The sequence below is a fragment of the Conger conger genome, chromosome 7 (genome assembly GCF_963514075.1).
Source record: "Conger conger chromosome 7, fConCon1.1, whole genome shotgun sequence".
Classification (NCBI taxonomy): Eukaryota; Metazoa; Chordata; class Actinopteri; order Anguilliformes; family Congridae; genus Conger; species Conger conger.
In genome coordinates, this window is record NC_083766.1 from 23,764,805 (window position 1) to 23,815,799 (window position 50,995).

A 50,995-nucleotide genomic window follows, 5' to 3' on the forward strand; every position below is an offset into this window, starting at 1 on the left:
GTGTCCACTGAAAGCCAGCACATTCCCGATACAGATAGCGTTTGCGTTCTGGGGAGATGCAAATTCCATGAAAAGCGGCTGCTGCTACCGCAGGTAGCTCGCTATATCCACTGACCGTGGTTTATGGGGCGCAGATAAGCTTTGAGCAGGTTTCGGGGCGCAAAGGTGAGAGTTAAATAATCTTTACGACTCGTAATCGGACCACTTCGCGCCGCGCTGATCTTTAATGCCCGCCGAAAACAAAGTTCGCCGGCCCCGTCGGTTCAGCTGCCACTGACATACTGTAGCCTAATCCGGTACCAAACCCGGGTTGTTTCTAATGTTAGGGTTTCCTTCCTGCCCTTTTAGGGTGAAAATTGCAGGGTGAAAATCACACCAAGACATGCAACAGGGTAAAAAAAATAATGTCTGGTTGAGAAATCGGGGATGGTACAGGAGGCGCGATTGACTAATGGAATGCGATTGTGCCTATTTTTAGAGCCGGGCAGAAATCAGCCATTGGTGTGGAAAGCGTGTTAGCGTGTTAGCGGTCTAGGGAGGGACCAGACTTCGCACTCCCGTTCTGAGCTTTTAAACTACCTCAAATTACCCACTGGACCGAAATATTTTTTTAATACCCATTTTATTTGTCCATGTTCTAATTTTAGCTTTTTAAAAACACTGCCCCTGAGTCTGTAAGTATTTTAGTAGGCTAATTCACTGTGTTTTAGCGAGTCTCCACTTCTTTATATTTAGTTTTTTGTTCAGGATTATGCTCCATCTCACTGTGTATATATATATTTTAAATATTAGTGTATTCCCCGTTGACTTCTCTTGTAACGTTTGTAGAGGTGAATGAATTCGGTGCTCAAAGACAAACCACCTTATTCCATCACCGAAACTGTTATAAGCCCCACCCCTTGGAAAGAAGTCTCAGGGTGCAATATGTTATTGATAAAATCTCTGGAAACATACCTGAACCCTTTCTACTCATTTAAAACCACTAGTTCCTCTTTTCTAACTTATTTTTGGTCAATAGTATGATTTTTTGATACAAGAAAACCCATTTTAAAATGTTCTCACAGCTGGAGGGCAGTGAGTGGTTTTAAATGCGATGTAATTGTTGCATATTGCAACCATCTTGAAGATCTGCAACGGTCTCTTGGACCAATGGGACAAACTTCCAGGATGTTATTTGAATGAGTTTTCATTGTATTTTAGGGATTGTTGAGTTATGGGGTGGTGGTAACGACCAAAGATGAGGTTCCCTTTAGAGAAGAGAGTTTAAATAAAGTGACGCAAGAAACCACAATTCAGCTCTGCAGTGAAGTCCTGGTTTATTTCCTGTGCGCTGTGGTTCAGTCATACACAGTGCCTGCATTACATGACATTACAGGCGTCTGGCACGTGGTCTTAGCCAGTGTGACTTGCGCAGCTTTTGCATTTTCTATTTAACATAACATGAGTAAGTGGAATGCTCTCAAAATCGATCTTGCAATCTCTGTTACAAAGACAAATGCTTAACCATTATACTGCAGTGCTGTTCGCCTTACACAGAATGTATTATTCCATGCTATCATGTTGCACACACATTTGTGTTCCAAGGTTGGAGCTTTTCAGCAGTGTCTGTGCATGGGTGTGTACACTGTACATGGGTCTATACTGGCAGTGCTGGGATTGAGACGGGAAACGTAAACTGAGGGCTTTGTTATGTTAAAGACCAGATGCATTATTATATTCATGCAGAAAGAAAACGCGCACGCTTTTAATGCGACCACGTTTGAGTCGAATAGTTTCACACGCGCGGCAGCAGAGGGAATATGCGGTTTCTGTTTGAGGAATTTTCTTATCTTTCATATCTTTTGCCTTTGTTTAACTTTGATGCCACACTGAGATACGATTCTGACGAGACCAATATGACCAATCCCTTCCAACAAGAAGAGCAGGGCTGCCAAACCCTGTTCCTGGAGATCGACTATCTTGAAGGTTTTCACTCCAATCCCAACAATGCACACCTCATTCAACAGCTGGACTATGTCTGAAACTGAGAAACTATTGAGTCCACAAGTTGTAAACGGCATACTGTATTCTCAATACTAGGCAAGTAAGCGGTTTCAGACACAGCCCTGGAGATCTCCTTCAGCTGCTCATTAGTAGAATCAGTTGTGCTAAATTAGGGTTTAAATGAAACCCTAACTCCAGGAACAGGGATGGGTTGCCCTGTGTGGGACCGTTGGTGTCTTTCTGCCAGGGTTTGGTTTGGATCAGGACACACAACTACACGACTACACAAGCTTATCCCAGTCAGAAAACTACAGGCCACTCATGGAGGGTAACTGGTGACAGCCCCTGGCTTAGCCAATTAGCCGTCGGATTGCTAACCCATGACACACTCCGGCATCCTCACATCCAATGACCGGCCACCCCCCTTCAAGGTGATGCGTTCCATCACTCAAGGTCGAGTGAATATTTAAGAGCCACTGCAGATGCTGCGGAGCGAAAGAGCTGAGCTCACACTCCTGATCACAAAACGGACACGGGACAGAATAATGATGTGGCCTGGAACAGGGCCTTCTGGGACTGAATTACAATAATTGCTGTTTGTATGCACCTATATGCGCACGCACAGCCATCATAATCAGCATGTTTCGTACATAACATCCATCTTACCTGAGGACGTTAATGTGTTCAAGCCCACACTGAAGGCTTCAACCCACCCTCTGTTCACAGAACACATTAACACGCAAGCAACCTCTGCCTGAACCTCCTTGTCCCCCCCCCCCCCCCCCATTCCCCTCTCTCCACCCACCCCCTTCACCCCAGTAGTGAAGTGGAGGACAATGGCTGAGAGACCTATCCCCCAAGTGTTTTCCTCCTTTCTCTAAACAAACGGAAGGTTCTGGAACATTCCACCGGGGTCCCACTGATGGAGCCGGAAGCTGCGGGGATCGAGGCTGGAAGTAAATGGAAAGGATGGGCTTTCTGGGCGAGGCGGTTTAAAGCTGTGGTCTCAAACTCGGTCACGGAGGGCTGTGTGTATGATGTCTTTTATTCCAACCTCAGATTTTTTTACCAGATTATGATCGGTTGAATTACAGCAGGATCAGTGAGCCAGTAAGGCCAACTGAGGCGAACCCAAAGGAAGTGCAGTATTTCCTGTGTTCAGAAAGGGTGGATTCACTGGAGTTTCAGGGCTAAACCTCAACAAGTACTTCAACCAGTGGTCCTCACTCCTGGTCCTGGAAGAGCCACAGAGTGTGCTGGCTTTTGTTGTTACTTTAATGATTAATTAAAGCAGTTCATTAAACCATTACCTTACCTCACCTGGTTTCTTGGGTCTCAACTGGTTGCTGATATTAAGGCGAAAACAAAAACCAGCCTGCGGCTCTCCAGGACCAGGAGTGAGGACCATTGACTTAAACCAAAAACCAAGTACTATGACAGCTGAAGAATGCTTCAAAATGGGCGTGTGCTATTGAGTCCAAGTGCAAGCCCTGTTATGTGCAGTATTGTTTGTGATGGAAGACACTGAAAGATGCTTGTTGAATACGTGCACCTCTTGCACAGTTGACAGCTGCTGTGTGTTAAATGGTGCCCTCTTCTCTCCTGCCACTCTGAGATATGCGGTATGAAATGCCCTCATAGAGCCCTATTCATCACCATCTGAAAGATGCGCTGTGTTGTCCTGGCCCTGGATGCATGCTCGGAAGAGACCGCCATGCTGTGCATTGTTTTGTGGCAGTCTCTCTGTAACCCAATACACTTAGGCACTGCTGTGCGTTTCACTGACACCAAAATCCCTAGCTCCAGTGTGTGTGTGTGTGCGTATGTGTCTGTGTGTGTGGTTGTGTGTGGAATCGTTCAATGTTTTCAAATATATGTCAGGGTTTTCGATTAGAATTTATTCCGTCACATTTTCTAACAATTTCTATTTTTATTCAATTTCTTATTTTGTAACATAAAATGATGCCAAAAAATCTATTAATGTTCTTACCAGAACATTCTAATACATCATGTCGAATAATCGCTCCTAGCACTTGAAAATAAGTTCTAGAACACTGATTTTGAAGATAAAAAGAACAGTCTATTAAACCTTCTCTCTCCTTATTGACCTGACAGAGTCAGGTTTTGCATCTCATCTGAAAGATGGCACCTGCCCCGGCACCATCACCGTGCTGGAGGATTTGGAGTTTTCGATATCATACAGAGGAAAGCTTGATAGTTACTGCCCTACACATCTGCCAAATGTGGCTATATTTCCACAAGACTAACTGGGCTCAATCCTCCTAAACTCCCGCAGTTCCAAATTTCCCACAAGCATTTCATTTTGGGAAGCAATTACGTAATTGACTGCATTAAGAGTTTAAAGGTCCCGTGTTGACGCATTTTTTTCCTCAAATAAAATGAATGAATAATGCATGGAATAATCTGGAAAGAATTTGGAATTTGGAAGAACTTGCAGTTGTGGGATCTTTCATGTCCAAACTTGGCAGACGGACTGAATCGTGGACTGAATGTCGGGAAATCTTGACATTTGGGATCCTTGATATTGATCCTTGGAGATGTGACCTCTTCCCTTCAAATGAAACCGTAGCAGTTATCTAGGGCTGAGAGGCACAGGTTTATTAAACTAATTAAAACGAGGGGATGATTAGTTGGCCAGATTTTACAGAGCTGGATTTAGAATTTGACTGGGGTGAAAGGGAATCCCCTACTCCTTGTGAAAAGGTGTCATGGGACATTTGATTATCATACTCTGAGTGAGGCATGGCCTACATTACTTTCTACTTTGCCCAGAGATAAGGCTGCCCCCTACTGGCCTATTAAATCCACCTCCATGCAGATACGATGTAATTAAATGTCTTACCGGAAACAACCTGTTCAATATAAATAGGCAGCATGGAGAAAAGGATATTAAAATAGGTGGAATCAATTTAGGCCGTGGCACTATTTATGGCAAGCAACATGTGTTCCTCCAACAGTGATCAATGATACGTGATAAAATAAATGTAGTCACTGTTCGCGGAGAAATCGAGCGCTGCAACTCAACGAATCATCAGTGAATTACCGTATATGTGATGTTGGAGTGCCCTCTTGTGGTAGCTTTTTTCCATTGCAATGCATTTCAGTGGCCGATGCGCAGTTACTCACAGTCAGACATAGGCCTTTAAAGGGCCAGTTACCTAAAGTGAGAAAGGGCACGCCAATTGTCGAAAAAGATCACCCAGTTATTGTGCTGAATATATTTGACAAAAATGAATGAATGAAAATGAAAGTAGTAATAATAATGCAAATATTATATGTATATATATATATTTTATCATTCACTTGGGGCAAATGGGGCAGCCCCCCCCACTGCCCTGCATGTACCTGCCGGTGACCATGGCAACACCTGATGCACCTGCAGGCCACAGAAAGAGAAAAGAAAAGAGAGAGACAGAGAGCAAGAGAGACAGACAGCAATTTATTACCGTTCTGCAAACAATTTCCTTATTATGAAAAGCCTTCGAATGACCATTTGTGTGTAGATGATAAACCTACGTAACTGCCCCTTTGTGTGCGTGTAGGTAAGCTCCTTCCCACAGAGTAAAAAACAACAATATCGCACAGCCCCATAAAAATGTGCTCCTGCTGTGGGTCCAATAACCACTAAATGCTATGTGATTATCATCGAGGTCATGCAACTAAAGTCAGCTAAATAACAAAAGACTATGCAAAACAGACTTATACAAGCCCTGCAGATGACAAGCCTTCCTGAAATTTAAATGAGAGAAAAAAAGCTAATTAATGAACAAACCTCATCAAAATGTTTTTAAATATACAATATTTTTTGACTCAGGATATTATTACTTGTTACTTATTATATGTCAGGCTTAAAAATAGAGCATGCAAATGGTATCCTCTCAGCAAGCAAGAACTCCAAATTAATTTTATCGGTATTACTTATCTTGAATGCATGAACAACTATGAATGCATTATGAATCAACTACTACAGTGAAAGCCATTATTTTAGCGAAGATGCTTACTATACAATGGCCAGAGCAAGTGTTCACTTCCTTGGACAGTTTCCATATTTTGTTGCCTCAAATTATATTCAGTCAACCAACACATTTCAACAAAGACGCGATAATTCAGATAATATTGTAGAAAGTCACGGATCGGGATATTTATCAAATTAATATCAAATTAATATTGCTTGTAGGCATGGGCAAATCATTTTGAAGAGGGTAGGTGCATCATGCAACACAAAATTGGCTTTGGTCACAGTGTCTCTAAAAACTGAACATCCGCACAAGGACAAAACTGATTTGGCGAAGCGACTTGGAAAGTGTTATGTTCAATGGCTGCGAAGGGAGAAGTTATCAAAATCACTCCTCAAAACTGGCCTGTGTGCCAGTAGCAAGAGGGAACAGAAGGCATAAATGAAATTAAAACGTAGCTTAAATCCCGTATGGAGTTTGAAGAAAAAAACAAAAAAAATATGTGATGTTTTAGTATCAGATGAGACAAAATTGGACATTAATTAATACATTAATATGTGTGCTATTTGGGGGTTCAGGCCTGGTGTTTGCCCTGTTCTTTTTGCTCTTCTGTCACTCTGTAAAGCGTCTTTGTGACGGTCTTCTGTGAAAACCGCTATACAGATGAAATTGAACTGAATTGAATTGCACACCCACCAGTGGCAGGGCTATTTTGTGAACAAATGTGTCTTTTATCCAGTGTTATCAAGTCAGGCCTGCAAAAGCGGTTCAACCCAAGCAAGTGATGAAACTACCGCGCACTGTATCTCAATATTTAATGATTGATGATATTAGCTTTCATGGGCTGGACGTGCCCGTGGAATATAAAGCACAATGACGGATGAATGATGGATTTATGATGGGACTCAACCTTGGGGAAATGCTTCTTCGGGTTTTAACAGCAAATGTCTCATTAATATCTCTTCAGATTTCTGTGCTGCCGCCTCACTCACACGTTGGCTAATTAAAGGGACGGAGGACTCGCTCTGAGCAGACAGGTGAGAGCGATAGGGTGTGACCTTCCTTGCTCTTCATCCTCCAATCAAAACTGATTACTTGAGAAACCATAATCATGTTATTACAGTTCATTCATTTTTCATGAGAGAAGTGCAAGGGTTTAATTGAATGATCTGGCATTGCACATATCAATTCTATGTGCCTTATGTAGTTCACCTTGCCAATTAATTGTGGCTGTTTATTATGCATTGCACTTTGTTCTGAAAAATGAATGCAAACCAGTGATTCTTCTCAACAGACACAAAACACGAGTTATGTAATTAATTTGAAATAGCAGCATTGTGTGGGAACTGAACAATATGAAATGGGCTTGAATTCAATATTCAATGTTAAAAGACAATGAACACTGTTGTTTCACTAAACTGAGCCTACACTTGGAATGGGTAAACTAAAGATATGAATTAATGAAGCATTTATTTAAAGTTTAAAAGCTCATGAGATCTAGAAATGACACACCAACATACAGTTTCAATGTGACTTTTTCTTCGAGTATATGTTTGACCAATGTGATGGTATACCTGGTGTCCAGTTAGCACTGTTCCGTACAAATGTTTTTCTCTTAACTATATTGAGCATTTCAATCACATCAACTCACCTGGCTCATTATTACTCATTTTGCACTAGATTTGTCAGCGACAGATCACCTTTTGCAAAGCTACATGCAAACGTACATACTGTATATTGCCATAGGAGTTGGGTAATTGCATACTGTACTGTGAGGTTCTATCACCATCTGCTGTACAGTATATCAGCTTATTACAGCTGTTGACCCTGAGGTATGACCTTGACTCCTCTATCTTTATGAGATCATAAGCCTGCTTGTGGCAGCACTCAGAGACCTCCAGCCCACTGGGCAGATCAGGCACGGCATCTAGGGTCAGAAAGTGCCAATGTTTTGGAGGGGGCCTCAAAATTATTATTATTATTATTATTATTATTATTATTATTATTATTATTATTATTATTATAATTATTATGATGACGCCTAGGGCCCCCAAACGTCTAGGGATGGGTCTGACAACACTGACCGAAGGCTTTGACTGGAACCTGGATTTTGCAGAACATAATGGATCAATTGCAAGATATAACCACTTAAAATTATTATATTAAGTATTACTTAATTACTTTTTACACAATACAAGTGTCTTGAGTGACAAAAACATCTTGAAGTGGAAAATACTTGGAAAAACTAAAAAAGTATTATTCATTTTATTTTCAATGAATGTTCAACATAATAGACTGTATGGTTATTGAGGTTAAGACGAGAGACTTATTTTCCCAAAAAGTTAAATGAATTGCAGGGTTTTAGGGGGATGAATCTTATGTTATTATTTTACTGCCTTTATAGACGGAAAAGCTTAAGGTACACATACATGTTGATGTCAGAGCTTTATGTAGACGCTGAAGCCGTATGTGCATTTATACAGAGAGTCCCGTTTGAGACAGTTGTGAGTCCCTTGGCACCTCACCTTAATAACCGCAGGTAGCTGCTACGTCTTTCATCAAAAATGTATGGTACTGTCCACGGTCGCCCCCTGTCACCATCCACAGTCCCGTTTTTTAAGAAAAAGAGCCAATTGAAAACAACCTGTCCTTGTGCCCTCGTTTGAGTGACACACCACTGGCCACACAACTACATGTTTTCAGGTCCCTAGCCAATCATAAGTAAAGTCGGTGAACGGTGGGCGGCTCGATGTATTTCCAGCCAGAGGAACTAACCTTCGCTTGCAAAGCGGAAAGAAAATGGCGGCCGTGGCTGCGGAGCCAGGAGCTGCTGCGGCATCAACGACAGTGGGGGACGGAACCGAGTTCGAGTCGGAGGCCAAACTCCAGACCGAGGCTACGAATGATTGCGCGTCGGCGATGGACTTTATGCGCATAGCCAAGGATCACGATGCAGCTCCGGAATGCCGACTGGTCAACGCCGATACACGGGACAGGCCGGAGCAAGAAGCCGCGGGAAAAGCTAACGTCGCTGTTACCGAGGACGAACAAATTGATGCCGGCTGTCCGAAGGGTAGTAGAGAAAGGGAGGCTGAGATCACACCGAAAGACCGCGGAGGTCTGCCCGTCCGCGGTGAGTGTGAGAGCTTTAACGCGGAGTTTTCGCCAGTTCTTCTGGAGGTTGCAAACGAGGTCAGTCCGTGCGACTCCATCGCCCGCTTGCAGCCTTCTCCCACTCCCATCTCCACTTCTGAACCGTCGGTAGTCTTTCTACATTCGCACTGTAAACCTCCTGCACCAGGGATAGACTCTGGGCTTGCTGCGCCCTTACTCTCTTTAGTAGAGCCGGTGGAAACTAAGGTCGAGTATGCTACCAGCCACGGATCGAATGCAACGACGGAACCAACCGAGATAGTGTGCGAGGTCCGAGCTTTAATCAAACCACGGCTGGTTACGGAACCAGAGTCTAAACCCACAGATCATGTCGCTTCTCCCGAGTTGGAGAGCGGTTCGACGGAAGATGCTGTACTGAAATGCTGCGAGATCACTGATCACACAACCTCTCTGCCCGTATTAGAAAGGGAGAAACTACTCGGAACCACCGATGAAGAGAGTAACACCAGAGACCTTACAAACATTTTTCCTTGCAACTCTTCAGATCCACATGAAACAGAACTGGACCCGTTACCCCCGGTGTTGGAATCGGAGGACTTGTACGCTCAGCGCATCTTTCACGCCGACTCCACCGAAACTCTGCCCGAATCAAAGCCCACAATGACGGGCGGAGAGACCTCTGGGCTGCCGCCCGACTCAATCGCCCACCTCAGTCCTGGTTCTGAGGTTCGAGTCTCGCTGGATCACATCATCGATGATGCACTTGTGGTGTCCTTTCAGCTGGGCGAGAAGATCTTCTCAGGGGTTCTTATGGACCTCTCCAAAAGGTAAAAACCCTCAGGTTAAACGCACAATTATGAGCACGCCTCGTCGCTCGTTTTAGATAACGTGTTCTGCATTAGCTTTTGTGTTTTCCGAAGTTGTAATAAAACTAGCTCATACAATAAAGTCACTGTTTCCATGGAACCTCGTAATTGCTTTATCTGACGTGAAATATACCGAAAGTGCACAGAAAGATTGCAGAACATCATGTAACCTAACGTTTGCACAGGCTACGACGACAGGAACTGTAGCAATGTTGCTGTTTGTCAACTCGGCGTTTTAACGTGTTTAACTTAATGTGAAAGTGGCATTGTCAGTGCGTATTAGGGTTCCCTCGGTGTGTCCATGGCACGCTGTTTTGTTTACATTTTAAAATGCCCTCCGTCTCAGCATCCCGGGGTAACGTGGAACACAAACTTACCTTTACCTGTAAAGTTAAACAGAAATTGGTGAATAGGACTGCATAAAGGATGTATATCCTGTTTTTTTTTTTTTTTTTACAAAGATGTCAAAACCGACCGTCAAAACCCCGCCCTAAATATGAGGGAACTGAAAAGTGTACCTTGAAGTGTACCTTGTAGCCTTCTTATTGGATTTAGTGCATGCGATTTAAAAAAGAAACTAGTTATATTGTGCTATCGGTGTGGTGCACAACAGTGCTCTATAAAGATAAGGTACGCTTTCTTCCCGTCTTGCGTGTTCAAAGTGATATGTAACTAAATTAGCAGGGTGAAATTTCAGTTGTGGAAAGTATTGACTTGAATTCCATGGATGTGAAGTTGACGTACGTTCTGTAATTGACAGCAATTTAAGTTAATTGGTATGTTAGTAATTCGCGGATGAAGGTACCTTCACAATGTCACTGCAGTACCTTCGTTTAACCTAATAACTTTCTACTGACGTTAATGCGTTATGATTTCGCCTTTCAACGTTAGTGGTCTCATTCCCTCATCAACACCTCTGGATTTCCTCAGAGGTTCTCTGTCTCTCACAAGCCTATTTGGGGATATGATTGAACAAGTCTGTTTCCTTGGTGACTCTGAAGATGTGTTTTGAAATGTTTAACTGTCACCAGCTCTTCAAAAAGGAGATTTTAAGAACCATCCGTTTTCATTCCTTTGAAACCCTGTTCCCTTCTGCTGTCGTTGGTTCGTGAAGTAGTGACACTGAACTGCCCCTGTTCACGGGAATGTGGGCGAATAAGTGCACTTTGTGTGTAGCTCTTGCGATTGGTAATGCCTGCACATCACAAATGTGCCATGATTTCAACACACGGGTGTAACATTGCAACCTGATGCCATTTGGTCCCCTTCTGGGTAACTATGTAAATATCAACTGTAATCTTGCTCTTTACAAGATTTTTGCTAACTGAACAGAAACCTGTGGGCCAGGGGTTGTCAGGATGACCTGATGGCCATTTACTACCTATAAAACCTAAGCTACTTTCACACATGCACTTAAAATATGACTCTTTAGCATTGTTTGTGGCTTCTCCTATTAACACAACCCATGGCTATCTGTTTTTGAATGGGTTGGTAGCATTTACACATGACATTGGCTGTCAAAAAGCACAATTGAAAAGAGCAATGGACATAGGTGAGTGTATATGTTTATGTGTATGAGACATAGTCATACAAGACATTCTGGCCAATTAACAAAGTTATCTAATATCTTTAGCTCACAATTGAAGAAATGATGAAGCAGGGTACTGTCTGGCCTCTGCTTAATGTGCATGTACACCTATGTGAACTTGAGAAACCTTTGTGTAAGTTTGTATGATATGGATGTGTAATGGTGACCTTACTATGGATGGATAGCAAGGTTTAATTTATTTAGTATTCATTGTGCTTTGCTTTCTTACTTTTGTAGTAGTATGAAATAATGTAGGTGGACAGAAACTACTCAAGATTAGCAACTTGTCGCAGAATAATTCAGTTCAGAATAATTCAGGCGTATGCAGACTTAAATCTTGATCCAGCATTATTTATTTATAAGTAAGTACAGGCTTTTGTAGTTACCTGAAACTGTTAAGGTTTTGCGCATTGTTATACCTAGATTCCCTGCTGGGGAAGGGAGCTTATGGGTGTCACTCTTCCAAACCAAAAAGGGGTTTCATATGGGCAATAAACCACTATTGTTTAAGTGCTGAGATAGGAGCCCCCCCAGTTCACATAATTTCCCAAATTCCTCTCCACAGTGCAGACTTGATCCAATAATGTTGTGAGTTTGTTAACTCACTTCAAAAAAGAACATTTCGATAAATGTTGCCTCTTGAGCTGGCAAGTGAAGCTGGAACAACTTTTCCAGAATGCTGACTCCAGCTGTCAATCATACTTGATACCCAGCCACCCCCCCCCCCCCCCCCCATGGTGAATTTGTGGAAAGTTTCTGGGTTTTCTGTGGCCAGTGGCCTCATTCCAATCCAATTTTTTATTTTCTTTGCTTTTGACCTAGAAATCGATCAAGGTCCGCCATCTTTAAGGACATTCCAACCCCTTAAATGTTCCTTCTAGGTGCTATGAGAAAAACCACTGAACTTTCCTTCGAGCAAGGAAACATTAGCACTTCCTTTGTGGAAGTAGTTTTTCAGAAGGCGTGACGTATAAACAATCGACCTGTGGCCCCACCTCTCCCCATCCACCGCGTCTAACTAACGCGTCTCCGAGCGAACGCTTAAAGTAGCAAGGATTCGCCTAATTGAAGGATTTCCCCTTCTTCACTTCTTCTCGCCTCTCCAAATGGGTAGAGCCAGGAACAGGAAAAGGAGCCAGGACAAGACAAAAGAGGTGAAAAATAAGTGAATGGAATGAGCCCAGTGATATTTGGGTTCTGGTTCTGTAGCCTGTGGTCGTAATGCTCTGGTCTTTTCCCCTCTTCCTGCGGTAAGGAGGAGAGAGCCACGACAGGGGGGCCTCTTGACAAGGACCTCATCCCCTGCCAACACCTCCGCTCTCGGCCTCTTACCGGTCACACTGCCCGGGGAATAAGTGGTGGTTTGTGGAGGATCCCATTTGGAGTTTAACACGGAGCTGTTGTGCTTGAGCGGCAAGTAAAAAAAACAAGAAAAAAAACGTGTGAGGACGGTGTGTTCTTTCCAGAATTAGGTGTTTTATTAGGTCCTCTATGTGAATAGGCACATGCAGTGTTCACTGTTCAGTACTCTGTATTCCTCAGGTTCACAAACAAGCTAACCTTTTCAGTCTCTGCTCTCATTCCATTTTTAAATTTAAATCTGAAATAATCATACTAACTGTAATCAGTATGATATTGCAATATTATTTTTTGTCTTTTACCACTTCCCAACCAGATTTTATGCCTACTTTTTGCATTCTCAACCGTCAGTCTAACTTTTTGTATCATACTATCTTTGGCATCACTCATGAGACATTGGATTTTTTTCCCCAAATGCTTTTTAACATAATATACGGTCATGATTCCCCCACATTAGTAGTACTTGGTGTGCCTCGCTACCTGTAATAGTGGCTTGTTTCACTTTAATTATTTCATTTTTAGGCAAATTGATATCTATAAGATGTAGTTCCACATGCTACCATTGTCATTGATTGATAACTGACTGTTCAGTCTGTAACTGTGACTCTCTCTCAGGTTCTTCTGCATATGAAATGTGTAAATACAGTGATAACGGTGGAGATGGGCAGGGCTGACACAGTAGCAGAGAGGTTGCTTTATTTACACGGTAACGGCCCTTACAACCCGGTGGAAACGGGGAATCGAACCCTAGCTGCGGCCGTGCCAGCGGTGATTGGCCGGATCACCGGGTGACGCGCGGTTAACAGGAGGCCGACACACCAGGGAGGCTGGGCTACGGTTAGCAGAGTTTCCCCTCCCCTCGTCTGTAGTCTGACTGCGTCAGCTGCACAGGAAACTCTGCCCTCTGGATCTGTGACATACACATTGTGGGCAGCCTTTAGCATTGTGGCTAAGGTATGTGACTAGGCCCCTGAAGGTTGGTGGTTCAAGCCCCAGTGTAGGAGCAAGGTTGTTAAGTAACTAGGATATGCAGGGGTCAAATTACCCTCGTGCTAGCGATGGATAATTGAAGGAAGGAAAGTGTCGCAACAGCTGACAGGGGATATTGCACAGTCTGGATTTGGAGAAAATTGGAAAAATTCTGTAAAAAAATAATAATAAGAGGGGAGTATACAGGGACAAAGTATAAAAAAATAAAATAAAAAGAGATAATTTTCAACTGCCAATTTTAGCAAACTTTGAGTGCTACCGAATTAGTTGTTATTTAAGAAGAAAGCAGAATGGAAGTGCATCTTGAGTATTTCACTGCAAAATGGCCTCTGGTTGTTCGGCTCTGTCTCTCTTTACGTTTGAGAGTCAGCGTGAGCTTGCACATTTTTCTGCGTCCCTTGCCGTGACCGGACAGCGCGTAGTCTGGGCAGTGTTTAACATTTGGACGGTGCTTAGACGAGGACAAATTTATGCACGCGCAGTGCATCTGTTCACACAGCTATTTGTGGTTTCTATAAAGGACGCTAAAGGTGATTTGTACACTGTGTACAGAATGGGCTGTATGTTCTTACTTGGCGAGGGTCGCCCAACCCTGTTCCACGAGATCCGGAGGTTTTAATTTCAGGCCTTGTTTGGCACACCTGATTCTACTTTTTAGCAGTTAATCAAGATCTCTAGCTGTTCAATTAGGTGTGCTTTGTTGGGGTTAGTGTGAACATAGAAGAGGCTACAGGAAGGTAGATCTCCAGGAGGAGGGTTGGGGTGCCCTGCTCTAGCTGTTGAATGAGGTGTGCTTTGTTAGGGTTGGAGTGAAAACCTACAGGATGGTAGATCTCGAGGAACAGAGTTGGGTTGCCCTGCTCTAGCTGTTGAATGAGGTGTGCTTTGTTAGGGTTAGAATGGAAACCTACAGGATGGTAGATTTCCAGGAACAGGATTGGACAGCCCTACTCTTGCTGTTGAATGAGGTGCGCTCTGTTAGGGTTGGAGTGAAAGCCTACAGGATGGTAGATTTCCAGGAACAAGGTTGGGCAGCCCTACTCTAGCTGTTGAATGAGGTGTACTTTGTTAGGGTTGGAGTGAACCTACAGGATGGTTGTTCTTTAGGAACAGGGTTGGGCAGCCCTGCTCTAGCTGTTGAATGAGGTGTGCTTTGTTCGGTTTGAAGTGAATGCCTACAGGATCTCCAGGACCAGGGTTTGGCAGCCCTAAAATAAGAGGGAGGCAGTGATTGGGTCATGACCCTTTTGGCGTGGGTCTTTGTCTCCATGTGTAATTTTCACTGCTGGGTATCTCTAGTGAGGATGAAAGAGTGATTCATACCAGTGATAAGGCTGATATATTTATCATCTTTATTCTGTTGTGTTCACAGCAATTCAGTCATACAGCAATGCTTACCAGTAATAGTGTATGGTTCGCACAATTTTTTAGCCCAATGGTAGGCCTAAATCAGACATGTTCATTGCTGCTAAATTATTAGAAAATTATTTTTTAATAACTTGTCTAATGGTGGAAGGATATTATAAATTACATGCATATTTTATTTGTTCTTAGATAACTGGGAAAATCTTAATTGTCTCTTTCCCTTGGTTACCGTAGTCATGCTTTCCTGTCACTCATCATTTCCCTTAATCTGCCGCAGCATAAGCATCTCATCTCGGGCTGGGTTGTGTCAGAGCTCCCTTAATGTCACAACGAGCTGTGTGAAGGCCTGTGTAAAAGTCACTTTGTTTAGTAATGATCTCGAGCGGGCGGCAATGATGAAGGTCTGCTGTCGCTTTGTCACAGAACTATTTCTAAATGGTGTCTTTATTGGCTAAAAAGCAGGTTACATTGACTCAGTAACCTGTCTACCTAAGCCAGACCTGCATGCTATCGTGTGGTGTTTTGCATTATCACTGTCCATTTCAGGAAAGTGAAGCCAAACCTGTTCCTTGTTTCCAGCACATTCTGATAGGGCTCTGTGTGGGTTGCCTGAACGCATTCATTGCTGTTCTTGTTCACTATGCATGCAAGCAGATGGAGACGGAGAAAGCAGTTGGCTAAAAGTGATTTATTTTTAAACGCCATAATTTGGAACTGAAATTCCCCTACAGATTTTTGGTTCTGCTCACTTCCGTCAAGATTTGGACGGTGATCTTGAGGAACAGAAATTGTAATCAAGTGGTACCATTACAGTGTAAGGCCCTGTTCCTCATATCACGGTCCTCGAGGGCTGAGAACTGCTGGTTTTCCACCCTCCCTTTACCTGGGAGTCAGGTGTGAAGCCAGTCTGACCGATCAGTAACACTAATTACCAGCAGAAAATAAAACCAGGACCGGATTTGGATTTGAGGGCCAGATTCACATACACCTGGTGTAAAGCGAGCATAGGACTAATTTGATTTTAATTTTAAGATATTAGATTATTTGGCTAATAGCATTACCAAAGGATTTTAGATGTTGTGGTCTATCTATTGTCAGAATCATCCATTTGTCTGGTGTGATCCGTTTAGTTTGAGTTCGAGGTTAACCGTTACATCCATTTATACAAGTATGAAAAGAGTTCTGGCTCTGCAACATTGCAGTTGGATGAAAATAATAGTAAGACAGATAATAATATGTGCAAAAGGGATAGAAGTGCAGATAATATGTCCAGTTCAGTTGTTCATAATTCTAATAGCCTAGTGGAAAAAGCTGTGTCAGACCCTGTTGGTTTGGGCCTTAATACTGCAGTACTGCTTGCCAGATGGTAACAACTGAAACAGCCCATAGTTTGGGTGACTGGGGTCCCCAATAATCCTGTGGGCCCTCCTGCTGTGGATGTTTAGCTAACATTATAACACTTATGGGTCAATGACGAATAAAGCTTCTAAAAAGGTTTTTTTTTTAAGTTTGTTCAAAAAATGGATGTAATGCATATTTGCAAATCATGCCATAGCATTTTATTTTGAAATTATTATCATTAAAATACAATTTGTAATAGTTTTCTTAGTCTGTACCTTTGCTCGGACAGTTGTGCCACCTGACATTTTGGGGGTTTGAGATGCCAAAACATGAAAAAATGATTTGAATGTACTCAATATGTATTCAGACTAAATATGTTTTATAGAAGGACGTGATATATGTCATGAATTTATCTAATTATTTTACATGGAAATAATGCACTCGGACACAGAAATTTGCACGTCATGTCATTGACCCATATAATGATGGGCCTGACAGTCATTACAGCCAGCTTCCTTGTCATGTGTTGAGCCAAAATGGCTGTCGTGCCACACTGCAGACTTCATCTGAATTAGAGGTTAGGAAATCCAGGAGCTGGAAATGCTTGACTGTACAGCAGTAATGTCTGGTCTATTTCAGTGTCGCCGAAATCCTGACATGATTGACTCAATCGGGCACCTGGATCGCTCCATGAAATTTTACTTACGGAAATCGGATATTGGCTCAACATACAAACACAACTTCGATTTTTTAGATTTTTAATACAATATTTAAATAATTATCGTATATATCTTCGGTTACTAAACAAAATGCATACGGGTACTCTAGCACTGCACTACGAACAAGAGAATTGAAGCAGCAACCCTTTGAGTCTTTTAAACGCTGTTGAAGACCCAGTCTGGTGTCCCAAACTGGTGTCATCCCAGTTGAAAATCTATCCCTGATTGCCCTTTTTAAAGGCACGAGTAGGTATACGCCCACTTCCATTTGCACAGTGGGAGGTGGGTGCGGTGCATTGTTCAGTGGAAGGTTCCGGGAGGTTGCCGGGTCGAATCCTGCCGAGCGGATGGTGTTTTGTGCCATTATGGTATTAATTATAGTGCCGATGAAAGGTCAGCGTGTCTTTCGCCCAGTGAACACAGCAGTCTGGTAACAGGGCTGCTCGTGCAGGCTGCCAGGTGAAGGGTGGATATTGTTGCCGTGCCCACCCCCCCCCACCCCCACCCCCGCCTCAGCTAATCTGCAAATGAATTTGAAAAGAAAACTCTCCAGCTGTTGGCCTGTTTGCCCCCTCCCCCCCTCCACTCATTGTTCCCTCTCTCCAGCCAGCTGTCGCTTTTTCTCTCCTCCTCCTCCTCCTCTCCTCCTCCTCCTCCCACGGACACTCTCCACAAGCCCTCCGCTGGCGAAAATACGCCGCGCTCGTTTTAAAAACCCGAAACCGCGCGCTCTCCTGAGGGTGTATTAGCTCGACCGCCCCGGAGTGGCGGGTGGGAGTTTGACGTACGCCGGCACGCCGGGATGGATTGGATCGCTTGCACTTAAAACCACCCGATGTATCGCTGTTGAGTCGCTCGTTCACCGTGTTTGGAGTATCACTCAAAGGCTGCAGAAAAACTGACATCAACACTTAATCGCTGTAATGAGAGGAATTATTCTCAATGCGTGTGTGCCTGGCAAAGCTACTGCAGTGAATTCTGCTCGATTCCATTCAATTCAATTTCATTTGTGCTGCACTTTTTACAGAAGTCTGTCACAAAGATGTTTGACAGAGATGCAGAAGGTCAAACCCCAGACCTGAAACCCTGAAATCGCAAACACCAGGAGGTGAAAGACTCCCTAGTGGGAGTGGGTCGATATCTCAGGAAGAACCCGACTACATAGGGGCAGCCCATCCTCCGCTGGCTGGCAAGGTGTGTTTAGAAATCCGTTATCACAAATCGAAATGGGTTAGACGGGTCACGGTCGGGTAATGCAGAAGAACAAGGTCTTTTCAATTCTGCAACCATTGTGCGGTCATAATCCCGAATTTTCAAGGCAACCATCTTCCCTTTAGAGTTTACACGTTCCTTCAGTCTAAAATAAAAAAGCTCCACAGGAAATGGATCCTGGCGGACGGCACCCTTGGTTTGCCCTTGGGAGATTCAGGCCGGGATCCCTGTTAAGCTGCTCAGGGACAATGCCCTTTGTAAAGAGCCCCATACAAACACGACTGAATGGAGCTGAATGGAGCTGAATGGCCGAGAGCAGAGGCTGGCCGCTGAGAGCGGCAGTTAACTGTGATGTCAGACGATGTAAACCTCTGAACAGGCAGGAAGTGAAGTGTTTGACCGTGTCCCTGGCTCTTACTCGCAGCTACGTAGCATAGCGGCTGAGTTACATTACATGTGATTCAGCTGACGCTTTTATCCAAAGCGACTTACAGTTGAGTAGACTAAGCAATCCCCCCCCCCCCCCCCCCGGAGCTACACCGGGGAGTTGCATGACTGGGACCTGGAAGGTTGGGGGTTCAAGCCCCGGTGTAGCCACGATACGATCTACACCGCTGTTGGGCCCTTGAGCGAAGCCCTTAACCCTGCATTGCTCCCCGGATACTGCACTGTGGCTGCTCACTGCTCCTAAGTAACTAGTATGGGTCAAATGCACAGGACACATTACCCCCCGTGGGGTAATATAGTATATCTGCTTCTTCTTCATCCACAAAGTAAAGAATTTGGCCATGTTCTTGGCTCTTACTCCCAGATTTGTAGTGATCTTGTTTATTCATCATTGATGGTTCATGCTAGGAAGTGAGCGTTTATAAAAAAAAAAAAGCTAAACTCTTAAGGATGGTCTGGGGCTTGCAGTAGGTGATAATGGATCACTTTAAACAAGACATTATTATGTTACATCACATTAAACCCATTTAGCGGATGCTTTCATCCCGAAAACGGTAAGTACCTGAGCCGTGAGCGTTACTCAGCGAGTGCTGAGAAGGATATTAACATTCTGGGAATGGGCACCGGTGCCATAGAAAGTGCTGGAATAAGCTACTGAAAAAGGCAGTTTTCTGAAGCTTCCTTTTTACATTCGGTCAGCATCTTTTGAAGCGCGTTTGCATATCCATTTGTAATGGAAATGGTATCACCTCGGATTCACCTCATCGATGTCAAAGGTCCTACTTCTGCCACGTCCTGCAAAAATCCTGTCTTTAAATAACTGTTTATTGTTTATTTTTCATTTATTTGCCATCAGACTTTCAGACAGCTTTGTATGCGTATGGGTGCGACTGTGCGCTTTGCCTGGGTTAAGATGGACAGACCGCCCCACCGCACTGTTGGGAGGAGAGCCTTTCCTTGCTTGTTTCCTGAGAAACGTTGATCCCCGGTGTAGTCGCAATAAAGTCTGCACCGCTGTTTGGCCCTTGAGCAAGGCCCTTCGCTCCGGGGGAGGGTTGTCTCCTACTTAGTCGAATCAACTGTAAATCACTTTGGATGTAAGTCGCTTTGTGGGAGGAAAGCAATGAGGAAGAGGGAAATGCGATGACCAGCTACTGTCTCAGAACCGCCATATTAAACCTGCACTAACGTGGTTGGAGGGAATTAGTGAGATTTGTAAGAATCGTGAAATTACCTAATAGACGTGTTGGAGAAGGATTGTTGCCGTTCCGAATTGAATTTTCTTATGATTTTGGAGATTATCCTCTTTCTCTATTCCCCCCCCCCCCCCCCCCCCGCCTCAGCAAGCTATGCTCCGTTACCCTTCCCGGTTTGTACTATTTGACATTTATTGGTTTCTAGCGCTAGAGAAAAATAAAGATGAATGCATTTCTCTCTCCTGGGAACTGCAGTGCATCTTAGGTATTTCTCTGCATAGTTTTCTGTGAAAGCGCAGTCTGGTGAGTGACCTGTGGTCATAATTCCTTTCAGTTTTCTGCTGCCCAGCACTGCAATACCATGCAAGCTGTTCTCAAACTCTCCCAGTGTCGGTACACCCGTATGCTCCTGTAGAAGGCTATTACAGAAGTCATTCACTGAACAATGCACCTGCTAGCTCCTCATGTCTTTGTTACTGCTGTTGCCTACCGTGCTGTGTGTGTAATGATTCAGTGTGATTTCATTCTATGTCCCGTGTTTTTATCCTTGACAATGTACTATATTTACTGACATTTAAAGCACCTTTTGTATGAATTGTTATTGAGTTTTGATACATGCCTTTCGCTCCTGCACTTAAGTCAGTGTTGTAAATGAAAATTTCCAGTCACTTTTGCCTGGTTAAATAATGGTTCACTAATTGTTTATGCAGATATAACATTTATTGCTTATGGAATCTGGCCTATTCAAAGAATGGCAAACCTAAATCCTGTATTTTTTTTTATTTTTTATTTTTCTCCAGGAAAGGAGTGCACTAGATGTTTTGGTCACTGACAATTTTGTTTATTTCAGAATATCACTTGTATTTGTGTTTACAGGGTAAAGACAGGATTGTCCTGCCCCCGAAGGAGTAGGCTTGCACGTGCAGGTTTAATCATTAAGCTCTCCTGTGGGCTGAGCTCGAGCAGAGGTTAGGGAGCCAGGTTGTTAAACGGGGGGCTGTTGCCAACTTAAACCCGGCAGCTGTGCCCTTGAGCGAGGTGTACAGCAGCGCGAATGGGGCGGGTGTGACGGCTGTGATGTGAAAGCGCTCTCCGGCTCCGAGCGGCGGCGTTTTCACGCGTTTCTGCAGCGCGCATCGCAGCTGCCAGGGAGCCGCTAACAGGTACCGGGGATGTCGGTGTATTTCGGGGCCTGAAAATCAAAAGGAATATTCATGGCCCGCCGGCGTGCAGTGTGACGGGGCAGCGCTGTGCCGTGGTGGAGTTACGGGGGAAAAGCCAAATGTAGCAGAACGCCCGCCTGTTTTTCCGCCTTCGAGGTCCTGAAAAAAGGAGCAGAGCAGCTGTTATTTTATCAGCAAATGGAACTGGACTGGGTTTTTGAAGCGGGGAAGGGGCGAGGTTTGATGTAGAATTTCTGCTGCGGTTTTGCCGTTGCTCTGGCGGCTGCTGGTGGCTGGGCTTCTGGTGCCACACGCTTTCGGGTTGCAGCGTTAGTCCTCACATGCCCCCCTAAAACAGTGAGCCCCCCACCCCCCCTCCTCCACGGGCCACACAGAGGCCTCCAGCTTCACTTCAGGAGGTGCAGGGCCGCGGCCCGCTTCTGTCTCTGTGATTGAGGTCGGGCCCCGTCAGAATCCGCATTCCCTGCGACTCTGCGGGGATTGGGAGCGTTCGGTAATGCGGTTAGAGTCGGGCCAAGCCCTCGAGCGGCTCACGGCCTGAGGCTGCAGTGCAGATCAAGCTGATTGAGCTCCCAGCTCAGGAATTTCCTCCCGCACAGTCCGCTCATCCTTACGGCCTGCTTGCTGCTGCAGGCTGGTGTAAACGCTTCATGTAGGCCTATGAGAGCTGGCCGTGCTTTATGTCTGTACCCCCATTCTGTTTGAACAAAGCACAGTGTTGTTAGAGCCAATGTTTACTTTAACACTCATTTCAAATGTAGGCCTTCACCTATTGGTGATATATGCCTATGTGTTACTGGGGCTCAAATGTGGCGTTTACAAGAAGGATTGAAATGGTGCAAACGTGTCTGGAGCTGAGGATTTTTAGGTGATTCTTGCCTTGCTGTTCTCTTTGAATTGTTTGGCTATCTGTGGAAGATGGCTACTGTCATGAGGGCTTTGGCAGTTCAGTGTGGAAACTGTGGAAGGGTCTGTGATTTTTTGGCGTAGTGTGCCATCTTTGATTGGTGATATAGGGTATCATTGTTCTTGCCATGATTTGGGCTGTAGTACTTGTGACAAGTAAGTGAGGTACATGCTCCCTGGTGATGATTGGTGTCCACATAGGGTCATGTAGATAGTGGTATTGAGATTGAGGAAAGAAACCGACATGGCGTCCACCACGGACACTACAGGCACTATTGTCCAGTGCGGCACACAACAAAGTGCTTAACCGTAACCAGGGACGAGGAACACACACAGGGAGTGTGGAGTTGGCCCGAGCACATGCCACACATTCCTCCCTTAAGCAAGCATTCACATTCTGAGGGGTGACGCGCGCGCGTATGGGGGCTGGGCTGGGCCGGGCCGGGCCGGGCCGGGCTCTGGGTGTTATGCACAGTCTGTCTCCAGCTGTCGGCACGTCACCCCCTCTTCGCACGCCTGTGATCCAAAATCCGAAGAGGGTTCCGGAATGTTCCATTCCCCGCTTTCGTTTCCGCAGATGGTTAAAGGAGTAAGGAGCAGACCGATTACGTCGGGAGGCCTCATTCTCAATTTTGGAGGACTAACAGTTTTGGTGAAGTAGGGGCGGGGGCTGTGTGCAAGCCACAAGACGATACCGATTACGGTGGAAAGCCACTTTAGTCGAGGCTGAAATGAATGTTGTTGAACCTGAAGGCGGGCATCGTGTGCCATGGGTTATTCATTTTCCAGAGATTGAAGAGAGGGGGACCGTTTTGACCTTTTTGTTACAAGAAGGTTTAGTCATTGGCAGAAAGGCGGAATGCAGCCATTGGTCTAAAGTAAACAGAAGACCAATCCTCGGTTTTTCAGGGCATATTTGGTAACCTGCTGTGAATCTGTGTTTGATGGCACGGCTGTCTTTGATCTCAGGGCGCATTCATCTCGTTCACCGCCGACCCCTGCTGTCTGTGCTGTGGTTCTTTTCTGCCTGAGACATGTATGCTGGGTGAGCCTGTTGCGATGGCCTTTCATGTGTGAGAAAGTGGAGCAGATCGCACTCTTCGTGTGATCTCATTCACCGCACGGGCGATTTAAACCACAACAGTCTCCAGACTGACTTGCAACTTGTCTTTGAAAGGGAGACGAACAAAGAAACAATTTTTTGAGGCGCAGGTTTGTCTGTTGCAGTCAGTGGTGGAAAGTCCGGGGGTCAGAAAGTAAAAGTAAAATTTGAGTTCACAAATTGGTTCTAAAACCCGGCTGAAGAATTGTGCTAATTAGCAAATCCAGGTTTTTGGAACAAAATACTGGGGAGGACTTTGTGAACCTGGATTTTGCACCTGTGCTTTTATTTAAAAAAAAATGACCTTTCTTCCTGTTTCTCTGTCTCTTCTGCAGGTTTGGACCCTACGGAATCCCAGTCACGGTGTTTCCCAGGAGACTGGACAGGGATAGGCCGGAATCTATGCAGCTAAAGCCCGAACCATTCCCACTCGGCGTGGGGAAGGACGGGGAGGGGGTTGGGGATTCTACAGACAGTCCTCCCAAAGAATCTTCCAAAACCCATGCAACCCCCGCCCCCAACCCTGCCCCTACCCCTACCCCTACCCCTACCCCTACCCCTACCCCAAACTCGTGGACTACGAAACCCCCTCCCTTGTTCCAGGAGGGCGCCCCGTACCCCCCACCTTTGTTTATCAGGGACACCTACAGCCAATCCATACCTCAGCCCCCTCCCCGGAAGATCAAGAGGCCCAAGAGGCGGCTCTACCGGGAGGAGCCCACGTCCATCATGAGCGCCATCCGGCTGCGGCCGCGCCAGGTGCTCTGCGACAAGTGCAAGGGCGCCGTGGCGACCGGCGACAAGAGGGAGCTCAGGAGGGGTCCCGGCTCGGACTGCCCCTCGGGCCGGGGCGGGGAGGAGGCCAAGCGCCGGCGAGGCGAGAGTGCGGCGTCCAGCGGCGGAAAACGGCCCCGATCCGAGGAGAGGTCCCGCAGCGCCGAGGGGCCCAAACGGCAGCCCCCAGCGGTCCGGAACTCCTCCTCGTCCTCCTCCTCCTCCTCTTCCTCTTCTTTGTCGGGACAGGTGAAGGGCGGAGGGGGAGGGAACAGAGTGCCCAGGGGGGCGCCGGCGCCCCCGCCCACCAGTAACGCCAAGAAGGTGCTGCAGAGCAAGAACGTGGACCACACCAAGGCCCGCGAGGTCCTGAAGCTGGCCAAGGCCCAGCGGCGGCAGCGGGACACCGTGGTCGTGGCGGTCGCTGACGCCAAGGCCAGGACGAGGGCCGCCGCCCTGCAGGACGCCCATCAGAAGGTCCACTTCACGCGCCGGCTGCACCGGATCACCGGGGGCAGCGTGGGCCGTCTGGCCGCCTCCGCCCCTCTCCCGTCCCGGATCCGCATCAAGCCCCAAAGGTACCGTAACGGAAAGAACCCGTCGGGCCTCCCCACGGCAGAGGCGGGTGGTTGTGCGAGCTTGCCCAACCCTGCCCTGCCCTGCACCTCCTCCTCCACCTGCTCCTCCTTCTCCTCCTGCTCCCTGGGCAACCCTGACCCCGCCATTGCCACTGAGAAACAGGGCTGCGCTAGAGAGCTCGAACCCAAGACCCAGCCCAGCAGTCCCCAAACCCAACCCCTGCCTTGTCCGGTAATAGAAACCGACCCCCAGGTCACGATAGGGGAGGTGCAGGGAGGCCTGAAGGCGGAGCCGGGGGAGCAGGGGGGCCGGGAGGGGAAGCGGGAGACACGGAGGGGTAGGCCGGTCAGCCTGTCTGTTTACACGACCGTTGACCCCGGCCGACCTGCCTCCTCGAATGCCTCTGTTTGTAGTGTCGATAGCGCAGAGGACCTTAGGTCCTCAAATTCTGAGTGTAGCTCCAGCGAGACCTTTGTCTCCTTGCGTCCTGTTCTCCTGCGCCCTCCCCCAATCCCCGGTACCACATCGTCATCCTCCTCCTCTTCCTCCAGACAGGGCGGAAGGCCCAGTAGATCCCCGAAGGCCTCGGCCTTCTCCAAATCCGTCTCTAAGTCCGTAGCCCCGGACGGCGGGGCTGTGCGGGTGGGGGACATCGTCTGGGGAAAGATTTGCGGCTTCCCCTGGTGGCCGGCTCGTGTGCTGGCCGTCACCGTGAGCCGCAAAGGCAAGGGCCTCCCGGCGGGGCCGGAGGCGCGGGTGTCGTGGTTCGGGTCGCCCACCACCTCCGTCCTCGCCCTGGCGCAGGTCTCCCGCTTCCTCGACAGTTTCTCGTCCCGCTTCGACAAGAAGAGAAAGGGCCTGTACCGTAGGGCCGTTGCCGACGCTGCCCAGGCCACCAAACCGCTCACGCCCGAGGTGCGCGCCCTGCTCACGCAGCTCCACACCTGAGGCGGGCCAGGGAAGGGGAAGTAGTTAACCCCCATCCCCTCTTGCCACACCGCCCTGCCATTAACCAATCAGGTCGGCTGATGTCCCCCCTCCCCAAAACCCAGTGCCTTCCTGAATGAGTCGTTGAGATAATGCAAACTCTTTGGGACTTCTGTTTTCAGCCTCAGTTTCTGAAATGTCTCGATCTGGGCTGCTAGGCTTTATTGGGGGTAGGGAAGCTCAACCGTAGAGTCTCTAGGATATTGGCAGGGAACGGATGAAAAAGGGAGATGTTATTTGGGGATTAGGTTGAACCATAAGTATTGCCTCTCAGTTGGCCTGCCCTTATTTTCGCCACACTCCTGATCTATTACCGTCTGGCCTCCAGTGAAGTGGCCTTTGATTGGCTGATCTGGCTGTTTGGTGACTGTGATTGGTGGGGAATGCGAGCAGAACATATAGGATATAGATCTGACGTCTGGTTGTCTTGGTGATGCTTAATAGCAGTGTGGTATGATGACAGTGTTGCTTGGGGGAGGGGAGGGCAGGTCAGGGCACTGCTTGATTGGATACCTCACCTGCCAGTCACGGTTTTCCACAGCTCGTCTTTATTCAGTGTGACAATTCGGTAGCAGCAAGGTTACATGAGAATACAATACAATACAATACAATAGAATTCTGCTGAATATTTTTTGCACACAGTCTTCATACTTCTCCTGTTCTTCTACTTCTACTGTTCCTAAGCCCCCCCTGCCACCCAATAGGAAAGCAAATTGACGATCGGATCAGTATTGCATCTGTTCCGTGATTTAGCTAAAAATAACATTTTGTCGCACACAGCCTGTCTTTATAGGTCTGCTGTATTTTTCATTTAGTTTAGTCTTTTAGTCTGTTTCAACATTTACTGAAGCAATTCAGGTTCTGGGGCAGCCTGTAGCCTAGTGGGTAAGGTACATGACTAGGACCTGGAAGGTTGGTAGTTCAAGCACAGGTGTAGCCACGATAAGATCCGCACAGCTGTTGGGCCCTTGAGCAAGGCCCTTAACCCTGCATTGCTCCAGGGGGGATTGTCCCCTGCTTAGTCAAATCAGCTGTGAGTCGCTTTGGATAAACGTCAGCTAAATAACAAATTATTATAATTATGATTAGGTTCCGTTCAAGTGGCTTTCTCAAGGCTCGGACCACAGTGCTTCAGCTGAGAATCAGACCCACAGCCTGGATAGTTCCCTGTGCATTGTGCCACACTGCCGACCTATGAGTGAAATGTATTAAAGTAACAGATGGAAAAACCCTAAATGTTCTAGTTTATCGCATGTGTAATTCAAAGCACAAAACCTCAACCAGCAAAACATAGACCGGTTCCTTTTTTTAACGATACTGCGGAGCTGAAACCAGCTATTTCACCTTTCCCAGAGGCTTGCATGCTTCTACCATTTACTGAAAAGTGACTTCTGTAGGCGCTGAATATCAGCATACCTGCAATTCCACCTTTCCTCCCTGAGAGTATACGCTCCCCCTTTGGGGAATTTCTTCTTTCTGTGATCCCTGATCTCACTGGAGAAGAGTGCCTGCTAAAACTCCAGTGAAGAGAAATAGGGCTAGCAAATTCTTTCTGTGTGGGAGCAGACTTGTACTGTCAGACAGCGCCTCGTAGGTGTAGACTGTCATGACGACCGTTTTGGATATCACAAACTGAACTGAATGCAGGATTTAGTTTGCCGGTACGCTTTCTGCAGATGTTTCATTTGGCCTACCTGGCTCAAATGTATAATTCTTTTGCGTCAAAATACTTTTCTGGGCTTTACTGAGCTTGTCTGGTGTATTGGAACCTATGAAATACTCTGGGGGGGGGGAAAAAAAACCCAAAAAAAAACAAAAACAAACTGCAAGCCCCCAACTTCTGCTCCTCTTGGTTGGCTCAGTTGCACCAGGCAAGATCAGTTGAGCACAGAAAAGTATTTGAATCCAAAACGATGACGTATTTGACCCAGGTCGGCTGTGTGGATGAAGTTTTGAGCAGTGGTCATCTTGCCGTCTGAAGAGGGTTCTGGAGAGTTCCCTTCCCTTGCGCAGGAGCAAGTTTGACCCCATCGCAGGGGCCCTCTCAATCTTCGGAGGACTAAGAGTGCAGCGTTTAGGTGAAGACGCTGGGAGTCGGGGGGGAGGTTGTGTCCAAACCGAAATACACTACTGATTACAGTGAGAGCCACCGCTGTTGATGTTTCTTGATTGACTGTTATTTCTTGGCGATGTGGCCACTCTCTCCGACTTATTCAACCACTGTGGTTGGACTTGGTTGGCTGTCCCGTTGCTGTCTGTCCAAGGACTTTCGCAGCGCAGTTATCTGGGTTGGTATGGTGCCGGTGCCAGTTACTGGTTACCCTGTTTGAGCTATATAACCACTACTGCTAAGCCTGGTTCTGAGTACGAATGGGGGAAGGTTTTGGTTCTGTTCTTACCAAAACATACCGTCTGTCAGTCTTCTCCAGGATAACTGTAGTTCGGCAGCCTGTTGTCTAGTAGTAGCTAAGTTGCTTTTGCCCCTGCTTAGTCCAGTCAAGTGGCCACATCGCCAACTGTAAGTCGCTTTGGATAAAAGCGTCAGCTAAATAACTAATGTAGCTCAGACCCGGGCAGATGTCTCCTCTGGGCAGAAATCTGCATTTCATGACTGACCATGTTTGAATGATGTTAAGGAGAAACGGGTGGGGCCAAGGCACCGGGTTTAAGACTGAGAGGGGAGGGGCTTTATTGCGGTCTGTTCCCATTGAGCTGTGTAAGAGGTGCATTGGTGCTGTTTTCTAGCCGAACGGTAGCAAGCTCCACCCTGGTGCAGTTGAGCCAACCGAGAGGACCTGAATGTGAGGTTTACACTTTTTTGAGAGCATTTCATAGTGGATACACCTGACAAGTGCAGTAAAGTATTTGAATCCAAAGCAATGATGTATTTGACCCAGGTCTGGTGTACGGTCCATCTCTGTTCAGAGGTTTTCAGTGATGGTTGCAGAAGGAAGGGGGCTCACTTAGGTTTGTGTGTGTACTGGACTGGAGAATTATCTCCTCCCAGTCTCACCTGCTCCTTTAGTGGCTCCCCACCACCAGACAAGACAAATTTCTTTTGTGCTTTGTTTAGTTATTTGTTTTTTCTACATTATTTCTTTAGTGTGATAAAAAACTTCAGAAAGAACATATAGGCCTGGGTCTTACACACACACACACACACACACACACACACACAGGGACACACGCATACACATAGTTGCACTCACTCTCACAGTTTTTTTATTTGAAAGTGTCAGAAAAACTCGCTAAACGCAACAGGTTCCCAGTGGCACACAATTAACTTTCTGTCAACACGCAGTAAGTTAACATGCAGAGACAAAATTGCATTTGTGGTTGAGTTTGTTGATTCTGTTCATTTGTTTTGTTTTTTTACTACTTCTACTATCTGTTTGCAGGTCAGAGAATGCTCTTTGGTGGAATTTAAAAATAAAGAAAAAGAGAACATTGAAAAGTGAGCAGCTGACGTTACTTGTGTAAATGTTTTCTGATATTATGTAAATAAAATGTTAATTACAAGCATCGGACCTAGTTGTCGTCATTTGCCTCCCCTTAACTCTTGCTCTGAATTTTCCCTAAAAGTTTAACCCAGCTGTAGACACAGGTTGTGGTTTACCATAAATTAACTAAACAGTTCTCATTTCTATCCCTTTAAAGTGTAGTTAGGTTTTTAAAAAATTTTATTCTAACTCTGTGTTCTAGAACCCCGTAGCTAGGTTTTTTGGAATGCTTTTTCCCCCAAAAGTCAGTGTTCTAGAATATCATTGTATTCAATTACCAGTAGTGATTGTTACATCTTCATTAGTATCTTCATTTAAGAACATTCTAATCACATATTTGTAATCTTGCACTGTATATGGTTAAAAAGGTAAAATTTGATTAGTTTCCATTCAAAATATAGGCTAATCATTTTTTAATGTTTGATATGGATAAAGGCACTATATAAATGCCAACCATATTGGTTCGATTTTTGTTGGGAATTAAAACGTGATTATTAATTCTTATTATTTTATTATTATTATTAAATTAATATAATTATATATAATATCATTAAAACTCTGGGCCAAAATGTCCTCCAAATTGTCCTCCAAAAACAAGAAAGGATATAACCTTAAGAATGAAAACCAAAACCAAACCAAACATTAAGTAAAGATTATTCTCTTGCCTGCAAACAGATGTGTATTTTTTGCTTACCTTAAAGCTTTTGAAGAAATGTTCTTAACCACATACTATACTTGAGTTGGCTTTCTAAGACTGCCCATCCATATATGTGTGGGGTGTTTGTTCATGTTCACTCATTCATGCGTTACATTAGTAGATGTACGGTATATTGTCTTGTGGTTATTATCTGACCCAGTGTGAGATTGTACTCTTGAGTCCTTTGTTTAACAGAACAGATCCATTGTGGAGGACCTTGGTCTGCTCAGAATTGTCCTATATACGAAGGAATAATTGTAGGAGGAGCACATCTTATTTGCAGATGTTATTATGTATATTATCATATCCGATTTCTTGTTTTAATTGCTCCAGTGGTGAGATTTCTGAACATTAAAAAAATTAAAGGATGATTTTTTTTTTTCACCTATCCGTTTTTGTTTTCCTGGGTTGCTATGCGTTTCTGCCCTCTCAGCCTTCCTCTGATTTGTTCTTTCATTATTTCTGTTCTCATCTGGATCTCCTGAATCTGCTGGTATTGCAACCATCACGGAACTAGTGTGGGAAGCTAGCGTGTGATGCTGTAATTGGCTCATTTTATGCATAGAAATTGTGCTCTTCAAACGATTTCTTGAGTTAAACAAATGTAGTAATCAATGTAGTGTGAATTTGGGGGAACGTGATTCTGAATTTTAATCTTAATTTCTGTAATTAAGTCAGGAAACAAAAGTCAAGTGTAATGAGATGCACACCTTTCTGAAGATTAATTATCGACAGCGCGCTACTTAGTCAGCTGCAGCAGGTCGCGTTCAACATGCGCTGTTAGTATAAAATGGAAATGTGGTGTGTGCAGGGAATTAGGTGCAGGTTAATGATTTAGAAACTTCACTTCAGGCTTTGCGAAAGGCTGTGTCTCCTGACGCAGCTCTGCGATGGGGCCCGTTGGGTTTTGGGAGCTTGGAAAGTGCCCCGACGAACCTTTGGGGCCCAGTGTGCTGTCTGGTGTTGCGTGTTTCCGCCATCGGTCTGAACACCACAACATTCAGTGATCCCTGTTCAGAAATGTCCGGAAAGCCAACCGCAGGGTATGAAATTAGCACATGTGCCCAGCTAAATTCCCCTCGAGCAGTCTCTATAGCAGGTAACCAACCAGGTTGTGTTATATTAGTTATTTAGCTGACGCCTTTTACCAAAGTGACTTATTTGATTAGACTAAGCAGGGGCCAATCCTTCCCTCAAGCAATGTGGGGTTGAGGGCCCAATGACTGTGCAGATCTTTTTGTTTGGTGCACTGGGGGTTGAACCACTGTTGTATTGTAAAAAGCAGTGTGGCTGATGAAATGCTGAAAAAGGCTGGTGTTTTTTGGGAATCCACATGCCACCCTGACCAGTGGGTGAACAGGTTGATTTCTTGCCTCGCCGTGTTTCTTAAAGTCTCGGTCGTGACCCAAATTGAGTGTAAGACGGGGGTCCCGGATGAGTCCGTAGTCCACTAGGCTGTGCTGATATGTGTATTTAGGGGGTGACATTGCCTCAGGTGGTAAGAGCAGTCGTCTGGCAGTCGGAGGGTTGCAGGCTCAATCCCATCCTGTGTGTGTGTCGAAGTGTCCCTGAGCAAGACACCTAACCCCCTAATGCTCCTGACGAGCTGGTTGGTGCCTTGCATGGCAGCCAATTGCCGTTGGTGTGTGAGTGTGTGTATGAATGGGTGAATGAGAAGCATCAATCGTAAAGTGCTGTGGATAAAGGTGCTATATAAATGCCAACCATTCACCATTTACTATTTATTTGGTGGTTCCCAGAAAGGTCCTGCATTTCTAATTTTTTTTCCAGGGGAGGACTATCTGTGATGTTTATAAGATCAGTACGCTCTGTATACCAAGATGAGTGTCTGCAGTTGTGTGTTAAAGGGAATGTTCCTCTGCTTCTACTCCGATGTGGTGACGTCAGCGTTATTGACAAAACCCGAAACCGGGGGGGCGGGGGGGTACTATGCCACGGGTCACCCTCACTGTTCAGAAAATATCGACGAGCCGAAATCCATCCCATGCAAGGTTTTAATGAGCCCGTATCACCACTGCCCCAAGCTGTGCCGTGATTGGTGGTTTAGGAGAAGAGACGAGGGGGATTGGCTGGGAGTGGGGAGAGTCAGGGGCAGCAGCCGAAGCGTGTTCCTGTGAGGTGATGTCACTTCCTGCAGGAGGTGCGTGAGCTGTGCTGAGCAGTGGTGCAGGCTCCTGCTTGCAGCAGGAATGTGGGTGGGGGGATGGTGGGGGGCTCTCAGGGGGGAGTGTTTTGACACGGATGCACAGCGTGATGTCACACATTCCTCCAGAGGGACGGTGACTCCCTTCACACATCCTGCCGAATTTGTCCGTGCTCCAGACGAAATGCGTTCCACACGAAGCGTGCTCTAGACGGCACGCGCTCTTTTTCCCTTTTCTCCCGGGTAACGCATGTTACCGATTGGCCAGGCTGTCACACCTGACTCTCAGGCTGGGTTGAAATCCCCCCATGTTGCTAGTCCCTGCAATAGAGGTTTAGGGTTCCCTATTTTATATAACGGGGATTGGCTTACCCCATGGACCCAGCAGGTTGTGTGAAGAACTGATAGCATAGCATAGCATAGCATAGCAAAAGGAGCAAGAACAGTGACTGCGTGGAATCTGCACAGATGGAGGTCATGTGACTCAGAGGAATGGAATTTTAGCGGTGTGATACCCGCCATCGGGCAGTGCACCCTAACTCTGTTCTCTGCTTCTCTTCCAGCACTGCGACCCTGAAGGGCTGCTGATCGGCCCATCGCTCCTCCCCTCCCACCCCCCACACTGCCATTGGTGGAGAGCCATCCAAAGGGGAGGGGCTAGTCCAGGAAGTGTGCGTCGAAGTTGTCGTGAGAAATTTTTGTTTTTTAATTTAAGATGAGAGAGAAGAAAATGAGATATATATTTATAATGGAGACTTGCAGATTTTGTGCCCTCCCGTTCTCCGATCATGCTGAAAACCATTTTAACTGAATCAGTTCCGCGCAGCGGGCTTACCCGAGACTTTCTGACGCCAAGGGACCCCTGCAATACCGAGAAGCACAGGAGACCCCGGACACGTTGTTGCTAAGGAGAACACATTGTTGTTACAGGGTTTTTTTTAAATTATGTATGTTTTATCTCCTATGATCTTGAATTGCGAAGATGGGGAAAAAAAAAAAAAGAAAAAAAGAAAAAAAAAAATTTAGAAAATGAAGATATCAAGAAATACAAAAAAAAAAAAAAGCGAATACTCGTATTGTAAAAAATGCAATAAACATTGCATGTGCTATGCTATAACAGTGCAGTGGCGAGGGGGAAGGGGCGGGGCTTGTGTTGTGCGTTGCCATGCCGCCCGTGCCCCCCGTGTGCTCCACACGGCCTTAAAATGGCGCTTACGCCTCTCCAGTGTCTGAGACTGCTCCCACCCCACCCGACTGTTCAGGGCTGCAGCACAGTCCACGCACAGACGTACCACCTCTCTCTCTCTCTCTCTCTCACACACGCACACGCACACGCACACACACACACACACACACACACACACACACACGTACAATCTCTCTCTCACACACACACACACCATCTCTCACACACACACACACACACGTACACACGTACCATCTCTCTCACACACACACACACCATCTCTCACACACACACACACACACGTACACACGTACCATCTCTCTCACACACACGCACACGCACGCACACACACACACACACACACACACACACACACACATACCATCTCACACACACATATATATATACACACACACACACACACACACTTCACCCAGCTTGTGCATGCCTCCATCGTATAGCATCACAAGAAATATACACGCACACACAAACGCTCAAACACTGTCGCACTCTGAGCACGTGCACCCCAGTCGCATAGCATCAAAGAACATAAACACACACACACACGTACACACACACACACACACACACACACACACACACACACACACACACACACGTACACACGTACCATCTCTCTCACACACACACACACACACACACACACACACACACACACACACACACACACACACACAGACTGTCCTGTAACAGAAAGGACGTTGCTTTAAAAGAATGCACAATTCTCCTTTCCTCTCTCACACAAACCTGTACACATAAATGCACGCATCCTCTCAGACAGTTTTTTACTGCTGCTTATAACTGCATACCTAAAAACTCACTATTGTTCTCTATTCTCCATCTCCATCTCTTTCTCTCTGGCTCTCTCGGTCTCCGACACACACACACACACACAGACACACAGACACACTCGATCATGAACTCCCTGTGATTTCCACTGCAGTCTAGCACGTGATGCGAGGTTGCCATGATGCGGTGGCCATGGCGACCTGCCGTCTCCAGGCGTCGAGCATCTGCAGTGAGAAGCACAGAGACCCGGCTGTGCTGCGACTCCATAGCCCGCCCGCCCGCCCGCCCGCTTGCTCGCTCGCTCCTGTACATACACGCGTTTCAGTACAATCCGATTGGTCTCTGACTGAACTTGGAGTGGTGGTTGTTGGAATCTTGTTTTGTTATTCCCAGACTGTATCTGTATATCTTTATGAGAAAAAAAAAAAAAAACAGTAAAACATCTGCTTTTTTGCCTTTGTACTCCAATGTGATTTTTTAAAAATGAACTTTTTAGGTCAGTGACGCACCACTTCACATTGATATACAGTACGGTATGTCTGCGTGTGTGTGCAGACATGAGGGCTAACTTTAGTTTATGGGTTTACTTCGATCTACAAGGTGCAACATGGGCAAAGCAAGACATTTCAGACAAAAGTATTCTGCCTAAACTGGATTTAGGGTTATACCGTCAAAACATTCATAAGACAATGCACCTTGCTTTGATCTAACAGTGGTGCCTTGTGCAGTGCCTCCATATACACATACACTGGAAAACCCAAATACCAGGCCTGCTATGTAAAAGCTAGGAATGTGTAAGAACTTCCTTGCAAAGAGTAAAAAAACAGTTATGTTAAAGGTAAGTGAATATTTGAAGAGACTGTTCCGACTGAAGTGCTTCAAGACGGCCAGACGGCCGGTCCCCTAAAGTGAGTAAAGTGAGTAAACTCAACTTATAGGATTTATGTTTGTGCTGAAATATGACAGAATGTGGCAGCAAATAATGTTGTCTTGATATAGATATTTTAAATATTGAAATATTAAATATGATTTCTAATTTCTGGGAATGACGTAAAGTTTTTTTTACTGTATTTCAATTTGGCGTGATGGTGACCCACCCTGCGAATCAGGATTTTCTGGAACGTTCTCTGAGTCTACTCTTTCCACTTGCATCAACGAAACTTGAGTCATTACGCGTGGTGTCAAATTCCAGATGCTGGTACCCTATATCACAATTCATAGGCCATGTTGTCCATATGTGGCAACCAAAAACGTCTGAAAAAAAGGCTGAATGTTGGCCTTACTTATTTTTCAATATCATTACGATTCATTTCTGTAGCAGATCGTTTTACTCACGTCATTCAGATGAAGTACCTTCTTGCTCTTGTACCCCAAGGGTTCACGAACAGTGCCCCATGAATATTTAAACTCATTGGAAACACAAATGCCCTTCTTGCCGAAAGTGGGAAATTAAAAATAAATATTTTACATTTATGATTTCCCTCCCTCTCCAGTTCTTCTGATGCTAGGTGAGTGTTCTTGTAGAAAATGGTCGCTGTGCGTCATCCAGATAGGTGCTGCATATGGTATTAGCAGTGGGTGAGCTGGCTTTACCCTTCTCTGTAAAGCCTTTTGGAATCATTGGATGAAAAGGGTTACACATGCATTAATAGTAACAATAATTATTGTAATAAAAATTACAAAAATTACATTTTCCTTTATCTGTTAAATGAACACTACTTCTCATATTAGTACTATAGTACTACTACTACTACTACTACTACTACTACTAATATAGCACAGCACAGCGGTTCATTCGATTTTCAGTTTAGTAACATACTTCCAGCAGGTCTGTCTGTTTATATATTTTGAAACATAGCTGACCATACCAGACATTTCAGTTCAATGACATCACTAGTTTCATCCAGAATGTTTAGAGGCGTATTCACTTACTGTCTTCCTCACCATCTTCTTCCCAGTGAAGTATGCACACGCACACACACACACACGCACACGCACACACACGCACACACACACACACGCGCACACACATTCACACACAGGCACACGCACACACACACGCACACACACACGCACACACACATTCACACACAGGCACACATACATTCACACACAGGCACACATACATGCACACGCATTCATACATACACATACATACACACATGCATACACGTGAAATAACATGCAAATCGGATAAGTAATCAAACAACAGTATTGTAGCATAGCTACCATTGTTCTTTATGAATATTAATGGTTACCATAACAAATGTATATTATTCTGTAAACACATATGGCTGAGCTGACTGCTTATGTCTTCACCCCTTAGATTCGCTGTTGTGGATACAAACACATTTTCACTACAATATTTTTAGTTACTCTTTTTCCAATCTGTACCATTGTGGCCCTGACTTAGCCTACTGACTTGTTTGTTAATAATTGAGAATGAAACCAATGCCAGACAGATATTTTTCAGATATTTCAGAAACTATTTTCAGATACCGGTGCCATATTTATTTTGAATCCTCACATTTTGCATGTATGACACAATGGAGCTTAATGAGGTGTAACTGCTCATGCAAATTTTGGTTTCACGCCCATTCGGTCGACCGGCAAGCCCATAACTCCAGAAGGAGCAGGAGAGCTTATGGGTTCATAAGTTCTTGCATCTAATTGATGAGTCCATGGTGGCTTTTAGGCAATTGTATGCCAGCTAATCTGTTTATGTACTGTTCAGTTAATGGCCTATACAGGGTTTCTAATGCTTTAATGGTGAGACACTTTGCATTAAGGCATCTGCCAAATATATGAAAGACGTCAACACTCAATTCTACTGTACACCTTCTCCCCTCTCTCTCCAACGCACTTTATTTCTCTTTTCTCTCTCTCTCACAGAGGAGTCTTGCTTTAAGAACCTGCTGTTCTCTCCTCCATCTTATTCACTCGCTTCATTCTTCACTGTCTTTCATTTTTCACAATCTGGGTTTGCTCCTTCTCTCTCTCTCTCACTTTCTCTCCCACTCTCCCTCCCTCCCTCTCTCTCACACTCTGTCTCCCTCCCTCCCTCTCTCTCACTCTCTTTCTCTATCTCCCTCGCTCCCTCTCCTGCTCCCTCTCTCTTTCTCTATCTCCCTCCCTCCATCTCTCCCTCCCCCCTCTCTCCCTCTCCCCCACTCTCAGTCTTGCCCAGCGGTGCTTGCATTAACAGCTCTGTCTGTAATGTTTTCTGGGGGAGGAAGTGTTGATCCACAGCCTCTACAGGCCCACGGAAGAGAAGCCATCTTTAGAAACATAATCACTCTGCTGAAAAAAAAAAGTGTGCTTCCCAAAATTCAGCTAGGTGCACACACCAGCCTCAAAACATGCTTGTATAATGTCAAGACGCGAGGACAGGTAGCACTCCTATAAAGAAGCTGAGATATGTACATTTTCAGTGTTTTTAAAAAGTCAAGCCCACATACCTAAGGCTGTGTGGAGTATGGCGTAGATTCACAGATTGGTCAAGGAGGGCCATATCTGTTTCTGATCATTTAATTAGCCCAATCATTTTCATGATTTGTCATTTCTAGCCACATTCCGTGATATAAACAGCAGCTGATGAATGTTCTTGTCTTGTAGCATTTTGCTGTGGTTTAATTTACGAGCAAATCTGTCATGGTGCATATGGCTAATTAGCTGATTGAGCCATGGTTACTGGTGGCAGCAGAATCCTGCATACACACCGGCCCTCCAGGACCGGAGTTGCCCATCCCTGGTCTAATTACATACTGCAGCGTTCTCATTCAAATTACATTTGTAATCTTCAGTTACTTCATCCTTCATGAATCAATGTGAACCTTAATTTAATGTCTGCAATAAGTGACAGGTGAGCTTGAGCAATTTTTTAAATATAATTGCAGTGAATATTTTTTTTACACGTGTAAATCAGTAGTTTTAAACCCGTTGCCATGGAGAGCCATGTGTATGCAGGTTTTCATTCCTGCCAATTAATGCTGCCTAAATTGTTTCAGATTGCGCGTTCAGCCATATGCATTCAACAAAATTAACAAACAGAATATAAGCAAGAGTTGTTATTTAGACTTAACAAATAACGCATTTCACTTTAAGGTACATTATGTGCAAACCTACAGCCCCGATACACCAAAAGATTTAACTAATTATAAAATCAAGATCTGCAGCTGTAATAAAAACCAGGCTACTCTGGGGCTTCCGTGTTTGTGAAAAACACTCTCTGGTTTTGTGTGGTATAGATGACAGGAGTAGCAAGTAAATTTAATCTGTCTGTCATCTGACACCTTGTCACTTATCCCCTGTGTATGAAAGTGAGATGAGACATGGCGCCTTGTAATTAGCATCTGTTTTTCATCCTATCCACTGCATATTTAAATCATGGCATGCTTTTGTAGGGGATCTGGTGCTGTTGAAGTATATATGGATATGAATATGACTAAATTAATCAAGCGCAGATCATCTACATATGTGTGCCAGTAATTTCAAATGAAAAACTAATGTCCAATAGATCATTTAGGGAGTAGACAATGTAGCAATCTACAGGTTCATACTGTAGCTTCTGTGTTCTGCACAAAATATATTTGCAATGGAAAAATCTCTGATGAGATGTATTATTATTATTATTATTATTATTATTATTATTATTAGTAGTAGTAGTAGTAGTAGCAGTAGTAGTAGTAGTAGTAGTAGTAGTAGTAGTAGTAGTATTTATATGGAGCCTCTTGTTTTCAAAGAGCAGATATCCAGATGTAGCCCCGCCTGGGTGAAGCCCAGCAGCCATTTCACAGCTCAATGCTCAGCCCTCAACACACATCAGCAGAGGTGCAGAGGAGAAGACTTTCACCCAGAGGTGCAGAGGAGAAGACTTTCACCCTGAGGTGCAGAGGAGAAGACTTTACCCAGAGGTGCAGAGGAGAAGACTTTCACCCAGAGGTGCAGAGGAGAAGACTTTCACCCTGAGGTGCAGAGGAGAAGACTTTACCCAGAGGTGCAGAGGAGAAGACTTTCACCCAGAGGTGCAGAGGAGAAGACTTTCACCCGGAGGTGCAGAGGAGAAGACTTTACCCAGAGGTGCAGAGGAGAATCGTTCACCCAGAGGTGCAGAGGAGAAGACTTTCACCAAGGAAATGATTAGATGCCCAGATTTAGACAGCCTGATTAGGGCTGAATGTGAATCCACAGTTTGGGATAATTAAAGGGGAATTCCATTGTTAAATGCACTGTTATTTGTGGAAGAGTAGCTGTCCTTCTGGTTAAAATGAGCTCTCAGTCAACTGTCTACCTGTAGTGAGTGCAAAGATATGACCCTAAATTCTAAATTCCTACTTTACTAGAGACTGGAATGACCCGGTATGCTTCCAAGTGTTTCAACCAATTGTTATTTACGACGCGTTGTCCAACTATGCCAGAAAGTGTTGTTCTTCATGTCTTTTCCAAAGTAGCTAAACTCACAGGTGCAAGAAGCTGTCTGTCCTCAAACCTGTCCATGAATTTATATTGCTTTGCGACTGTAGCTGCCGATATCTCTGTGCTTTACAGAGATTGGTTTAGCCAGCCCCACAGAGAGCATCAGTTCTGCTGCACCTATATCTGTTAAATGAGCTAAATGCTGTTTTTGGGTGGAATTCCCCTTTAATGGCCACAGCGAGTCAGGACCTCGGTTTAATGTCTCACCTGAATAACGGAGCCTCCTATAGCACAGTGTCCCTATCCCTACTGTGGGATACTGGATTTTTAATTGGTCCAGAGGGAGGCCAGCTCCTTATTGGCCCACCAGCCAGACTTCCAGCCAGGTGTGTTCTTCCATGACCTCCCAGCATAGGCAGTAGTAGGCCTAATTTAAAATGAATTAATTTAATAGAAATTAGCCACATATTCATTGACGTCCTGGCTTCTGGGTCGGGGAATAAACAGGAGTTCTTTGCAAGAAACAAAACCCCCCCACTGCTGATGCCTTCCGTTCAGGAACCAATCCATCTCCGCCCCGCTTAGATCCAGCCACTACGTAGGCGGAGAAGAGCGAACAGAACGGTATGGCTGCAGGCACACAACCTAAATCCTGCACTAAATGTCACACTGCAGTTTACCTCCGAGGCGAGCCTGGCTTTTCGGTCCGCTGCGCCGCTGTGGTTTGACTCCACGGGGAGTGTTTGTTTGTTTCTCTGCAGGAAGATCAGCTCTTTCCTGAGCTGCGGCAGGGCGGATGGAACCGCCCCTCTGCTGTGGGGAGGGGGGGGGGTGAAAGCCAAATTTGGATCCCCTGAAGAGGCTGGAATGGAGGTGTGCTGACAGGGGAGCGCAGGTGAGACAGCGAGGCATGGGGTTTATCCCTGGGGGGGATTGGAGGAGGTGAGACGTGCCCTCCCTTACACTCTTACTCTGAGACGAGAGAGAGAGAGACAGAGAGAAGGAGAGAGAGAGAGTAAGGGAGAGAGAGAGGGAGAGAGTGTGGAGAGACACGGTGAGGGAGAGAGAGAGAGAGACAGAGAGTGAGGGAGAGAGGGAGAGAGTGTGGGGAGAGGAAGAGTGAGAGATGGAGATGGGGAGAATGAGAGGGAGAAGGAGGAGGAGAGAGAGGGGGAGAATGAGAGAGGGGAGGGAGGGGGAGAGAGGGAGGGAGAGTGAGAGAGAATGAGAGAGAGGGAGAAAGGGTGAGTAAGGAGTCTGAGGCAGAGAATGAGCTAGAGGTGATGATGGAAAGAGGAAAGAAAACAGGGAAATGTTCATACAGAGGCTACAGTAGATATTTAAACATACTCTTTCAGTCTGACTACAACAGTCGTCAACAGTAAACGTGCTATATTGTGCTGAGGAGCTGTAATTGTATTGTACAGCTGCCTGGGTATTTCAGTAGTAAATGTGCTGTATGGCTGAGTGCTTTCTTCAGTTGTAAAATGTAGGCTACTCTACACCCGTAAAGTCTCTTCAGCTGCAAATCCATTGTACAGGTGTAGGTGTAAGCTGTACATAAGCTGCACTTCATATCTTTTGCTACGATTGTAAAGCCACTTCTGTATTGGGCTGTGGATGGTGCTGTGTGGACCCTTTACTGGGGACTGGCGCTTAAATGCGGTACATGAAGAGGTATTATAATAACATGTTGGGATGTGAATTTCAGGGGTTGGTGGGGCAAACAGAGAGGGAGGCAGTGAGAGAGTGAGCAATAAATCATATGAGTACTACACGGTCTGAATGGTGAAAAATATACTGCTGGCAATATCAAATGTATGTCGTAAAGATTTGTTGTTATTTGCATTTCAGAGAGAGAGTGAGAGAGGGCGAGAGACAGAGAGAGGGAGAGAGAGGGAGAGAGACAGAAACAGACAGAGTGCGTGTGTGTGTGTGAGAGGGATTGAGTTCATGTCAAGACACTTGATGGAAACGACAGCGTTTGGCTGCTGCCTCCGCTCCGCAGTTGCAGAGTTTCTATATTCTCTCCTTTCTTCACCTTGTCTTTCTCCTGCTCTGCCTTTTCTTTTTCATTTCCCTCCCTCTGCAGCTGTGTGGAGCGAGACCTCCGAGGCGAGGAGCTGAACTGTGACCGGGTTGCCTTGACGATGAGAGCCCTGACTGTACGGGGAGCTGCCAGTCGCCGTCGAGCCTGTGGTCTTTGGAAGAAGGTGTCGGCTAACGCAAAAGATGAAATGCAAACAACCCTCTAATACCCTGGGTCGGTTGTGTCAAAAAAGTGAATAGTCCAAAGTCCAAAGCACACACACACACACACACACACACACACTGAGATCCTTTTGAATGGTTATCTACTGTACCTCATTTCAACACCTTGGCTATAATGCTACACCTTGAACCTTACACCTTACTCTCATAATGACAAAAGTTGCGTAATCCTTCATTTGTTAAAAAAGGAAACGTTACTCATCAGTGCTCATGAATACTCTACATTTTCACCCGTCACACAGTGTCTGCCACTGCGTTCGGCAACAATGATGTGAGTCATGTGACTTTTGTCTCTGAGTCACCCTCCTGCATGAGATATTTATTTATTTATTTATTATTTCGAGGCCGGAATCGCGTGTCTTATCTTGACCGAGGTCCAGCTGGACTGTGTGCAGATTATAAAAGGCCAGTCATTTAGGATCTGTGCCTTAACTTGTCCGTAAGGCTGTGTATTCTGTTGAGTTGGGGTTCTCAATCTCCCTAGATCAGTGGATGTAAAGAATAAAATGCAGACAACGCTGTATACCGTGGGCGGGATGTGACAATAAAAACCAAAAAGCCGAAAGCACAGACACACACACACACACACACACACACACAAACATTTCTCTTCAAAAGGGTTACCTCATTTCAACACCTTGGCTCTCATGCTGCAGTACACCTTGACAGGCCGATTGAATTCCTTGTTATTCTTATAATGACACCACTGATGGAATTCTACATGTTTGCTAAAAACAGGAAGCGTTACACATCGTTTAAACACTCGAGCCTTTCACTGTTTGACCAGAATCTTAATGCCAACACATGACTCATGTCTCTGAGTCATGTGACTTGTGTATCCGAGTCTCCCTCCAGCATGATTTATTTATTTAATTATTCATTATTTTTTTAATGACCGCAATTGTGTGTCTTGTTAGCTTGTTCAGGGCCAGTTGGTCTATGTGACAGGCCCTTTAAAAACTGAACACAGACCAACTGGCCCTGAAAAAGCAAACAAGACACACGATTCCAATCATTAAAAAAATAAATCTAGAAATAAATAAAGGAAGTCATTATCAGTAGCTGTGCTGGCTGCATTAACTCCCTTACCCCATCCACTCTGCCCCCTTGTGGTTGAGTCGTCAACGTCTCAAATGATTGTTGCGCTCTTATTTATATCATACAAAAAATAAATAATAAAACCGCAAAATGGCAATGGCAGATTGTTATAAAGACTCTCCACTAGCTACAACAGCAGCTTAGATTCTTATCAGCTTCTTATTTGCAATGCAGGGCAATAAAGCAGCAGGCTCCCCCATGCCACGCTTACTGTTCACAACCCTGACCTTGTCACAGACATATTCTAACAATCCAACATTTCTCTATGTCAAATCATGTTCCAATATAACAACTAAAATATACAATTCAGAAGTTGCATGAATAAACACATTGTTCTTTTTTCTTATTTTTATTTCCACGTCCAGCCAAGATGGGATGGCATTTAATAGCCATTTCACCTTTCCAATCAGGAACTGAGAGGTTTACAGAGCAAAAAGTGGGAACCCCCTAAGAACTGACTCCAGATAAGCTGCACCTTCTGTAGCAAAGGTGTTTGTGGCAGCATTAGGCTTTGAATTGCTCATCTGGAATTGCCTTTTCAGCACAGAGAAACTGTAACATGAACATCTTAACATAAAAAAACTGTGTTAAGATATGCCAAAAAGGGTGTGTGTGTGTTTGTGTGAATGAGAGAGCGAGAGAGGGAGAGAGATACTTCATTAAGTATTAATTGTATTTCAGTTCATTGCTATTAAGTACTGACAGACAGGTAGAGAAGTAGAGAGGGATGGGGAGAGATAGAAAGTTAGAGAAAGTGTATGCGTGTGTGAGAGAGAGAGAGAGAGAGAGAGAAAGGCAGAGAGTCTATAGTAGCTGTGCTGCTGTTTCCAGAAAGATCCGTCAGCCTGTGTGTGCTGGCTGGCCGCTCCCCATACTGTATGATCAAACAGATGACAGTTGCTCTGTCCCCATGACGACTCACTGCTAACTGTCTGGGCGTAAGAATAGAAGTAATGTATGCAGGGGAGGAGCTAACCCGGCGGTGACAAACCCTGGTCCTGGAGAGCCACAGGGTGGGCTGGTTTCTGTTTTCACCATAATATCAGCAACCAATTCAGACCCAAGAAACCAGGTGAAGTGATTTAACTTTTTAACTAGCTAGCCTGTCTTATATTTGGGTGCGAGGCCACACCCCTGATGAAGGCCTACCAAAAAAACCATTGCTTAATAATGGGCACACTGTCATGAGTGTCTGGAGAGTGATCACAAGTTTTTATAGAGAGCTCATTGCTCATTAAGTAAACAATACACAATGTTACTCTACTTGTCAACATTAATTAAACAATGCTTTTTCATGAATTAAGCCTCAGTTAGTGTCCTAACATGTTGGGTAATCAGGAACCCCCCTCCCCCCTCCCTGGCTGCTGATATGGGTGCACCACACCCACGGTGACCTCGCCAATTCCGCTTCTGAATGATGTATGTCTCGGAGGATAAGACCAATCTGCAGAGCAAATAAGCACGAGAGCCGGCTGTGTGGCATTCCATACATAACGACCGCTGATATCCTGCATCCAGGCCTCTGCAGCAGGGCTGCCCAACCCTGTTCCTGCCCTACCGTCCTGTAGGCTTACACTCCAACCCTAAAGGCCCGGACACACCAAACCGACGGTCGGCTTCGGAGCGCCGACAAAGATCGCCTCGCGTCGATACGTGTCGTTAATGTTGGCTGTGCCGAACACACCGCAAAGACGGTCCGCCGACGGCTGAGTTGCACGTTGAATTGAACAAGTTGAATAGGCGTCGGAGCCCTCCAAAACACAGAAAGACACCGGAAAGACTCGGCCGACAGGGTGCCACCGACGTCCGACGTCCGACGGCCGACTGTCGGTTTGGTGTGTCCGGGCCTTAACAGCGCACCTCATTCAACAGCTAGAGCAGGGCAACCCAACTCTGTTCCTGAAGATCTACCGTCCTGTAGGTTCTCACTTCAACCCTAACAAAGCACACCTCACTCAACAGCTAGAGATCTTGTTCAGCTGCAAATTACATTACATTACAGTCATTTAGAGAGGTTGGTATAATCAGGTGTGCCAAATTAGGGTTGGAATCAACATGTACAGGAGGGTAGATCTCCAGGAAAGGGTCTTACATTTACAGGTAGATTTCTCAGCCAAATTTTAAAGGACAGTAAAGAACACATGAGGAAGCAAACAGCTTCTCACTCCAAAAAAATGAACTGTATTTTGAAATAGTTGTCTGTTCTGGCTCTGCCCCTCAGTCTGCTGCATGTGGTTTAGTGCAGGGCTTCTAATTTTCATCTCTGTATTTAAATTCCAGCACCTCAAATTTCATTACAACATCCACTCTAACAATTTAGCATGTGGAAAGATGTTTAATCCTGCTACCATAGAGCTCGAGTCTCAGATGTTTGCAAGACATGTAGCTATCTAGAGCAAATACATAATGCTCACACTCAGTTTGGAGGGATTTTTAGGGAGCTGTTCTGATTCTGTTGCAATTGGCACTTGATTAACATATACAATCTCCAGGCTTTATTCAAACCATTTACATTTCATACAGTAATTGGTTGCAGAGAAATACATTTTAATTTCTCCACTTCTGTTCATACAGATGAGAATCTGGAGCAAATATGTTTTGAGAATCTATCTTGCCTGTGCCAAATAATGGTTGAAAGAAAGGGATAAATCTGACATTCGAACGTACGTTTTCCGCCATTCACCAAGAGCACACCAACAGAGCACGAAGACAGTAGGCCACAGGATCATGGGACTTGTAGTCATGGAATCATGCCAGGAAAGTCGATTGATATATTTCTGTAAAGTGTGGCGCGCCCCGTTGGTGACGCAAATTAACAACGCAACACTTGTCACTTTTAAATTAAAAACGAAAACGGACAAGTGCTTTTGCTGCTGAGTTTCGAATATGTCTAACCTGACGTTACAAAGTAAAGTATCTGACAGTGCAAAGAAAAGCGCCATCTGCCCTTCACGCGAAGGAAATACATCCATAAATGTGCGATTATCCCCTCGGCCCAATACTGTCCAACTGTAGATTAAAAAACGCTCGTCCTAAACCGCTAAATATGACACCGCTTGTAAAATCGAAAAAGCATGTTGTTACTGCGCTACAATCCAGACTGTGAACAAAAACAAAGAAACACGATATTTTGTATTGAACAGTATACTATTGAGAATAACAGCTACAATAACTATTTTGAAGGTCCAAAAACAAATCTTTTGGTCTTGTCATTTACAGTTCCTCCCAAGTCCTCTCTCAACTGTAGGCTACCGATGGAATAATTATTCAATTGATCAAGCCAAAAAATAAATTTGAAATATGTCAACAAAACCATGACCAAGTTCTTGAGAATATAAATGTTAGATATTTGACAGATTGCACAGAAATATTTAAGAGAAGGCTGATTATTTATTCATTTACATCTTCTTTCATTTTAAGCATAATGCAATGTCATACAAAAATGCCTCTGTTTGTTTTCTCTGTCAGTCTATCTATGGATAATAAGAACTATTTGACACTACACAGTCAGGTCAGGACTATGCAGTGTAAAATAAGCAAAAGAATATAGAGATCTGGGATGTGCTGGGCAGTGCAGGGGGAGATTGGGTGCTCTCATCTGGTCACAGTCCCCAGCTCAGGGCCTGTCTGCTGGCTGACCCCGGCGTCGAGACGGCCTCCCTGGAGCTGCCTTCCCAGAATGCCGCAGCCCAAGAGGACCGCGAAGGCACGGCGGAAGGCCCTGTTGATGAAGGCGTAGAGCAGGGGGTTGAGGGCGGAGTTAGCGTAGCCTAGCCACAGGACGCACTCCAGTACCCCGGGGCTGACCGGGCACCCCCAGAACGGGTGGCCCACGTTGACCGTGAAGAAGGGGAGCCAGCACAGCAGGAACGCCCCCAGGAGGATCCCTAGGGTCCGTGTGGCTTTCCCCTCCTTCCGTGAGCCGGAGGGGCTCCAGTCGCGGTGTCTCTGCCCGACCTGGGCCTCAGCGGCCTGGATCTGCCGAGCCTGCCTCTGGGCCTCCAGGAAGATCCTTCCGTACGTCGCGATCATGAACGCCATGGGGATGAAGAAGCTCAAAATGGAGGCAACTGTGGCGTAAGGGGCCCGCAGTTCGGGGAGGCACACCTCCGCCCCCTGCCCCCTCAGGACCCCCTTCCTGCTCTGCCAGCACAGGTCGACCCCCACCAGCAGGCAGAAGCCCAAAACGGGGAGCAGCCAGGAGACAAGAAGCAGCTTGGCGACCCGTTCGGCGGACATTCGTGCCGCGTAGCGTAACGGGTCGCACACGGCCAGGTAGCGGTCCAGCGCCACGCAGCTGAGGTTCAAAATGGACGCCGTGCATAGGACCACGTCCAGCATGAAGTGTGCGGTGCAGAACAGCTTCCCGAACCGCCATCGGTCCACCGAGCGAGCCAGGCTGAAGGGCATCACCAGCACCGCCACCAGGAAGTCGGCGGTCGCCAGGGAGACGATGAAGGCGTTGGTGCACGTCTGCAGGTGGCGGAAGTGCGCCACCGACGCGATGATGAGGAGGTTTCCCAGCACGGCGAAGACGATGATGGGCAGCAGGAGGAAGAGGAGGAGGACGTTCACAGACTCAGACTCCGCGCTGTGGGAGTTCCCCGCAGTGCCGTTCCTGAAGATGGCGTTTGTGAGGTTGTGGCTTTCTTTCTCAGCAGGCAAAATGGAGGTCCATATACACGGCATCCTCAGCTCACCGCTCCAGCCGAACACGCATGTCCTCACCACTCACAGATCCGCTCACAGCAGCCAGCAGTCAGGCGCTCCAAAGGTCAGCCACAATTATTTTGTTGATACTGCTTCTCCCGAGCATTGAAAACCCACCGCTGTTGAATAAAGGCGGGTCTATCTGTTGCACAGGTCTGCTCTTTGACAGAGAGCCTTTCCCTTCCCCTTCGCTCCTTATCTCCAACTGTGTTTGTTTTTACTCACCACTGTCTTGCCAAATTGCGGCCAATATCGCAGAATCATTATTTTGGACCATATCATACGGCGTGAATCATTAACTGAGATGCATTTTAAATGTACGTAAAGGGGTGGTGGTAGGGTTGCAACCCAGAAAGAGGCTTGCTAGACAATCATGCTCAATTTGCTCTCCATTGGCCATAAAATATTCGGTCCTCCATTTGTCTTGTTTGCCTGTTAGTCTTTAAGCTTGCAGAATCCCCCCTTGAACATGTTGCCAGGCGTTCTCTAATCTAGTCATTTATACATTTACGTGATATTTATATATAATTTGTATATTTCTGACTACAAAGATTCTGCTGCCTGTTTTTGTCCTTAAGAATTGATTTGCTAATTTGGCCAGTTCTAAGTTCACATATAAATAAAGACACATATAAATGTTTACAGCGACTACACTCCCTAGTTAAAAGCTTGATTTAGCTGTCTACAGAATGCATTACATTGAAAATTCAAGATAAAACTTATACATTTAAAGCCCCTGAACACTGCCAGACCTTAAGAGGTTTTCAGGTGAAGCACATTAACTAAAACATTCAGCTTATTCTTAGAAAACATGTGACCTATGTGCATTACTCATCATGTTAGATCAACTTTGCAGATAGATGAGCTAATCATGACTGTGTGTGTGAGTGTGTGTGTATCTTTCAGTGTGTGTACTGTATGTGTGTGTATGCATTTGTGTGTACGTATGAGCGTGTGTACGTATGAGCGTGTGTGCTTGTGCGTGTGTGCCCATGTGAGTGTGTGTACGCTTGTGCAGCAGCAGGACTCGGTCAGACAGCACAGAACAGGTTTATGTCGCCTGCAGGTTGAATGGTTAGCTGTGGCTGTACAGATCTGTATATCTGTGTATTGCACATGATTTCATAGAGGTCCCTGGACCCAAAATCTCTGACACAGTCTATACCTGCAGGGTTTTTATGGTCACTTGCCTCTTCCGCCTGCTCAGGTCAGGGGTAGAGAACAGATTATTTTTCTAATGCCAACTTTTACAGAACCAGCTGTGATTAAATGTTCCTGTTAACTAAACCCACCGACTCAACCTTTGTCCCTGTTTAGTTGTTGACAGCTTTCTAAAGAAGATAATCATATTCATAGCATTCGGCACTGCCGGGTAGATGAAAGAAACACAGCCGTTTCCTTCTGTGCGACCACAGTTTCAAACAATCAGCGTTTTTTTAAAAACAGCAATCTGTAAATGTCCCTTCCTGGAGGTAAAGGACATTCAAATGGCAAATGTATTTCATCCTTTATTGCAATTTTTCATTAGTACTGCTCAGATCTCTATTTACAGTAAATGTCAGCGTCTGTGCTGGAAATTTGTCTTCCTGTTTTATATTAAATGGGATCTCTTTGACGTTCTGGGAAATGCATTTAGCTGAAACGTTCCCCAATACAATGATGCAGCCAAATATAGCAATGGCACTCGCGATCATCAATACACTGCATTTAAATAAACGTTCTTTGAAAACGGATAGATCACACCAGACTCTTTTTATACAACTCATTTCTGATTTTACCAAAATGCCTCGATGCAAAACCAAATACAGAAGAGGGATGAAGAAAATGGGAAAGATAGAAAAGACATAATTTGCCAAAAAACGATGGGGCCCCCCCCATCTGTGGGTTTATTGGAAAATGAAATGGGAATGTGATCCATGTTTGTGTACACTCAGAAACAGAGCTATGAATACTAATCAAGCTCATCTTCTATAGCACAGTAAGAACTGAGACATGCTGTGGTCTTGATTAATTCAGAATACAACGCAGAATATGAGTGGCTACTTATAGACGGCATTAGGAAAAAAAAAAAGCCTAAGCGATAGTGAATACACTCATAGGAATTGTGACTGTCCTCCAGGGCATAAACAAGAGATCTCTAGGAGAGTCATCATGACTAATTCTTAGTAACAGAAAAAAATATCAAAACATTTTTTTCTTGCCTTTATGTTTGCTTTAAAATGTACTTTGATCAATGTTACATTTATTTATAAAAACAAGTTGAATATACATTTCATGCCAAATGTTATTGCTACTCAAAGAAGATCGGATTTCTTGATATGCATCGCTGCGATCTAGCACCAGCTCCAGCCAATAATAATGTTTGTTCACTGTCCGACTGTATAGAGAGCTTATCGTACAGTGTGGCTGTGCCTAGCGCTGTCCTTCTATAAACAGGCACCGTATTTGATTCACATAACATGGGCTGTTCTCACCATGCTTAACAACAGGTCAGAAATATTTCACATTTTTTCTTTGTTACACATGCGGGAATGAAAAGAGAACTAGACCACATATAATTTCATAAAATTCATTTTTTATTACCCCTTCCAAACTTCCAAAACAAAAGTATAGACAAATATAATAATTTATGAGTCAATATTTTTTTTTGTTTTAACACTATACACTATAAAATACATGAACCTTATACTATATATATTTTTTCATTTATTTACACAGTGGTTGGGGGTTATGTCAAACACAGAGGACAGGAAACAAACAGAAAATGTAAGGACACCCCCGCTCCCTCACACCCTTTCCTTCCTTTCACCCCATTTCATCATATATCTTTCTCCATCTCCGTCTCTTTCTCTCTGCAGGATACGGGAAGGATGAAGGAAGATGAGGTCATCTAATTATTAGGTCTCACTGGGAGGCACACCTGTGACCGATTTGGAGACATTGCTTCAGGGAACATGGTTTCCACGCGGTTACTGTGCGGTTTCCATAGAGGTCCTGAGTTAAGACAAAGACCGTTTGATGTGCAGAGGAGCCTTTTTATCTTAACAGTATTTATTTCCCTTTTCTTCCTTTTCATTACACACGTAAATATGGAAGGAATCAAACTCCTTAGTGGGAGAATAACAGCAGACAACTACTGATCCCACCTGGAATTTGGTGATGGGCTATTGTCTGTACCATTTCTCTCAACCTCAACCATTTTGTTACCAACTTGACCATCTCCAAACCAGCTTCAAACCAACAGGATCAGCTTAAAAACAACTTGAACCAAGCTGGAACACTTGTGAACACTGTTCTCTGTACATTTTTGTTAGATGAAAGACATTTATTTGTATGAGCACGGTTGGGTTGTGACAAGGTTCCTTACCAAATTATTATTTTCTCTTCCAATATATACCCTGCTGAAAAAAACAACTCAAGCTAGGCATTGAAATGGCTGATAGCTGGTTGACCAG

General features: G+C 45.2%; 2 protein-coding genes across 2 annotated transcripts; one reads left to right on the forward strand and one right to left on the reverse strand.

Annotated features, from left to right (window-relative positions):
• The first annotated feature begins 8,731 nt into the window (after positions 1 to 8,731).
• Positions 8,732 to 27,474, forward strand: LOC133134058 (PWWP domain-containing protein 2A-like). The gene is made up of 3 exons (XM_061250445.1): positions 8,732 to 9,901; positions 23,685 to 24,954; positions 24,988 to 27,474. Exons 1-3 carry the CDS (start codon positions 8,760 to 8,762, stop codon positions 25,648 to 25,650), a joined length of 3,075 nt encoding a protein of 1,024 aa, XP_061106429.1. The 5' UTR covers positions 8,732 to 8,759; the 3' UTR covers positions 25,651 to 27,474.
• Positions 27,475 to 46,424: 18,950 nt separating this feature from the next.
• LOC133133249 (trace amine-associated receptor 1-like) lies at positions 46,425 to 47,519 on the reverse strand. Its single transcript, XM_061249348.1, has one exon. The coding sequence runs from the start codon at positions 47,517 to 47,519 to the stop codon at positions 46,425 to 46,427; it is 1,095 nt and encodes a 364-aa protein (XP_061105332.1).
• Positions 47,520 to 50,995: the final 3,476 nt, after the last annotated feature.

Excerpts from the sequence above, each read along its gene's own strand:
- LOC133134058 (XM_061250445.1), top strand. The coding sequence starts at position 8,760 with ATGGCGGCCGTGGCTGCGGAGCCAGGAGCTGCTGCGGCATCAACGACA. Across the intron at positions 9,902-23,684 it reads CTTATGGACCTCTCCAAAAG|GTTTGGACCCTACGGAATCC; the intron begins GTAAAAACCCTC and ends TCTCTTCTGCAG. Across the intron at positions 24,955-24,987 it reads TAATAGAAACCGACCCCCAG|GCGGAGCCGGGGGAGCAGGG; the intron begins GTCACGATAGGG and ends GGAGGCCTGAAG.
- LOC133133249 (XM_061249348.1), bottom strand. The coding sequence starts at position 47,519 with ATGCCGTGTATATGGACCTCCATTTTGCCTGCTGAGAAAGAAAGCCAC.